Below are 72,089 nucleotides of genomic sequence, written 5' to 3' on the forward strand. Positions count from 1 at the left end.
GTTTGACTCTCAACATCCGCTGGAGCACAAACTAGGAGTCATCAGGATGCTGTACCCACCAACACAGCGTCCGAGAAAAGGGAGAAATCCCACATTAAACAGGACATAGTTAAGTGTGGTTATCCTAACTGGCCATTTGTCAAAGCCAGGAAGACGCTCAAACAGTGCACCAGCCAATCGAAGACAGGAGAAGGACAACAGCTGCCTAAGCATAAACCAGTGGTGGTTTCGTATGGGGCAGGAGTGTCGGAACAATTGAGATGCAGAGTTTCCAAACATCATATCTCAGTTGCTTTCAAAGCCCAAAACACACCGCACCAGAAATTGGTCCAGCCCAAGGATCGGGTCCCCCGGTACAAACAGAGCAATATAGTGTACACTGTTAAGTGCCAGGAGGATTGCCGTTACTTGTACATCGGGGAAACCAAACAGACACTGGCCAAGAGGATGGCACAACACAGAAGAGCTAACATGTCCGGCCAAGACTCCACAGTCTACACCCATCTACAGGCCAGTGGCCACTCTTTCAGGGATGAGGATGTGCACATCCTTGATAGGGAGGAATGCTGGTTTGAACTGGGAGTCAACGAGGCCATGTGAAGAGGGAATGACCATCCCTGAACCTCTCTGTGATTGCAACCATTCCCAAATCCTCTCTGAATAGTTCTTCACATGGCCATTGAAACTCTAGTTAATGCTCACAGCAATTTGCGTATGAAACCGATCATTGTTCTTAGAAAGCCACTTTATTCTATCATTGTACAGTTGTTCAGTTACAATGAAATTTGTTTTCTGCATTTAACCCATCCTATTGTAAAGGTGCGGTGCGGTGGGCAGCTGCAGCGCCCGGGGAACAACTCCAGTTCTTTCCATTGGTCTTGCCACTGGTCAGAGGCACAGCCAGGAGTTGTTTTTTTTTTATCCCTTTTTCTTCCCAATTGTACTTGGCCAATTACACCACTCTTCTGAGCCGTCCCGGTCGCTGCTCCACCCCCTCTGCTGATCCGGGGAGGGCTGCAGACTAACTACCACATGCCTCCTCCGATACATGTGGAGTCGCCAGCCACTTCTTCTCACCCGATGGTGAGGGGTTTCACCAGAAGGATGTAGCACATGGAAGGATCACGCTATTCCCCCGTTCCCCCTCCCCCTCAAACAGGCGCACCGACTGACCAGAGGAGGCGCTAGTGCAGCAACCAGGACACATACCCACATCCGGCTTCCCACCCGCTGACATGGCCAATTTTGTCTGTAGGGACACCCATCCAAGCTGGAGGTAACACGGGGATTCGAAGCGGCGATCCCCGTGTTGGTAGGCAATGGAATAGACCACCATGCCACCGGGACGTCCAGGCAAAAGTATTAACCCTAACATGCATGTCTTTTGTTGGTGTGAGGAAACCGGAGCACCCGGAGGAAACCCACACAGACATGGGGAGAACATGCAAACTCCAAACTCCACACAGAAAGGCTCTGTGACAGCCTGGGGTTCGAACTCAACACTTTCTTGCTGTGAGGCAACAGTGCTAACCACTGGGCCACCATTTTGGTCATTATGCCACTGTATTGTTTATAAGGGTGGGGATAACCTCAGACAGCTGAGCCTGAAGAGGTCACTTAGATGAGTGATGAACTGTTTCTCTCTCAGTAAACATGTCCAGATGAACATATAGTTCAGAGGAAGGGTTGCTATGACAGACAGTAATTAAATTAATCTATGTTGTTTGTAAGAGAAGACCATTGAATAAAATCTTGAAATATTAATGAGATAAGTTTTTGATATTTATTTTGGGTAAATTAATTGTTATATTAATCGAGTGATAGAAAAATAATGTTAGAATTATTCATTAAGTTAATCGTCTAATCGAAAAAAGATTAATTGATAAAAAAATAATCGTTAGGTGAAGCCTTCGTTTTTGATAAATGAAAAAAGGGGGGGGGGCAAACTATTTATTAAGCCTTAAACAACCTTGTAACCACACATGTTCTCAGTAAGTCTTCAGTGGGTGATCATCTCCAGATCTGTGGATGGTCTTTGTCTCATTGTGTATGTATTTCTTCAGGAACTGAATTGGTAATTCTACTGTGGGGACTGATGCTATCTAAACACGTTATGAAATCATGTATGTGGCTAACGGTGAAACAACTCATATTAATTGACACCAGGCCCACCCAAAGAAATGGCTGGGCCCCTGAAAAGGTCCAGTGAATACCCCCCCCCCATCTGCTTTACTCATATCAATCTATGCACATGCTCTCTCTCTCCTACTGAGAGAGACTTGCACAGTAACAGGGGCTGCATAGACAGACAGACAGACACACACACACACACACACACACACACACACACACACACACACACACACACCATAACAGAACACTTTGACACACTTAAACATGAGATCTGCTACACTTACACCACACATTTCTTAGTAGAAAATGCAATTTGTTACCTTATGGCTTCATCTTTGCCTCTGATACAGCCATCTTCCTTGTCTTACTGGATGCAAAGTCCTTTAGTCAACCCTTTAGTTAGGGTTAATACACCCGCCTGTGCCCCTGACCAAGGCAATGGAAAGAACTGGAGTTGGTCCCTGGGTGCTGCACAGCGGCTGCCCACTGCTCCTAGCCACGCAGCTAGGATGAAATAAATGCACAAAATGAATTTCATTATATGTATGTGCATATGATAAAGTTTATTCTATTCTATTTTAGTCTAGTCTAGTCTATTCTAGTCTATTCTATTATAATGTCTTTAAAGCCCGTGTGTTTTGCCAGTTTACACTCAATGGCAAGTATTGCCATTATTATTGTTTATATTTAGGATGAATATTATTATTGCTGGTTACCATGTCCCCCCCCTAGCGGCTGGGCCCCAGAAAGAGTTCCTCTTTTTTACCCCCTTATGGGTGGCCCTGATTGGCACCATTCTTTACTGCAGAGATGACCCCAGTGCACACTGTCAAGACTAATGTTGTTCTACTATATCAAAGTGGCACCACTTTTTGGCTGGACCGGACCAGCAGGTCAGCCCTACAAATGCAAATATCCTTGAGCAACCATGTTGAGAGTGAAAGTGATCATGTTTAGAGTGACTGAGTGAACAAGTTACACGATTGGATCAAGTGACCAACGACGAGTTTCCCCATTGGCCATTGCTCTTTCAAAATGAATCAGCGCTCATTCCACACATTTGTCACATGCTAGTGAACGGGATGTATTGCTGCTCATGGATTCTACTGATATGCTAGTTCAGTACACAGTAACAAATATTATTGGGACCACTACACTACTATCACTGACCCACACCAGGACTCCTTGCAGTTCGCCTACAGAGTCAACAGGTCTGTGGACGATGCAGTAAACATGGCACTCCTCCACTTCATCCTCCAGCACCTGGACTCTGCAGGAACCTACACCAGGATCCTCCAGCACCTGGACTCTGCAGGAACCTACACCAGGATCCTCCAGTACCTGGACTCTGCAGGAACCTATGCCAGAATCCCGTTTGTGATTTCGGCTCCACCTTCAACACCATCATCCCATATCTGCTACGGGACAAGCTCTCCCAGCTGGACGTGCCTGTCTCCACCTGCAAGTGGATCATTGACTACTTATCTGACATGAAGCAGCACATGAAGCTGGGGAAACACGTCTCTGAATCCTGGATCATCAGCACCGGTTCCCCTCAAGGCTGTGTCCTTGCCCCTTTACTTATCTCCCAGAAGTGCTTTATAAGAAGTGCCTTCTTATAAAGTTTTGCAAGCAAGTATTCTTTGTTGTACTTTTGATATGAGCTCGGACAATTACGCTAGTCCACAACATTAAATAATCGGGTACAATTTTGTTGTGATTCTATTTAAGATGAGCTGGTTCTTTGTAGTTATTGTTGCATCCAAATAGCCTTTCCATCTCATTGTCTTCCATAATTGTAAAATGAGCAATATTTATAATTTTCTGCATAGTCATATTTAGCTGGGTGCATAATGTGCTTTTACTCATTTTAATGATGAGCATATTAGGAGGACATGATGGACGGTCTCTGGTTAGAATAACCAGTCCATAATCACAGAGTTAGCTGTTTTTTGTTAGTCTTATCTTGTTTGTTTTAATCGACACCTTTTGTTGTCACCTGTCACATTTGACGTAGTTGTCAATCACATCATCATTTTATACTGCAGTTCAATATAGCAGTCGATCTGGGGAGCATGTCTCGCCATCTTGCTGTTGACTGACTTGCAGTTAATCAGGATGTCTTTGGTTTTGTAAATTGCGTGTTTATTCATCCCATGAGTTGTGAACGTATCATTACAGTGAAGCTGGTGGAAGCTTACCGAGTGAGAGTAGTGTTTTCTATTTTCTCAGTATACTGACTGTCATTTTTTAGTTCCTTCTCTCTCTCTCTCTCGCTCTCTGTTTATGTGAGCTTAGGGGTTTCTTTCGGTTGCTGCCATCACCCATGTGAGATGAATTTAAATAGTCAAATAAATAAAAAAACAACCTCATATGCAAACACACATTGTAGTTTGTCACTCTTTCCTTTTCTCTTTCTTTCTTTTTTTTTAGCATTGCCATTTTGAAATATTTTTTCCTCCTCTATCAATCTCTGGTGCGGTATGTCAAGTCACTCGGGATTTGGTCTTTTTTGTGTGTGCTAGTGTGGCAATTGAGAAAATGTTTCCCAGTCCCCCGAGTCATACCTTGTTCATCTCAGCTGGATGCAAATAGATAAGTAAAGATTTCAGTAACCAATACCCGATACAGAGAAAAAGGCACTGACAGTTCACTTTTGCAGCACAGAGTATGCTGTTATAAGTCTGTTCTGGGTGAGAAACACAACTTTCCTGGTCAACGGGAATTAAAAATTCGCCCTAATGGCGTCTTCTACAAACAACTGGTAGGTAGTGTTATAACTCGGAGGGGGAACAGCACAGTTCTAAAGAATTATAATTTGTGCTGAAAACAAACAAAAGAATAATTTGGAGACTCTATGAGGGGGTCTCCCTGAATAAATGAGAAGCACTAATTACCCAGATCTAAGCCTGAAAATAAAATCCACAGCCTCATCAGACGGGCGCCGAAATCCAACAAACGGGGGATCGATGCAATTGTTGATTCTGTTTGAGGCATAAAAACACATCTTGACAATAACCAAGTTCCCACGAATGGGGTAAAAAAATCATTCTCGATGAACGTTTGTGTGTCACATGGCAGTGACACACTCAACATGCGTTTGCCATGTTGGTTTCTGTGGGCTGAAATCAGAGATTCTTGAAAAAAGGAATAATGGGCTTATGGAGGAGGGGAGATTATAACCTACAGGGGAGTCCTCTGTCCTCCCCTACAGGTTATTACTCATACAGTGGCTCGGTGGCACAGTCCTTACACTGCTGCCTCACAGCAAGAAGATCCCGGGTTTGATTCCCGCCCAGGGGGGGTTGGCACTGCATGTTCTCTCCAGGCCTGCCGGTGTGCAGGGGCTGTCTGTCTGTACTCTGCATCTTCTCCCCATCCTCAGGTGGGTTATCTCTCGACTAGGGGTCTTTCTGTGTCTAGGTTTCTGGCATCTATTCTTAACCCATTGGTAGGCAGGAATGGATATCACATTCAGAACACTATGGATTTAGTGGATAAGGTGAGGGACATCATTATGGAGAGGGATGAAACGATGGTTGGTCTCTTATCATGTTAAGTCTCTCTTCACATACGTTCCTGTTGATGAAGCAGTGGAGGTAGTCCGTATGCAATTACAAAACGACTCACCCTTAGCAATAGGACCACCCTCAACACTGACCAAGTGTGTCTGCTCCTGAAGCTGTGTCTTCAGTCCACATACTTCACATACAGGGGGTAGTACTATAGGCAGAAGCATGGGTGTGTTATAGGTTCCTCAGTCTCACCTGTAGTGGCCAACTTGGATATAGAGGAAGTGGAAAAGAGGGCTCTGATGTCCTATCCAGGGACACCACCTAGCATTGGTTCAGATTTGTGGATGGCACCTGGGTTAAAATGGAATCTTAGGGTACCACATTTCACCGACCACATTAACCCTGTGGACAACCACATCAAGTTCACCAGGGAGGATGTGATAAAGACAGGTTAGTCTTTTTAGACTGTGAAATTACAACTGGTGATGGGGGACATTTGATGGTTGGTGTTTACCATAAACCAACACGTACTGATCAGTACTTAAGGTCTGACTCTCATCATCTACTGGAGCACAAACTAGGAGTCATCAGGATGCTGTACCACTGAGCTGACAATGTCCCCACCGACACAGCGGCCGGGAAAGGAGCGAAATCCCACAGTAAACAGGCCCTTGTTAAGTGGGGTTATCCTAACTGGGCGTTTGTCAAAGCCAAGCCAAGAAGACACCCAAACAGTGCACCAGCCGATCGAAGAGAAGGACAACAGCTGTCTAAACGAATACCAGTGGTGATGTATCCGTATGTGGCGGGGGTGTCGGAACAGTGGAAATGCGTGTTTTCCAAACACCACATCTCAGTTGCTTTCAAACCCCAAAACACAGTGCACCAGAAATTGGCCCACCCCAAGGATCAGGTCCCCTGGCACAAACAGAGCATTAAAGTGTACACTCTTAGTGCTGGGAGGATTGCTGTGACTTGTTATATCGGGGAAACCAAACACGCTGGCCAAGAGGATGACACAACACAGGAGAGCTAACACATCAGGCCAGGACTCCACAGTCTACACCCATCTACAGGCCAGTGGCCTCTCTTTCAAGGATGAGGATGCGCACATCCTTGATGGGGAGGAACGCTGGTTTGAACTGGGGGTCAGCGAGGCCATGTGAAGAGGGAACGGCCATCCCTGTACCGGGGGGGGGGGGTAAGAGTACATCTCTCACCATCTTACAATGCTGTGATTGCAACCATTCCCCAATCCTCTGTGAATAGTACACATGGTCATTGTAATTCTAGTTTAATGGTCACGGCAATTTGCCTATGAAACTGACTGTTGGTTTCGGTCATTATACCACTCTATCGTTTTAGGGTGGGGATACCTGCAGTCAGCTGAGACTGAAGAGGTCACTTAGATGGATGATGAAACGTTTCTCTAAATAAACACTGTGTCCAGATGAACTGAGTCAACTTTCTGTGATTTCTGTGTGGAGTTTGCTTGTCCCCCCCGTGCTCAAATGGGTTTCCTTCAACTTCAAAAAGAACCCCAATAAACATGCATAATGCTCCCCTGTCCTGTCCCTGACCACGACATGGATATCCACCTGGAATTGGTCCCCAGGCACCAAATGAAAGGGCTTCCCACTACCTCTGGCTGATCCTGGAAGAACGACAGCAGGATGGGAAAATGCAGAAGGAACATTTCTTCCTCATCACGTCCTGCATGCACGCACGCGTGTGTGTGTGTCTCCGTTGTGTGTAACTTGGGACTGTCGAACATCTCATTCCAAAACCATGGGCATTAATAGGGTCCCCCTTTTCTTTTTCTATAACAGCCTCTACTCTTCTGGGGAGACTTTCCACTAGATTTTGGAACATGGCTGCGGGGATTCCCATTCAGCCACAGCAGCACTAATGAGCTCAGGCACTGATGTTGGGGAGAAGGCCTGGCTCACAGTCAGCATTCCAATTCATCCCAAAGGTGTTGGATGGGGTTGAGGTCAGACCAGTCAAGTTCTTCCACACCAAACTCAGCAAACCTTGTCTTTATGGGCCTTGCTTTGTGCTTGGGGACACTGTCACGCTGAAACAGGAAAGGGCCTTCCCCAAACTGCTGCCACAAAATTGGAAGCACACAGTTCTCTTGAATGTCATTGTATGCTGTAGTATTAAGATTTCCCTTCCCTGGAACCAAGGAGCCTAGCTAGACCAAACCATGAAAAACAGCCCCAAACTGTTAATCCACCGCCACAAAACTTTACAGTTGGCAACGGGTGTGGCTGAAATAGCCGAAAACACTAATTAGAAATGGTGTCCACATACTTTTGACCATGTAGTGTATGTTTAGTGATGATAGTTAAGAGTCTAATGTGAAAAGATGCCATGTTAAGCTGCATTGATGACTGGGGGCTGAACCAGACCAGTCACCTTTCCAGTGATGGTATTCCCACCATACATATGTATAAACTAAACAATTGACTGTATGCTGTGATGAAATGCAGCTTGGTTGAAAAAGGGAAGACTCAGCATGTCCCTGTATATAGATTAACACAAATGAGATGGTGTTTGCTCAAGGAGGCAATTAAATGAGTATACATTGTTGCCGACATGTTTATTTCATTAAATTTTATTTTTCACGATCGTGATTCATCCAACAGTGCTGTGGATAATATGCCTGTTGAGCTGGCCTTGAAAATCAAAGACTGAATGTGTGGTTGATTATCATCTTGTGCTGTGCTTAATTTGTAAATCACGAGGACCTGGAACCCTGAGGGGTGCAGAAGGTCGACCATAAAAGAACTTGCCATTATATCGTGCCATTGCAATGTAACACTGCTTCAGATGTGATTTAGTCGTGTCCTTAACATAACTTATTTATACAGAGGCTCGATTGAAATTAGATTACCTTTATGACAAACCTACTCTGTAGTGTTTGAACATGTTCAACTCATCACAACCCTGAACCCAAATGTCCATATGCTGGACATAAACAACAACAAGCAACAGCAAGAAGTTCCTGGGCCTGAACCCCGGGGGTGTCCAACCTTGGGGGTCATCCCAGGTCGTCCTCTGTGTGGAGTTTGCATGTTCTCCCCGTGTCTGCAGTGAATTTTCTCTGGGTGCTCCGGTTTCCCCCACCATCAAACAGACAAGCATGTTAGGGTTAATACCCCTGTCTGTGCCCCTGACCGAGGCATGGCAAGACAAACTGGAGTTGGTCCCAGGGTGCTGCATGGCGGCTGCCCACTGCTCCTAGCTACACAGCTAGAATAGGTTACATGCAGAGAGTAATTTCCCTACGGGGATTAATAAAGTATCTCAAAATCAATCAATCAATAAATAAAATAAAACAGCAATCACCCATTAATCCCTCATGTACCAACGGAGAATGTAGATATAAATGGGACTTATTTAGAAATGCATTATATCATTGAATATACTGGTGAGTGGGGAATGTTGATACCTACTGCAGCATGTTTTCACAAGGCTGCAAAGCCTTCCAATACAACATGTAAACCACAAAAAAAAATCACACATGCAAACACATGCAGAATAACTGACAATGCAGCAGAATTATAAGTAGCAGGCTCTTGGCTTCATAAACACACACACAAACACACACACGCGCACACTCTATTGCATTTGGAAGGTAGGTCAATTAAAAGATGCAATCGCGGGTGAATTAAATGCCTCCCAGGGGCCTCGTTTATAAAACTCAGCGTAGATTCCACCCTAAAACATTGTGTACGCGTAAACCTCTGGATCTATGTACGCACAAAAATATTCAGTTCGATAAAATTGTGCGGTGCGCACTCGTACGCAGTCTTCTCATTATAAATAAATACCAGCCAACAAATTGTGTGCACGTGTAAGTCCCCCCATGTGCCATCCCACTATCATCCATAAATTGTCAATGCTAAATAGCTCATGAATATGCTAACGAAAGATGGCGACATCGACTTTAATGTGTACCGTATTAAAAAAAAACAACTATATGATATATCTGCACAGTAAAAATAAGTGTTAATTTAACACCTACAGTGTAGAATTTAACTCCATTTCAAATAACATGTGGTCCCACACGTGAAAACAGTTGAATTTATTCTACAGTCAGTGTCAGACTATCTGTTCTTACATGGTGGATCACTTGTTCACGTAATGCAGTCACTGGAGGGACTTGTTCTTCTTGTATAGGCTGATCCTGGTCTGTGTCATCTGGCACAATGTGAGCAGTGATCCTGGTCTGTGTCATCTGGCACAACGTAATCAGTGATCCTGGTCTGTGTCATCTGGCACAACGTAATCAGTGATCCTGGTCTGTGTCATCTGGCACAACATAAGCAGTGATCCTGGTCTGTGTCATCTGGCACAACGTAAGCAGTGATCCTGGTCTGTGTCATCTGGCACAACGCGAGCAGTGATCCTGGTCTGTGTCATCTGGCACAACGTGAGCAGTGATCCTGGTCTGTGTCATCTGGCACAACGTAAGCAGTGATTCTGGTCTGTGTCATCTGGCACAACGTAAGCAGTGATCCTGGTCTATGTCATCTGGCACAACGTAAGCAGTGATTCTGGTCTGTGTCATCTGGTACAACGTAAGCAGTGATCCTGGTCTATGTCATCTGGCACAACGTAAGCAGTGATTCTGGTCTAAGTCATCTGGCACAACGTAAGCAGTGATCCTGGTCTAAGTCATCTGGCACAGCGTAAGCAGTGATTCTGGTCTAAGTCATCTGGCACAACGTAAGCAGTGATTCTGGTCTAAGTCATCTGGCACAACGTAAGCAGTGATCCTGGTCTAAGTCATCTGGCACAGCGTAAGCAGTGATTCTGGTCTAAGTCATCTGGCACAACGTAAGCAGTGATCCTGGTCTATGTCATCTGGCACAGCGTAAGCAGTGATTCTGGTCTAAGTCATCTGGCACAACATAAGCAGTGATGCTGGTCTGTGTCATCTGGCACAGCGTAAGCAGTGATCCTGGTCTATGTCATCTGGCACAACATAAGCAGTGATGCTGGTCTGTGTCATCTGGCACAACATAAGCAGTGATCCTGGTCTGTGTCATCTGGCAGAACGTAAGCAGTGATCCTGGTCTAAGTCATCTGGCACAGCGTAAGCAGTGATCCTGGTCTAAGTCATCTGGCACAACATAAGCAGTGATGCTGGTCTGTGTCATCTGGCACAACATAAGCAGTGATGCTGGTCTGTGTCATCTGGCACAACATAAGCAGTGATTCTGGTCTGTGTCATCTGGCACAATGTAAGCAGTGATCCTGATCTGTATCATCTGGCACAACGTAAGCAGTGATGCTGGTCTGTGTCATCTGGCACAACGTGAGCAGTGATCCTGGTCTGTGTCATCTGGCACAGCGTAAGCAGTGATCCTGGTCTGTGTCATCTGGCACAACGTGAGCAGTGATCCTGGTCTGTGTCATCTGGTACAATGTAAGCAGTGATCCTGGTCTGTGTCATCTGGCACAACGTAAGCAGTGATCCTGGTCTATGTCATCTGGCACAACGTAAGCAGTGATCCTGGTCTGTGTCACCTGCACAACGTGAGCAGTGATCCTGGTCTGTGTCATCTGTCACAGCGTAAGCAGTGATCCTGGTCTGTGTCATCTGGCACAACATAAGCAGTGATGCTGGTCTGTGTCATCTGGCACAACGTGAGCAGTGATCCTGGTCTGTGTCATCTGGCACAATGTGAGCAGTGATCCTGGTCTGTGTCATCTGGTACAATGTAAGCAGTGATCCTGGTCTGTGTCATCTGGCACAACGTAAGCAGTGATCCTGGTCTATGTCATCTGGCACAACGTAAGCAGTGATCCTGGTCTGTGTCACCTGCACAACGTGAGCAGTGATCCTGGTCTGTGTCATCTGTCACAGCGTAAGCAGTGATCCTGGTCTGTGTCATCTGGCACAACATAAGCAGTGATGCTGGTCTGTGTCATCTGGCACAACGTGAGCAGTGATCCTGGTCTGTGTCATCTGGCACAATGTGAGCAGTGATCATGGTCTGTGTCATCTGGCACAATGTGAGCAGTGATCCTGGTCTGTGTCATCTGGCACAGCGTGAGCAGTGATCATGGTCTGTGTCATCTGGCACAATGTGAGCAGTGATCATGGTCTGTGTCATCTGGCACAATGTGAGCAGTGATCATGGTCTGTGTCATCTGGCACAGCGTGAGCAGTGATCCTGGTCTATGTCATCTGGCACAACGTAAGCAGTGATCATGGTCTGTGTCATCTGGCACAACGTGAGCAGTGATCCTGGTCTGTGTCATCTGGCACAATGTGAGCAGAGATCATGGTCTGTGTCATCTGGCACAATGTGAGCAGTGATGCTGGTCTGTGTCATCTGGTACAATGTAAGCAGTGATCCTGGTCTGTGTCATCTGGCACAATGTGAGCAGTGATCATGGTCTGTGTCATCTGGCACAATGTGAGCAGTGATCCTGGTCTAGGTCATCTGGCACAAGGTAAGCAGTGATGCTGGTCTGTGTCACCTGTCACAGCGTAAGCAGTGTTCCTGGTCTGTGTCATCTGGCACAATGTAAGCAGTGATCCTGGTCTAGGTCATCTGGCACAAGGTAAGCAGTGCAGATGATCTGAACTTTATTGAAGGGTAATGTTTGCCATTGACAAAACCAAAGTTGTTCTCATTTGGTGCTTTTATTGCAACATGAGTGCAGTCAATTACCCCGGTTACATCTGGAAAACCGGACGTTGCTGCAAGTTGCATTTTGATGTTGGCCTGCTCACCCACAGTCAGTAAGGTGCCGTGAGATCCAGGGCCAAGTAGGCGGTTGCAGACCAGGACGCACACACCAATGAGTATTTCATATGTGTCTGCAGAAGAGTGCACAACGCATTTTAAGAGAATCCTTCGAAACCAAGATCATAACAGCTGCTCCATAACAGGCCACTACACTGTCCCCAGGGCTTAATTTGTCCCAGATCCTGCTGGAACAGGATCTGGGACCTCCCAGATTGGGACTAATTGATTGGATCCGGCACCTCCTTTGTCACTATCAAAATCTATAAATAAATGTTGTGCAATATTTAATGTGATCTGTTCTGGCATTCTTTTATTTCCCACTGAAGATCCTCGTAAATCATTTGTTTTCCTATTTTTGATGTCTTTTAAATCTGATTAAAAAAGAAAAAAGAGGGAGTCCGGGTAGCGTAGTGATCTATTCCATTGCCTACCAACACGGGGATCGGCAGTTTGAGTCCCCGTGTTTCCTCCAGCTTAGTCGGGCGTACCGTCAGACACAATCAGGCGTGTCTGCGGGGGGGGGAAGCCGGATGTGGGTATGTGTCCTGGCCGCTGCACTAGCCCCTCCTCTGGTTGGTCAGGGCGTCTGTTCAGGAGGAGGGGAAACGGGGGAATAGCGTGATCCTCCCACGTGCTACGCCCCCCTGGTGAAACTCCTCACTGTCAGGTGAAAAGAAGCGGCTGGCGACTCCTCATGTATAGGAGGAGGCATGTGGTAGTCTGCAGCCCTCCCTGGCTGGGCAGAGGGGGTGGAGCAGCGACCGGGACGGCTCGGAAGAGTGGGGTAATTGGACAGGTACAACTGGGGAGAAAAAAAGGGGGGTGGGGGGTGGAGACGTCAGGTCACTCAGTGACGCCTGAAGCGTGCGAGCTTCGTGCACATCACGTTTACTGCGATTTGAATTAGAACTCCCTCCGCAACAAGGAGGAAACTGGTCAAATGTCAAGAGGACAATCAAATTTGTTGACTTTCTTTAACCAGTAAGTCAGTCTGACCTTTTAAGCAGGCCAAAGTTATTTCGGCGGATCAGCAGGGCGGAGGTAATGGCGCTATGGATAGTACTGTGACAGAGCAGAACAGAGGAGACAGACAGAACACGTCACTTAGTTCTCACTCTTAGCCTACTCGTTTTTCGTGGTTGTAAATAGAACTTTCGATCCTAATCCCCCCACCCCCCCCCACCCCCATTGTAGTAACCCAGGGTGTCTCCCCCACCTGCCGCCCAATGACTGCTGGGATAGGCTCCAGCTTCCCGTGACACCGATTGGGATAAGCGACTTGGATAAAGGATGGATGGATGGATGTTGAAGGGACAGTCAACGAGAGAGAGAGAGAGAGAGAGAGAGAGAGAGAGAGAGAGAGAGAGAGAGAGAGAGAGAGAGAGAGAGAGCTGCACACCTTAAACAGCTGTTTCTACGCCCCCTCCCTGCTAAATTTGAGAGGTTGTTGTGAATCCTCTGATTAATAGATGTAAATAAATGACGCTTTGTTTGTGATGACAGTTTTGTTTAGTTGTGTTTAGTCTTAACAGCTCGCGCGTTGTCCACAGTGTGCTGCAGGCACTGGGTTTTTCGATGCATCCCCTCACTTTTCTCTTCCCCTGACCCGCCGGAACAGCAGCCTCTCTGTGTTCCGGGACCTCCCGGTTTACAAATCAAGCGCTGACTCTCCCAGTAGACTACATCTCATCACGCTGCTGTGCATTTTGTGTACGGGAGAGAAAAAAAAAGATGGAGAACGAGAGCGACAGCTCTTGCAAGAGAGGGCAGAGAGAGAGAGAGAGAGAGCAAAAACAATAGTCTCACACACGATAGTCTGCACAGATGCATGTATTGAAAATGTGCAACATCTCTTTCCCATAATTCATGCCATCCACATGGTTATCCTGACATCAGCTATTACCAACAGGCAATTCAAATCTATACACTTGCGACACAAGATCGCGATCTTGGACCATGTTTCACAACGACCACAGCTTTCATCACACAACAAACACTTAATAATACAACTACAGAAAATAAAAACCCATGACGTTAAAAACTGAAGCAACAACAATGGAAACTGCATCCACGAGGCTATTATTAGAAGATTAACAATAATACGACCATCTGAGCAGTTTGTGTGTATGAGAGGGCGAGAGAGCATTTAGGCATGCTTACTTTATTTGAAGATGAATTCTATCCTCTTGACAAAGATGACAGTATAAGAAAAGCTTATATAACGGGGGGGGGGGGTTCAATAAGGCAATTCAAGATGGCTGCCATAACAGCGCGTCGGGATTGCTGCAATATTCCAGACCTATCGCCCAGTTCGCGTTGGAACGTGCCACTTGCCAGAAAGCTCACTGGTCAATAACTGGACCTGGGATGGACCTGTTCCTCCGGGTGGGTCTTTCCAAAGCTGGCCTAATTCCGCACAAATTTCCAAGAGAATGGCACTTGGTAATCTGAATCGATTTATTAGCCATTCATCATCATGGGCTAGGAAGGCTTCATGGTCCCTTAGCATGTGTTCAAGTGTAAACCTTCTATTTGCCAAATTCTGAAGCAATGCCAAATCAGCCATAATGCCACATTACACCAAGTCACCATGAGCACCATTTGTAGCCCTTGTGCCAATAAGTGAGATTGATTTCAATATCACCTTATAAAACCACTAATAGGGCGGCACGGTGGCACAGTGGTTAGCGCGGTCGCCTCACAGCAAGAAGGTCCTGGGTTCGAGCCCCGGGGTAGTCCAACCTTGGAGGTCATCCCGGGTTGTCCTCTGTGTGAAGTTTGCATGTTCGCCCCGTGTCTGCGTGGGTTTCCTCCGGGTGCTCCGGTTTCCTCCCACAGTCCAAAGACATGTAGGTCAGGTGAATCGCTATGAATGTGTGTGTGTGTGTGTGTGTGTGTGTGTGTGTGTGTGTGTGTGTGTGTGTGTGTGTGTGTGTGTGTGTGTGTGTGTGTGTGTGTGTGTGTGTCGGCCTGTCCGCCTGTCCAGGGTGTCTCCCCGCCTGCCGCCCAATGACTGCTGGGATAGGCTCCAGCATCCCTGAGAGCAGGATTAGCGGTTCGGATAATGGATGGATGGAAAACCAGTAACAGACTAGTGGACAGGTGGTGATGGTGTCATCTGTGTTTTTTCCATCTGAGGACTGAGCTTTAATTCCCAATCTCACCATCAGGGGGCGCTGATTCCCATGTCTGAAAAACTTTGCGTAAGCTCTACGCACAGGCGAGAGAGTACGTGTCGAATCTATTTTCCCGCGTGGAATGTTTCTACAAATCCCGACGTTTGCGGTAAAAGACGCATGTGCACATTTCATCTCCGTTTACGCAACTTCTTCTTTTGTGCGTAGCAGCCTTTATAAACGAGCCCCCCCCCCCCGGTCACTGGCAATATGTTATAGCTTCAAGATGCAAAATAAATGTCCTCGCCGAGGCAGACGCTTCTTTAATTTGTCTCCCCTTAAAGAAGACTGAAATGCACCTGATCTCAATTTGCATTTGTTTTGCATTTTGTTTCGCCTTTAGCCTCAAATCTGGCGCGTCTCAACCGGCGGCTGATTTGTATTCTCCAATCACATCATCACTCCTTCAAATAAGCTCCCGTAGCGTTTATGAGCTCTTCCCCGCTCACCCCCCCCCCACTCTCCCCCACCTCACCGGGTATCCAAAGAAGAAAATCACGCATTGCATATTCTCTGCCCTTGGGTTTCCAGGGTAAGAAAAGAAAAAGGGGGGGGGGCAGAATTATAAAAGATGCCTAATGTCGAATTTCACACAACAGTGAGCTGCTCTCTAAGCAGTGTCATGAATCATGTATAACAGAACCCCACACCTCCAACCCCCCCCCCACACACACACACACACAAAACTTTTCTTGTCACCCTGCCTTGGGGCATTTGGCATTTTACATTCATTTCTATACTACACTCAAGTAAAACCAGGAGGCCTAATGCACACCTCTTTTTATAATGTCATCTCTCTCACGTAAGTGTTGAAAGAGGTCGTAAACTCTTTCTTTCTTTTTTTTTTTTTTTTACATCGTTTGAGCCAAACGCATGTTGGTAAGGGCTGACAGTGGTAAGTAATTTCTCCCATGGTAAATACAACAAAAAAGGAGATGTCTCATGCAATCACATTGAGAGAGAAAATCGATGTTTTTTGTCAGGTTTGGGCAAAAACGCACATTACGGTGGCGCCTGAAGGTTTGTGAACCCTTTACAGTTTTCTATATTTCTGCATAAATATGACCTAAAACATCATCAGATTTTCACGCAGGTCCTAAAAGTAAATAAAGAGAGCCCAATTAAACAAACGAGACAAACATATTATACTTGGTCATTTATTTATTGAGGAAAATGATCCAATATTACATATCTGTGAGTGGCAAAAGTATGTGAACCTCTAGGATTAGCTGTTAATTTGAAGGTGAAATTAGAGTCAGCTGTTTTCAATCAGGTGTGAGTGAGCGCCCTGTTTTATTTAAAGAACAGGGATCTATCAAAGTCTGGTCTTCACAACACATGTTTGTGGAAGTGTATGATGGCAAGAACAAAGGAGATTACTAAGGACCTCAGAAAAAGCGTTGTTGATGCTCATCAGGCTGTAAAAGGTTACAAAACCATCTCTAAAGAGTTTGGACTTCACCAATCTGCAGTCAGACAGACTGTGTACAAATGGGGGAAATTCAAGACCATTGTTACCCTCCCCAGGAGTGGTCGACTATCAAAGATCACTCCAAGAGCAAGGCGCGTAATAGTCGGCCAGGTCACAAAGGAACCCAGGGTAATTTCGAAGCAACTAAAGGCCTCTCTCACATTGGCTGATGTTAATGTTCATGAGTCCACCATCATGAGAACACTGAACAACAATGGTGTGCATGGCAGCGCTGCAAAGAGAAAGCCACTGCTCTCTATAAAGAACATTGCTGCCCATCTGCAGTTTGCTAAAGATCACGCAGACAAGCCAGAAGGCTATTGGAAAAATGTTTTGTGGACGGATGAGACCAACATATAACTTTTTGGTTTAAATGAGAAGCGTTATGTTTGGAGAAAGGAAATCACTGCATTCCAGCATAAGAACCTTATCCCATCTGTGAAACATGGTGGTGGTGGTAGTGTCATGGTTTTGGCCTGTTTTGCTGCATCTGGGCTGGGACGGCTTGCCATCATTGATGGAACAATGAATTCTGAATTATACCACGAATTCTTAAGGAAAATGTCAGGACATGATCATCTGTCCGTGAGCTGATTCTCAAGTGAACGTGGGTCATGCAGCAAGACAACGACCCTAAGCACACAAGTCATTATACCAAAGAATGGTTAAAGAAGAATAAAGTTAATGTTTTGGAATGGCCAAGTCACAGTCCTGACCTTAATCCAATCGAAGGACCTGAAGCGAGCAGTTCATGTGAGGAAACCCACCAACATCCCAGAGCTGAAGCTGTTCTGTACAGAGGAATGGGCTAAAATTCCTCCAAGCCGATGTGAAGGACTGATCAACAGTAACCAGAAACGTTTAGTTGCAGTTATTGCTGCACGGAGGGGGGGGGGGTCACACCTGATACTGAAAGCAATGGCTCACATGCTTTTGTCACTCACACATATGTAATATTGGATAATTTTCCTTGATAAATAAATGACCAAGTATATTTTGTCTCATTTGTTTAGTTGCATTCTCTTTATCTATTGTGTGAAAATCGGATGATGTTTTAGGTCGTATTTGTACAGAAATATAGACATTTCTAAAGGGTTCACAAACTTTCAAGTACCACTGTAAAGCACAGTTCCCGCTAAAACGTCGCCATTGACAGATGCCACGGTGTGTTATTCCTACTTGTCAAAACATTTTTCTAATTTTCGAGATATCCTTGGACTCTCTCATCCTTCCTCCCTTCAGAATGCCGCTTCACTTTCCTTTGTGTCTTTCATGTGTGCATGTCATCAAGTCAAATTCCTTGTATATGTGCACCAATGTGGTGATAAAACGAACTTGAGCAGAAAAGTAAGAAGCGCCTCTGTTGACAATAACAAGTCGCAATCTTGTCTTGTCTATCTGTATAGCCATAGTCACTTTTAACGTCCCAGAGGGCTTTACATTCACAAAGTGTAAAACAGGTGTGTACAGGTAACGACAACGGACAACAGCCTACCTGCCTGCAGAGCTTTAGTTCACAGTCTTCATTCATGTCGGCCTTCACGGACCTCCATCGCTGCATCACCTGTTGACATATAATAGAGCCGAGTGTGTGGTGTGGAAGCTAGTGTCTGTGAGACAAGAGACTGGAAGACTTAGATGACCATATAAACACACACACACACACAGACACACACACACACACACACACACACACACACATAAGCAATATGCTCTTTGTGAAACGGTGCCGTTAACACATTTTCCCTCACTTCAGTGTAGCGCTCCCAGTCTATTCAGCACCATGGACAGCAACCATCTCTGCTCATGTCCTCACTCACATCCTGGTCTGCGATCAGCCCACCACTTTACTGCGTTCTCTATATCTAGTATAGGTGGCATACCTATGACGTCATTTAGTTGAATTCCGTTTACTATCATCAAAAGACCATTTGCACTGCAGTACGTTCAAACAGTGCGTCACACCTCTAAATAACCAATTCATCCCACTTTCAAAAATCTGCCTTTTGCATATTAACAGTAAACTCTGCTCAGCAGAATATCCTGGAGTTAGCCTAACGTTTAAATAGATGCACTTTTCATTTGGGTTTACATTTTCCAACTTTGCACACTTCACAATTTAATGTCTGTTGTATTTGTGTTTATTGTATTTGTGCAAATCGTGCATGTGATTATTTCACTGGTAACCTGCCAAGGGACGGCAGATTAACGTTGAGCTAAATTGGGCACAATACATCAGATGGCAACATTTATGTTTAATATTGTACTTGGTCCCATACAAATAAGTAAATGATAAAAAAGTAGCACAAGAGCATAGCCAAGGCAATAGGGGCCGAATACATACATATGATATGTTCTCTCAATTTTACCTTAATTGCCCTTTTGTTGTTGTTGTTGAGTTCTTGGGTAAGGTCAAAGGTCATTGCATGGTGTCGAATCCCGCATCCTTTCTGATTCTGATTTCAATTCAATTCAATGATGATTTATTGGCATGACTGCATTAATTACAATGTTGCCAAAGCAGGTGATAGCCAAACAGGTCAACAGAGTACCAAACAAACAAACAAACAAACAAAGGAATAGATAGAACTGGCAGAAACATAGAACAGCACTTGAAGAGCAACTGACAGTAATTGAGAGTGTTTTGGTTACTCAATGAACCGTAGGCTATGGCATTCTGGCACATGTTGTGCTGCAAGGTGTGCACTTTGGCCCTCTCCTAAAATAAGTGGAGTTCACTCAGCCTGTCAGGGACACACCATAGGAAGAGAAGTATTTCCTCTGGCCAGTTTCCATCCCAGTGCAGTGCACATTTTCATTCAATAGCTTTAAACTGGCAAGGTGTGCTTCTGAAATCAACAGGATGAAAACGTTTGATAGCAAGCGTGTTTAAATGCAAGCTACAGGTGCCTCAAATCTACCAAGCACCCTAAAAGCACTGCCACGTTCTGCTATTCTGTCTCTCTTATTTTCTTTTTTAAGCCTTTCTGATTATAATACAGTTTTTGTTATAGTCTGTCACCTTATTCCACAGTAAGTATACCTGGATATTGAGCAGTTGTGTTTTTATCAATTAAAAGTGTAATTTTTAAACAATTAAAAATCTTTCTCAACACATAAGAATATAAGTGATTGCGGTGTCAGACGTAATTCTCACCCCAGCCGTGTCTCCGTTTTCCCCCGTCTGTGTGTGTGTGTGTGTGTGTGTGTGTGTGTGTGTGTGTACGTGGCGTGGGCGTGGCTTCCTTCCTTGGCACTCTCCTGATTGCGGCTCATTCACCCCACCTGCCCAGCCTGTGTAATGGTCCTGGTAAAGAGAATATTATGTGAAGACATTCTCGGACACAAGCTTCACTTCAGGTCACGACACGTGTATAATGAATCCATCGGCGTCACCAGGTCATTTTGCCGGGGCTTAAGCCCCAAACGTTCTGAGTGTAGCCCCGAATATGAGTTTAAATGTAAGCCTATGTGAAGCCTGACAAAAAAGTGTAATGTGTGTGAATGTCCGATAGACTTCGTAACATAACAGCCTGTCAAAATACATGCAGGTCTCTAAACTAACTTCAGGTGTGTGTGTGTGTGTGTGTGTGTGTGTGTGTGTGTGTGTGTGTAAGAACATTTTACATTCCAATAAACTAATGTTAATATAATTACATTTTAACTTTTTTCTCTCGTCTGGTACTGTAGCACGTCAATAAATGTTTAATGACAGCAGTTGTGAAGTATTCTGCTTCTACTCAATACTAATACTAATTACTAACAACTACTAATATTTTTAACATCGCAGTTCATAATTGATCTGGAGGGTAAACAACAGTTCTTGAGGTACACATTTCAATTTTTCAATGATTAAGACATGTACCTTGAATGTAAATAAGGTGCCAGAGTGCATAAAAAAAGCATCAAAATAAAGCTTGTTTATCAAAGAAATGGCGGGGGAGGATCCCACCGGACCCCCCTACTGAAGTCCGGGCTAAGCCCCGAATGTCCTCAAATCCTGGAAACGCCCCTGAGAATCTTTCCAGCAACAAAAACAACTAACTAACTTTCTACAGCTGTTTCAAGTGAGGGGCAAATATAAACTCACATCTCACCATAGGCGTTTCTAGCCCATTTTTGGGGGTGCTGCAGCACCCCTAAATTGAACCCCAGCACCCCTAAAATTGGAAGAGATTTTTTTTACTGTATGTCCATGTTTAATAAGCTGAAGAAATGTCAAAACCATATCCAGTATATGGTTTAAACGTAATATTTTAACAACAAAAATACAGCAGCCCCCCCTGCTTCAAAAATGGTTTGATCCACCCCCCAAAATGTATCTTGCCTGGCCGGCCAGCACTCTGGGTGCTCAGCACCCCTAAAGCTCTGATCCTAGAATCGCCCCTGCATCTCACCATTAGTAATAACAGTTCCCTTCATTACAGCAATCAGTGAATGTGGCGTAACAAATGATTCTCTTACCGTTCAACTGCCACTACGCAGGCTACCGCGCCCTTCGTGCTAGCTTAGTTAACGGTTTAGCTTAGCTCAGTTAGCTTGAACTGAGTCGCTTAGCTCGGCAAAACAAATCACAAAAACACCGCACCTCGAAACATACATCCACACAAGTGCGTGGCACAGAGAACGTTCATATCTGATAAACAGAACATTATGTGAAGAAATTCATGGACACATGCGTCACATCTTTCCCATCTACTGTTTCCCTTAGTTGAAGCATGTTTCCCCCTAGTGGCTTTCAGAGGTATTACCGCCCGTCATATGGGGGCATCACAGATGGCAAGATCCATGTGATGTATGTGGCACACGTGTCATCCATCATGTTAGACCAATTCAACATGAGGCGAGTAGAAAGGCGGCATGCCGGCATGAGCCAACTAAACTCTCTGGGTAAATTTGAGAGAACCTGGGGCAGTATATTCTACTACAACACTGACAACTGACAGTCTAACCCACACCAATATCGCTGTCCTCTATATCCACACTACACCCCTTTATATTTTTTATACATGGACACCACCATCACTGTCCTCTATATCTTCACCCCTTTATATCCTTTTATGTAAGTAAGTAGACAGTGACAGGTAAAAATTAGCATTTATTCTTTAACATGTTTGTGTAACATGTTAGCAAGTATGTGTACTTGCACATGTGGTTGTCAATGTGTATGTCTCAAAGGTGTGTTAGCTCAAGTCATACAAATGGATCAAACTTCTCACCCGGCTGATGTTATCCTGGACATCACCTTATCTTTTGAAGCTCACATCAACAATGTTACCCGGTCTGCATACTTTCACCTATCAGTATTAATTGTCTTTGCTCGTCACTTACACCTAACAGCACCGCCGTACTCATTCACACCCTGGTTACATCCCGTATTGACTACTGCACTTCTATCCGCTTTGGTCTTCTCCTCAGTTGTCTTCATAAACTTCAATTGGTCCATAATTCAGCTGCCCGTATCATTACCAGAACTCCTGCCATAGATCATATCACTTCTGTTCTTCAGCAACTCCATTGACTCCCTGTTAAATACCGTATCGACTTCAAGATCCTGCTCCTCACCTTTAAGGCCCTTATAACCTAGCTCCTTCATGTCTTTCTGAACTCCTTCATATCCACACACCTTCCCGCACTCTCAGATCCTCTTCTGCTCTCCAACTCACTACACCATCAGCCCACTTGACTACCATGGGGTCTAGAGCCTTCAGTCATTCTGCCTCCTACCCATGGAAGTCTCTCTCACAAGACATTCGTACCATGGACTCTCTTTCAACCTTCAAATCCCATCTCAAAACATACCTTTTCAAACTGGCATATTCAGTCTGATCCATGCTTCACTGAGTTTTGTGCAGATGGATTTTATACTTATCTGTTGTATTAAATTTTTACTGTCTACCCTGCTTTGTTTTGATTTTATGCTGTCTGATGCAGTGTCCTGTAAGGTGTCCTTGAGTGCTCTGAAAGGCGCCCACAAATAAAATGTATTATTATTGTTATTCTTATTATTGTCATTATTGTTATTGTGTTGTCTGTTAGCACTTTTTCATTTTAAAGTACCCCACCACTCAAGAGTGTGTTTTTATTTATCTATTTATTTTTGTCCCCTAAAATGTTGGCTTTGGCTACACTGACTTGTACCTGTGCAGTTTGTCAGTAGAGCGGTGTTTTCACATTCCTCTACTGGAGGAGGAGCTGTCTGTGCACGTCTCTAAAGTCTGAGATTCAAAGGTACCCCGGGCAAGCTAGATTTGGTGTGTCACAAATCCGAAAGCCAATTGCTGTCTAATATGCAAATGCAGGGTGGGCAAAGAAACCTGAAACCTCCTGCACAGGAGGAGACAGAGTGGTGCAGAGAGCGAATTTGCATTAGCATAATGAAAGTTTTGACGGCAAACATCGTAGAGTGTGCAATTTTCGGATGTAAACTGGACCCTAGAGCTTCCTTCCACTATCCATCAAAAATCCCCGCTGTACTGCTGAAATCGTTGGAATTTATTTACAGATATTGGGCTCACATGCCCTACAAACCTGGAGGGACTGCTTTTCTGCAGTGCTCATTTCAGTGAGGAGTGTTTCCATAACCTAATGCAAAAGTCATTGGGTTTTCACAAGAAATTAGTTTTGAAGTCTGGTGCTGTGCCGACTATTTATCCTCGGACTGCAACAGTGAGCGGGAGTCTGTATGTAAGCTTTTGCATGTAGCATATTTCTTTTGTGACTTATAAATAGGGGCGGGACAAAATATCGACACGGGAATATATTGTATTACTTCCTCTTGCGATGCATCATCGATACACTGGCGCCAAATATCGATATTTCTTATTAACATATGCTGGCGCCGTAAACGGATTCCCCCACCAATTTGACTTACCAGTCGCTACTTCACGACACCTCATGGTGACGCTTATCAAATGAATGAGGGTAAACGTATGGTGAAGAAGAAGAAACTCATGGGGGGGGGATGGTGGACAGCGGGAGAATTCAAATCATAGAGCAACTGGGTATCACGAGATTTCGTGTCACAGTCACAGGATTTAATCGGTGAAATCGTGCTGGGGGACACGATGTCGGTGAAATTGGCTTGTCCGGCACCCCGAAGTTGTATCCAATGCATTCCTATGGGCCACGTTTTTCTTGCGCGAGTCACGTTATCAAGATGCTGGCTCTGGCTGGTCTGGCCTCCCGGGAGAATGCCAGTCACTTACATATATTTGAAAACACAAAAAATCTATGGCGGTTAGGGTTAGGGTTATATCTTGTAGTTAGTCTGCCGCCCACTGGGAGGGGGGGGGGCTGTAGAAGGGAGAAGTAAGGAAATGACATGTAAAGAAACAGTGAGAAAAATAAAGAGAGCTGATGCAGGCCGTTACCGAGCAGTGGTGTTGTGTCTGCTGTCCGATATGTGGATAAATAACAGTTAGGGTTAGGGTGGTTTTTGTGTTTTCAAATATATATGTAAGTGACCGGCATTCTCCCGGGAGGCCAGACCAGCCAGAGCCAGCACCTTGACAACGTGACTCGCGCAAGAAAAACGTGGCCCATAGGAATGCATTGGATACAAATTCTTGGTGCCGGACAAGACAATTTCGGTGACATCGTGTCCCCCAGCACGATTTCATCGATTAAATTTCATGACTGTGACACGAAATCTCGTGATACCGAAAGTCTGGGCCCACTTCGGCTTTTACAGTACTGATGGGACAAACAAGATCGATAAAGACGACGTGATATGCACAAACTGTCTCGTGAAAGATAAGTACACGGGCAACACATAGCCACCTTGTTCGTCATCCTCCTGATCTCATCGTGGAGAATATGGCTGACGTGACCCCAACTGGAAGTAAGCCTACAATAAATACAATGTATGGTTAAGCAAAGCTTCCCTTTACGTCACTGAGGGCTACCAGTATTACTTAAGTCTATCACTGGGTTTATTTGCGAGGATCTTCGGTCATACAGTGTCGTCAAAAATGAAGGTTTTCACCGAATGCTTCAAACACTGGAACCAAGATATAACCAAAAAAGCTATGTATATGCAGAGACGAGAGCAAAGGTGTGTGTTTTTTAATGTGTGTTTATTTTTTGAGAGAGAAATGTGTATTTTTTGCTTTAATGTATATATTTTTTTAGTTTTCTGTAAAGTGAATTTACACAGATTGAAAATGTTTTAGCGAGGCATAGTTGTATACTTCCTTCACACATTTTAACCCCAGAACTGTTCCGCTTTCTGGCAGTTAGGCCTTTTAGCAGTTTATGGCTATTTTACATTGGAATGATAGCACACGTGAACATGGACAAGTTGCAGTCAGAGTGTGTGTGTGTGTGTGCGCGTGTGTGTGTGTGTGTGTGTGTGTGTGTGTGTGTGTGTGTGTGTGTGTTAAAGAGGCACTACGCTAAGACTCTGTGCACTTTGTTGTATATTGGTCAATTTCAGTTGTCAAATTCTGTGAAACTGACACCACAATGCAGTGAATACATAATTCCTGCTTTTTGACTTTTTAGGGATATCTTCTCTTCTTCGGTTATACAGCTATCCTGATGTATCGTAGATTATTGTCTTGCAATATATGGAGTATTGCAGAATTGCTGTATCGTGATACTATCATTATCGTGGACAGTGTATTATGATAGTATCGTATCGTGAGTTACTCTGCGATTCCCACCCCTGCTTATAAATAGCACTAAGTATGTTAGCTTTTTGCTAGCTGCTGCTAGTTCTTTGGTTATAATAAAGTGTAAACTGTGTATTTAGCTAATTTATCAAAGTTAAGCCATATGAAACAATGATGGCCGTCCAAGTGCATCGTTTTTCATCCGAAACACAGCACAGTGTGCAGTTTAAATCTCTTTATCTAGTCTGGACTTTAGTCCTGACTGGGCACGTGTGAGTCCCCGCTGCTTCGGTGGTGCCATTAAAGGTGTCTGTCGTCATGCGCTCCAAGGGTTGATGGTGTGGAGGTAGTGATGTTGGTAGCTGGCCCTCCGGTGTGGTTCGCCTCGCCCTGAAGTCCCTGTATTTTAGACTACTGCCAATGAGCCAGTTCCCAGGCAAACTTGGTTGGCTGTCAAGATCAACAGATATCACATATAACATAACAATCTCAGCCAGATGGAATATATCTTTATGCCAACTTTGATTAGACCTCTGGTTTATAATTGCGTAATAACACTTTGACAACGTGAACACACTGTAAAATTGTAGCAGAACTTATTTATTGTATGTTTCACAAACACTGCTCTGTCAGCCAGTGCCTTTTACAAGCTGCCAAACAACATAAGCAAATAAAAGATGTTAACTACACTTACCATTCTGATGCATCTGCTAGTCGCCAATTTTGGTGCACAACAGATTCTGAATCTGGGTCCAACTGAGGCGCAAACATGTATGGCTCAGCCTCTCAGATGTTTGCTTTGACGCTAGCCATCTTGATGTGCACTGCTCTTTCATCGGTCAACCTAGACCAGCAGTGGCTAACCATGTGCCATGGAGAGCCATGTGTATGCAGGTTTTCATTCCAGTCGGACTCCACACCAGGTGATTTTACTGATACATTCTTACTCTTTGGTTGAAGGGTGGCTAATCAGTGAAATCACCTGGTGTGGAGTCCGGCTGGAATGAAAACCTGCATACACATGGCTCTCCATGGCACATGGTTAGCCACCTCTGACCTAGAGCAAGCAGCAATGGTGGGTGGGACACAAGGTCTGTGATATTTGCATATTCATAGATCCTGAATTTCTCAGTAAGGGAAGGAGAATAGATGTGCTTCCAGCCCTTTTCTGAGTTTTTGTTTTTTTACTTTTTATGTGGGAAAACCATGTTAAACAATATATTAATCATCTCAGAGTATTTTTAAATGTAAAGCACGTCTGGAGGGGTACTTTAAACACTAAAGCAGTAAGGTAAGGGCCTGTTCCAAGTTTGTGTAGTTATGAGCCCATGCGAGGTCAAGAAAGATTGGGTGTTGTCATTATCTGTGGTCTTCTTGTTCAATAAAAATTGGGTTTATGAAGGGTGCTTTAATTAGCAGGTATGTCACAGAGTGCTATACAAAAGAAAAAAAGGCAAAAAAGGGTTAATAATATAGTATGAACAATGAATGGGTCAAGTCAAGTCAATTTTATTTGTATAGCCCAATATCACAAACTACAAACGTAAGATTTGTAAATAACTTGCAAATTTAAAAACAAGAACGCACATTTTGAGAAATGGGGCTAGAACCTATGTGTTTGTACATGTATGTAAGAGTTTGTGTGTATGCATGGGTATGTGTGTGAATGTGAGAGCCTGTACATACACAAAAGGAATACCACATGATACACACAATCCTCATAAGACACAGATGTCTGAAACGTGCCATAATATGAGTTGCATAGATGCTCCATGTTTTTCTTGCTGGTCTTGCAAACTAAATTTCACCTGTGAAATGAAATTTATTTGTACCTGAAAAACCTGTTAAGGAAATCAGCTCACGTCCACCTCAAGGTTTTGCATTCTCTGTGTGTTGTATAACTCTTTTTATACATGGTCTTGTGTGGAAGGGCAGCAACATTTATAGAAATGAACACTATTGGACAATGAATCATCTTGATTTAGATTTAGATTTCTGTGTTCACATCCTTACACACACAAACACAGAGAGTGAGGGGGGTGGGGGTGGAGGGAAGCATGCTGACAAAGCTACTGTAGTATGGGGACCACTTTAACTCTGTATCTGTTTCCCCACCACTACACCCGCTGAAGAAAATAATGCCATCAGAAAAGCCTTCCAGTCCGCAGTTCAAGCTAACAACTATAATGTGCACCACCACTAATAGCTCGTGACAGAATAACTTGCCAAGACTTAGTGGGCAGATTATACACGGCCATTTGGCAAGAGAGGAGGACAGGGTGATGGCTAGTGGAGGGGACAGGAGGCATCGGGAGGGTTGGGTCAGGTGGTGGTGGTGTGTGTGTGGGGGTGTGTGTGCATTTGTTAGTGTATGTGTGTGCGTGTGGGTGGGTGGGGTGGGGGGTCATGCTGAGGTCGCACTAGCTTCACAATAGTAAATATAAAGCATCTAAAGGGCACCCATTTCTTCAGCAGCTGACTCGACTGCAAGGCTTTTTCTTTGGGGTCATGCCCTTGAGGAAGTTTATAGTACCCAGATCACCATTAGAAAGTAGTTTTACTTAACTCCACTGTTAAAAACTGTTGTGCATTTTGCCATCAGTGCATTGAAAGGCCATTTCTTTTTCTTTTTTTTTAATCTTTTTTTATTTGTCCAGTGAAATCCAAGTGAGGGGCATGCTCTTTTTTTGCAATGCCTAAACCTTCACACATTTCACACATTTCCCACGTGGTATATCTGTGGTGTTTGACTGTCCACCATGTTTCTTTTAGTTACGAAAACCCACGGTGAGACCAAGACAGTCCATGTCATGTCCAAGACCAAAGTTTAGTGAATCCGAGTCAAAGTGGCGAGTCCAACTCAAGACCAATGAAGCCAAGTCTTCGCTAAAGACTGTGTGAAGGCAATTTGTCTGCCATATAATCATATGTGATGTTTTCTTACTTTTAATCTTTGACCACGTATGACCTATATCGTGCTTAACTTTAGTCTCTATTGCTTAGATATATGCTTAAAGTTAATCTGTAACAGAACAAAGGTAGTGTTATAAAGTGTCTTCTCCATGTGAAGAAATAAAGGCCTATTGTTAACTGTGAGCTGATAGCAGATGGATGTATGAGAAACTCACTGAGTGTAGTAATGTCTGTACACAGTAACTGGAGAAATGGCCTTGGTGGGATGTGAAATGGAAAATATAAGATAAGGAATTGTACAAACAACTGCCGTATAAGAGAGACTGTGCTGTACTGATCTGGGTGCAATTTGAAGTTTTATGTGTGCCGTGCTTGTAAGCATTAAGAAATTGTGATAGTACTGCAACGGACTTTGACTCTGAACCCTCTGTGTTTAGACAAATGAGTAGTCAGGTATATAATTACCACAACAATTTGGGGGCTCGTTCGGGATACCTAACTCACTGGCTTTTGACTTTGCAAATCCCACAGGTTGAATCTGCGTGCAGCTGATGAAGGGATTATCGATTGCCTAAGACCCAGAAGGTCTACCTCACTGGCAGGGAGATCATAACCAGCTCCCGGGGTGAGAAGAAGCGACTTGGAGGGAGCAGAGGATGGAGCCGGTGATAGGGGGATTCCATTAGAATAGAGGACACAGTATTAAAGCTCGCTAAATCCGCCAAAGGGTAAGCAATTTTAGGGCGACGGCCCGCTAACAAATAATTTTGGGATAAAATTGTTAGTTGTGCTGCATTGTTAGGAAAGACCTGATATATATATATATATATATATATATATATCGATGTTGAATTCAGTGATTCTGCAATGAATTGTAAGGAAACACCTGATATATGCATATCTATGTTGATTTCAGTGATCCTACAATATTTCAAGTTAAAAAAGAAACGACAGGTAGTTATCAGGAATCAGAAACATTTATTTGTCATTTCATTCCATGCATCTGTGCACATGAAATGAAACGAAATATCACTTCCTCTTGCCCACAGCAGTGCAGCACAAAGACAAAAAAATATCCAAACTAAAAGAACACATATATCCAAACTACAAAAAACAACTACAAAAACACATATAGCCAACATATATATATTTTTAAAAAATCAATGTCCAAGTGAGCGAATGCCAGGATGACTGTCAGAACTGCCGGTCTGCATGGGCTAGCAGTTAGCTCAGACTGCCCTGCTTCTGCGTCCTGTCAGACTGCCCTCGGTGTTTCAGAATCAGAAGTAGAATACTTTATTCATCCCGGAGGGGAAATTGGGTCCTCCTTGGGTGCAGCGCCAGGCAGGGCCGTGGTCCCTGGGCCCACCGGATGCAGCAGACCAGGCTACTCCAGCTGATCCAATGCCAGCTCTCCCAGCCAGAAACCTTTGACACATCTCCCCGCACTCCACATGACGACAACAAAAACACAGTCAACGCTAGGCGAGGCCGCTGCCAGACTGCCCTCGGTGTTATCAGAACTGCCGGTCTACATAGGCTAGCAGTTAGCTTAGCCTGCTCCACTTCCGCGTCCTGTCAGACCGCCCTTGGTGTTTCCTCTTCAGGCGCAGCTACAGGCAGGGCCATGATCCCTTGGCCCACAGGTTGCAGTAGACCAAGCTGTCCCAGCCGATCCAGCGCCAGCTCTCCCAGCCATCAAACGAAGACACAAACTTAAGATGCAGATGTGGACAAAGACACTGCATGGATGGTACTGGATGAGGCTGCTGCAAACGTAAGTTTGCGCCACCATTTTCCCACACGGGTACTGGATGAGGCCACTGCAAACGTGAATATACGCCACCATTTTCCCCCACTGGAGTAGGCCTATTATGTCTAATCAAGAGTTTAAAAGGTCAGACTGTAGAAAAAATTAGTGTTATTTTTTGAGAACAAGTTAGGTTATCAGTGAATTAGATGTGAAAAGCAAGGGTTTTTGAAGCAATATAGGGAAATTCAAAGACATGCATGTTAGGGTTAATATACCTGCCTGTGCCCAATAGGAAAAAAAAACAAAAACTGGAGTTGTTCTCTAGGTGCTACACTGCGGCTGCCCACTGCTCCTAGCATAGGATGGGTTAAATGAAGAAAATGAATTTAATTGTATATATGTACAATTACAAATAATAAAGTCTCTTAAATGCCATGTTATCCCTCATACTGATAATGATCATGTTTGCTGGATTTTTATGATCATTTGATGACTCTGAATGTGCTTGGGATAGATTGGGAATTTGATTAGGGACAACATTGTGTCGGCAATAAATAAAAAAATGCAGACCATAAGAGAAACAAATGGATTTAGTATATGGTTAGAGAGAGACAACGAAATGGGTAAATACTGGAGCAAATCAGCTGAAGGAAGAGAGGAGAAGACTGAATATCAAGGGCCAGCAAATTTAATATGTGAGAAGTGTGCTCCAGAAGAGTGTGTGCAGTTGGGACTCTGGGAGGATGTCGGGTTCCCAAATAATGGCTCTTTTAGCTCAACACACCTGGAACAATTACGAAATGGGCTAAAGGAGTATGAGAGTGAGACAAAGAGAATGAAAAAGAAAGGAAAGGTAGAGAAGAAGTCGTAAGTTGGAGCAGCTTTTACATGTGGAAAGAAGAGGCAGAAAAGGGAGAAAACAGAAAAATAAGGAAGGTCAAAAAGGAGATAGAGCAGAAGGGGGAATACTAAACAGATGCTTAATTGTATCCAGGAGGTAATAGTCCTGATGCCTGTATCACCACCAACTGCTATACTCCTGCCAGCTGCAAAATAATGGGTGTAAAAGACATGTTCCTGACCAGGGACAGGTCCACCCAGACTCACCACTCGAACCAGCGCCGCAACCTGGCCCATCAGATTTACTCTACCCTTACCTGAGGCAACTCCAACAAGGCAAGGAGGAAGATTATAATGAGGTGATGACTAACTATCAACCTTGATGGGAGGACTGCCCCATGTCAGCAAGTCCCAGGGGAAAACACAACCAATACCCTGATGTGGGTCTTTAGGCTATGGCCACCAGCAGAAATGCAGCAGGTTGCAGAAGACCTGCCAGACATTAATACGGCTGGAGGAGAAGAACATGTGAGGGTACTAAGAGAAATAATAGACCAATATTGCCCCATATTATCTAAATTGAGAAGGCTGCTGAAATTCCAGCTCTGGTTGAAGTTGGGACAGGTGCAACAAAAGACCCATAGTAGAGTGCTTGTCGACCAGACAGTGAGGACCAGTCCAGCCATGAGATGGGATGTGGTACGAAGCTCTAAACAACAACAAGGAGAGACAGTTGCAGATTATCTGGTACGAAAAGGTGTTCCAAGAAAACAGTGGTATGACGAGACCACAGAATCCTAATAATGATTCAAATTATGAACAACAGCTGAATATTTCTGCCCTTGATGGTTTCCAAGAAGAAATCATTCACTATGTCAAGAAACATTGTCTTGGCTGGAAAACCAGGAGGCTGAACCGTTAATGCAGAAAAGATAGCAACCGCCTCCACCAAAAAGAAAAGAGATAAACAAGAAAAGTAAGCTGCAAAACTCCAGATGGCCCAGCTCCAAGCATTCCAGGCTCAAGACAATAGTTGAGGAGAAGAGGCAGGGTTAGAGGACAAATAACAAGAGGTGGTATCAGCATACAAGTAACAGAGGGATCCTGGAATTGCAGGGCAACAGACCATTGATACAGAGACTACCCGCAGCCCCAGCAGGGAGCACCCAACTCAAGAAAGGCTGGGCATGGGACATGTGGCAGAGGCGATGTACCATGGGCCGCAGACAATCATCACTGGGCGGGGAATGGGGCATGATGGGTGGCAGAGGCTGAAGGCAATGTACGAACTGGTGAACAGATACACACACACACACACACACACACACACACACACACACACACACACACACACACACACACACACACACACATGCTAGTCAATCAGGTACTAAATGAGATAATTGAGCTACTCCCAAAGCTAACTCTAACAATACAGGAACAATATTTCTCTTTCCTGGTAGATTCAGGTACAAAACTTTCAATGCTGAGAAAGGAAGAATTGACTGAGCCAGTAAAAATTAGTGGCAGATACATCACCACAGTTGGGGCAGAGGGAAGATTGACAAAAGAAAGATTTACCACCCCACTTAGCATAATGTTGCCATTTTGCCAGAAATCCAAGCACTTTTTAATACTATCAGACGTGTATCTGGTGAATCTAATAGGGATAGATCTGATGTGTAAATTGGGATTGAAACTATCCTGTTCTGGTAAGGGGGTTGATATAGCACAGGAAAACACCAAAGCAATGCAAATGGTCAAATTAGAGACAGGCCCACCTCTGTACCTATATCAGTGGGACTTGCCATTGCATGGTCCCCGCTCAGTCTCCAGGGAATTAGTGAAAGAAGCTCATCAGCTAGTGCCATCAGCAGGTTTGTTCATGTTACCAGCAGATCTACCCTGTGCAGTGCATGTGACATTTAAGGCGGAAGAAGAGTTTGAGGAAATTTTGTTCAAGAGAGGACAGGAAAGTGACATTTTGATGAGTAATGTGATAGATTAGGGCAAAGAAAGATGCACATTGGCTTTATGTCTAACATCTGAGGTTACCGACAGGTACTTCCATGTGTATGGCTCAGACCCCCACATACCATTGGCAAAGGGCAAAAAGGACAAATGGAAAGATATTGGCCCATGGATGAAAATTTGCAACAGCATTACTGATTAAAAAGTAGTAGAAGGGAGTCCGGGTGGCGTGGTGATCTATTCCGTTGCTTACCAACATGGGGATCACCGGTTCGAATCCCTGTGTTACCTCCAGCTTGGTCAGGTGTCCCTACAGACACAATTGGCTGTGTCTGCGGATGGGAAGCTGGATGTGGCTATGTGTCCTAGTCACTGCAATAGCGCTCCCTCTGGTCAGTTAGGGCACCTGGTTGGGGGCGGGGGGACTGCGGGGAATAGCGTGATCCATGTGCTACGTTCCCCTGGTGAAACTCTTCACTGTCAGGTGAAAAGAAGCAGCTGGTGACTCCACATGTATTGGAGGAGGCTCTGTATTGGGACCCTCCTATTTTTTATCTACTACCTCTTGGCCACATTTTCAGGAAATTTGGCATTCAATTTCACTGCTACATGGATGACACCCAGCTTTATCTATCCACCAAACCTACCTCCACTCTTCCGCCCACTTCCCTTTCTGACTGCTTACTAGAAATTAAATCCTGGTTTTCACACCACTTCCTCAAACTTAATAGTGATAAAACTGAGGTCCTCCTAGTTGGCACTAAATCTACTTTGGCTAAAACTGATAATTTTTCTCTTACTATTGACAATTCTATTGTTCCCCCATCACCTCAAGTTAACAGTCTGGGTGTCATCCTGGACAGCACATTATCTTTTGAAGTCCACATCAACAATGGTACTTGCTCTGCATACTTCCACCTACGCAATATTAATTGTCTTTGGCCATCACTTACACCTAAAGGCACAGCCATACTCACTCACACCCTGGTTACATCCTGTATTGACTACTGTAATTCTATCCTCTTTGGTCTTCCCCTCAAGTGTCTTCATAAGCTTCAGTTGGCCCAGAATTCAGCTGCCCGTATCATTACCAGATCTCCTTCCATAGATCATATCACTCCTGTTCTTCAGCAACTCCATTGGCTCCCTGTTAAATACTGTATTGACTTCAAGATCCAGCTTCTTGCCTTTAAGGCCCTTAATAACTTAGGTCCTTCATATCTTTCCGAACTCCTTCATATCCACACGCCCTCCCGCACTCTCAGATCCTTTTCTGCTCTCCAACTCATGACACTACTCCACTTGACTATCATGGGGACTAGAACCTTCAGTCGTTCTGCCCCCCGCCTGTGGAACTCTCTCCACAAGAAATTCACAACACTGACTCTTTCAACCTTCAAATCCCATCTCAAAACGTACCTTTTCAAACTGGCATATTCAGTCTGATCCATGCTTAATGGACTTTTGTGCAGATGTTGATTTTATACTTACTTGTATTAACTTTTTATTGTCTACCCTGCTTTGTTTTGATTTTATGCTGTCTGATACAGTGCTGCTTGTTTTTTTTTTTACTGTGTTCTGTAATGTGTCCTTGAGGGCTCTGAAAGGCGCCCACAAATAAAATGTATTATTATTATTATTATTATTATTATTATTATGTGGTCATCTGCAGCCCTTCCCGGATCGGCAGAGGGGGTGGCACCGCGACCAGGATGGCTTGGAAGAGTGAGGTAATTGGCGAAGTACAATTGGAGAAAAAAAGGGGGAAAAATCCAAAAAATTAACAATAAAAAAAGAAAGTTGTAGAAGGGGAGGAAGGGCTGATGTATTCGCCCACTATGAAAGCGTATGCAACCCCATGGCAGTTCACATTTGTGGGAAAATAACTTTTGCACCTAAAAGAACAATAAAACTATGTGCACTCACCCAAATGACACAATTGATATTGAATTCAGCTGAATTAAAAGACATGTCCACCACGATGTGGTCAATGCACAAATATGACGTGGGTTGATAAAAGGAGTGGAACCATTAGTTGCAACTCCCAAAAATACATATAGACCATGCAAACACCAGTACCCACTCAGCAAAGAGGCAGTTGAGGGAATTACTCCTGTTTTCAACAGTCTGTTGGAAGCAGGTGTGATTGTGCCTTGTCCAGACTCCCCAGTGCACGCTCCATTATTTCCTGTAAAGAAACTCAGGCCAGAGGGACAGCCCTCAGAGTGGCCTTTTGTGCAGGACCTGCAAGCAGCCCCAATGCCCCAAGATCCAAACCTGACACCAGAGCCTATTCCCATGGAAGATCAACTCCTGGCAAATCAAAAGCAAGACATGGGGGAGTTGACGGGACAATTTTGAGACGTGTTCTCCAACCGGCCAGGTAGTACCACAGGAATGCAGCATGACATTGTCACAGAAGAATAGTGCACCAACTGCCATATCGTATACCAGAGGCCAGGAGGCAGATGGTAAGAGAAGAGGTTCTGAAGATGCTTAAGATGGGGGTCATTGAAGAGTTGCACAGTGTCTGGTCCAGCTTAATAGGGTTGGTTCCTAAGCTGGATGGGACTCCTGGCTTCTGTAGTGATTTTTGAAAGCTAAATGAGATATCATAGTTTGGTGCTTATCCAATGCCCAAGGTCGACGAGCTCATTGAGAGGTTAGGAGCTACCTGGTTCATCAGCACCCTGGACCTCACCAAAGGATACTGGCAGGTATGCTCACCAACAGGGCCAAGGAAAAGATGGCTTTCTCAACTGATAGCCTCTACCAATACACAGTCCTTCCCTTTGGAGTCCATTGATTACTGTTAACCTTCCAATGGATGATGGATAAGATACTCTGGCTGCATCAGAAATATGCAGCCACATATCTGGATGACATTGTCATCTACAGCACAGACTGGGACACCCAGTGCCAACACTTGAGGACAACCCTTCATGCTCTGAGAGGCGTGGCTAGTTGCGAACCCTAGCAAATACCACCTAGGATTAGAGGAGTCAAATTATCTGGGACACACTATTGGAAGGGGTATACTGAAGCCGCAACAAAACAAGGTGAACAGTATCACCCACTGGCCTTGGCCCAACACGAAGTAGCAGGTAAAGACCTTCTTGGGCTTAGTGGGATATTATAGTCAGTTTGTGTCACATTATGCAGCAGTTGCTGCCCGGCTCAATGATCTCACCCAACTCAGGAAGCCACACCAGATCCAGTGACTGAGCAAGCCAAAGCGGCCTTCATCCAAACTTCAGGTGCCCCTTTATCTTACAGGCAGATGCCTCAGAATCTGGCCTTGGAGCAGTCCTGTCACAGGGGATAAATTGGGAAGAGCACCTCATTGTATATATTAGCCGTAGACTCCTAAAACATGAAAAAAATTATGCTACTATAGAAAAAGAAGCCTTCACACTGAAATGGGCAATGCACAGACTACAATGTTACCTATTAGGCAAGAAGTTTACCCTAGTGACAGATTATGCTCGATTGAAATGGAAAACGTATCACACGCCAGTTTCTATGATTGCGGGACTTTGCCTTCAAGGTAGAGCGCTGAGCTGGGAAGGACCATGGCAATGCGGACACCCTTTCCCGCAGGGATGAGTGCCTCTGGGCTGTCACTCCCTGCACCAGCATGAAGCCATTGGGGGGCGGGGGGCATGTGAGGGCTCACCTAGAAGGGAGCCATTGGGAGTAATCCTGAACTCTCAATACTACCATGCCTACCTCTGGCAGACCTGGAGAGAGAGCAGCTGACGGCCACACCCAATTAACCACCAGCTGCACCTAGTCTGCAATCACTCTACACTAGCCAAAAAGACAAAGACTTTGTGGAGAGGGCGAGTAGAAGGGAGAAATCTGAGTATAGCTTGTTGAAACAGGAGATGTGGGTGTTTGACCATATTCTGTGACAGAGTCATTGGAGGTAGAGTGACCTTGGCAACCAGACAGCGGAACACGAGAGAGACATGGACAATGGATGAATGAAAGAGATGGCTTGGTACCTTGTGTCCCTCTTGTGTCTCACTCCCTCTCCTTTCTGTCATCCAGAGTGAACCCTTTTAAATTTCCCAGTGCACTGTAAAGAAGGACCCAGGAAGAACCTCAGTGTGATTCAGCCCCACTCCCTGCCCCACCGTTTAATCAATAAAGTGCATTTGAGTCCTACAACACTAGTTCGTCCCCATCTAGCATTTTTCCCAGACCAGGAACCCACACGTTTTCATTTGATGTATTATTTGGGAGATTTTGTTGTTGATTAAAAGTAATTAAAAGGGGGGATTGTGAAGGCCGTTTGTATGCAGTGTGATGTTTGCTTACTTTTAATCTTTGACCATGTATGACGTAGACCATGTTTAACTTTATATTGCTTAGATGGATGCTTAACATTCATATGTAACAGAACAAAGGTAGTGTTATAAAGTGTCTTCTCCATGTGAACAAATGAAGGCCTATTCTTGACTGTTAGCTGATAGTGAGTTTCTCCTACATTCGTCTGCTGAGTGTAGCAATGTCTGTACACAGTAATTGGAGAAACGGCCTTGGTGGGATGTGAGCTGGAAAACATGAGATAAGGAGGAGAGGTAAGGAGGAGAGGTACAAACAACTGCCCTATAAGAGAGACGGTACTTTGATGCTTTATGTGTGCCATGCTTGCAAGCATTAATAAAGTGTGATAGTACTGCGAAGAACTTTGTGTCTGAATCCTCTGTGTTTAGACAAATGAGTAGTCTGGTATAGTATTGCCATGGCAACTGACACCAGAACAGTGCAAGTCCAATTAAACACTATGACTGTAACTGTAGTAGTCTACCATCATAGTAAAAGTCACAATTTCACCACACTGTAATATGTATTTAGGGCTTTTTTTTCTTTTTTTACAAAACTAAAATAAGTAAACCGAATCCTGTACTCGACTGGTCTTGGAAAAATTATCATGAGTCCACATTGTTTGAAATCCGGTCAAGGTCGAGTCATTATTCTGTGAAGTCTGAGATGAGACCAAAACCTTCAAAATGCAGACCCGAGACTAAGTCCATACACAAGTGCTTCAACCTTACCAGCCCCTGAGTATATCCACAAGAGCAGCTGATAGAGAAAGTGCCTTGCTTAAAGGCTTCTCAAAGGTTGTTTTTCAGGGAAGGGGAGCGAGAGCATGGGATCGTGGGTGGAAGCTTGAAATGACATAATGTTGTCACCCACCCAGTTAAATCCACACCGTCAGAATAAAGCAAACCTGTATATTTGAGACATATTAGCCGCTTTGAAGTTGACTTAAAGGTTTAAGGCTCTGTGGAAGAAAATTGTATGTAGTTGTTGATAGCTCTGCTTTTCTGTACTTTCCAGAGTTATCTGCTATTCCACCCTGTAGCTTTCCATACTTTTCCACTCTGTGCATGAATAAACAATGTTCCCATGCTAACTTATCTCTTCGCTTTAAGTCTAGACAAGTCTCCCACCTGTTCCCAGTAAAGTTTCTTGTTGTTTACTTCAGTGCATAAACTAGTGTGTTGCCATCCTTAAGACAGTGCCGCCTACACCGACCGAACTGCTCCATCTCTGTCTGTATGCTGGACTCTGTAGGTACGCTGAATAAAACTTTCCTGAACAACGCTTAACCTGAGTGAGGTTGTCTGATTAGATTGAAATTGCATCTCAGATCAGCCGTGTATTTTGGTCAGGATGCGAACAGTGGTTGGAGGCAGTACTTTTTCATAGTGTTGTTTTCTAAATGTGAAGCAACTCGTGGATCTTGTAGGAAATTCAGGGGACAGCCGGGAACCGCCGCAGCCAGAACACAAACTCGGGTCACCCGCACCATGGGCAACTGCGCTAACCAGCCAACTAAAGGGTCCAACCCGTTAGCCAAGGGCTAGCGAGTCTAGTCATCCATGGTCATTACACTACCCACCTCCTTCGGGAAGCATGTCTGGGTGCATGCGCTTCCGATGGCCTCTCGTTGTCACCATCCCACTTCTGACAACAATGTAGCGAATTCAGGGGCAGCCGGAAACCGCCGGAGCTGGGATGCGAATCCAGGTCTCCTGTACCACGGGCGACTATGTTAACCAGTCGACTAAAGGGTCCGACCCGTGAGCCAAAGGCTAGCAAGTCTAGTCATCCTTGGTGGTTACAATCTCATGGGGGCAAGAAAACAAAAAAAATTAATGGCAGGACTCTGAAGTGAAAATGTGCTCATTGAGACTTGAGAGGCTTTGAAATGAAAATAAAAGAAAGGGCTTTCTGACCGAACTGCTCCATCTCTGTCTGTATGCTGGACTCTAGGTGTGCTGAATAAAACTTTCTTGAACAACACTTAACCCAAGTGAGGTGAATGTTGCCTGATTAGGTTGAAATTGCATCTCAGATCAACCATGTATTTTGGTCAGGATGCGGGTGGTGGTTGGAGGCAGTACTTTTTCATCATGTTATTTTCTAAATGTGAAGCAATTTGTGGATCTCACGGGAGCAAGAAAACGAAAAAAATTAATGGCAGGACTCTGAAGTGACAATGTGCTCATTTGAGATTTGAGAGGCTTTAAAACGAAAATAAAAGAAGAAAAACATTTAACAATGTCAAGTACAATTTCAAGTACAACTCAATGTTCAGGGCCCTGAAATTCCCCTTGTGCCATTTTTCCTCCTGCTATGAGCCACTTGCAGCTAACTGAATTATGCTCCTATAAATCTCATGCATGCTTAACACATACACAGCAAGGCCGCAAGTCCACCGGAGACCTGTAACAAAGAAACATAGCTAGCCCAAGTGCGATTGGTGAGTGCTTGGATTGCATTGTATGAAAAAGAGGAGCAGATTGCTGGGAGGTGAAGCTTGGTTTTTGTTATGCAAGGAGATAAAATTCACAACAAAATAAGCGCTTCTCAAATGTTCTCTTAATTTGTATTGTAATGATACACACAAATGTCAAATAAACAGAGTGATAAATTAATAGTGATATGTACACAATGATCCCAGCAAGAAGGTCCTGGGTTCAAGCCACGGGGTAGTCCAACCTTGGGGGTCGTCCCGGGTCGTCCTCTATGTGGAGTTTTCCTGTTCTCCCTGTGTCTGCGTGGGTTTCCTCCGGGTGTTCCAGTTTCCTCCCACAGTCCAAATACATGTGGGTCAGGTGAATCGGCTGTACTAAATTGTCCCTAGGTGTGAATGTGTGTGTCGGCCCTGTGATGGCCTGGCGGCCTGTCCAGGGTGTCTCCCCGCCTGCCGCCCAGTGACTGCTGGGATAGACTCCAGCATCCCTGTGACCCTGACAGCAGGATAAGCGGTTTGGATAATGGCTGGATGGATGGATCAACACGATGAACTGATTCATTTACATTTTCTCTTCTCTGCTTTGGTAGAGTAGATCTAGCTCCATCCTCTCTCTGGTCCTGCCCCTCATTGATTCCTATTGGCTTATGGAGCTAGAAGTGACATCAACGAGCTAAGCTTCAGCAAAAGTTGAAATAGTTTCATGGTGCTAGGCTCTAATAAGAGGTGAAGTCCCTGCACCGGTTCAGTGGCTCTCAACGCATGGCCTTTAGAAAACATAGCAGAAATAAAGGAAGAGCTTTTTTATGCTATAGGTATGCATGGCCTAAGTGTGCAAGTGTGCTAAACAAACGTTCACCAAATCCTTACTTGCTTGGACACAATAACAGTAGTGCTTCACATCTATGGCACTGTGTGCAAATGACAGCATTAGTGTAATGATCTTGGCGAAAATTTAGATGTTTTGAATCATGCAAGACCTGCATCAGTTTCGACTTTAATTTCAACCCTCGATTATATAGTGTAATCATTTCCTTTCCACTTATGAAAAGAGTGTGTACTATGCATTTTACATAAATTAAATTACTTTGTCCTTGTCACTAGGTGTCTCATACTAATGAAGTGATTCATGACTATAGACTTTGACAATCCATCACTTCTAAATGACCGCTGAGACATTCAGTGCCCTTCAAGGTGGCAAGTGGTACGGGTGAGTTAAGCTTGTTGGAGTTAAACCATAGGGAAGAAACACACACACACACACACACACACACACACACACACTCACATATGGACACACACTCCATGAGGAAAGGACACTAGTCATTTGACACCAGCCAAATGTTGCTAGTAGGTCAGAGGATAAATTTGAATTAATTACAAATATGAATTTTCTGAAACCTTTTTAGTCACAATGAATCATTCATTCCAATACAAATGGTGTCTGCATGAGTCAATATCTTGCTTTTTATTTTCAAATAAGAAATATAGGGCTAGTTAGGCCTCTGCTTGTGCTATTGAATGTTTTATTCTGTAATATGCTTGGTTTAAAGCCTTGAATTTCCTTACAGCTTTCTCGAGACTTGATATTCATAGATTCATTAGAATACCTCTAGACTCGAAAATGTCCTTACCTTTGTTGGATGACATACTTAGCGCTGACATGTTCTGATGAATGGCTTCGGAAAAGAAGAGCCGAGATAAAGGCGATATTGATTTTGTGATGGTTATCATAGACAGTCAGTGACAAACTGCTTCTTAAATTGGTCAATGATTTACATCCAGGGTGAAAAATTAACCCCAGCAACCTGCCCTAAATTTGGTTAATTCTAGCCATGGCTTGTCGGTTTGTTCACATTACCGGACACTCAGCTAAATAACTACAGTTTTGGATGTTCAATTGCTTTTAATATGTGATTGATATTGTGTGTTTTTGGTGTGTTGGCTTATATAATAATAATGGATAGCATTTATATAGCACTTTATCCAGACACCGAAAGCGCTTCACATTGAAGGGGGGAAACTCACCTCAACCTCCGCCAATGTCCACCTGGGTGATGTACGGCAGCCATTTTGCACCAGAACACTCACCACACATCAGCTTGAGGTGGAGAGAGCAGAATCATTGAGCGAGTTACACGGGGGATGATTAGGTGGCCAGGTGGAGAGAGCCAGGTTGAGAATTTTGCCAGAACACCGGGAGGACCCCCTACTCTTTGCGACAAGTGCCATAGAAATTTTAATGACCACAGTGAGTCAGGACCTCGGTTTAATGTCATCCGAAGAACGGCATCTCCTACAGCACAGTGTTGCCGTAAATGCACTAGGATTTTTTTTTCCTTTTTTAATAGGACCAGCGGGAAGACTGCCCCCTACTGGCCCACCAGCACAACTTCCATCAGTAATTCAATTTTCCTAGCAGGTCTTCCATCCAAGCACTAGCCAAGCCCACACCTGCTTAGCTTCCATCATTCGGCAGAGCCAGGGTAATTATTATTTTTATTATATAATGCATTCTATTTGATAGAATTGTGATAAGAAAAGGTAAACCTTTTTTTAAAGTGAGATCCGGAAGCTCAATCACAATTTGTGTTATCTAATTATTCACTTATTCATTAATTTGCTTATTTTAATTTGGACAACATGGATTTAGCGAGGAGTGGGGGAGATAAGGCAGAGAAAACGCTGCCATTGAGTCTATCTTGATTTACAAAGGACTCATGTCCCTTTAACAGGTAGACGTAACAAGTGTGTTGAACTTTCTATGAACCAATCATAGCCTGCCACAGATTTTGGGGGCTGGCAAATCCTGCCTTAACCTTATTGCGATTGGAGGGGGCGCCTTTCCATAGGAGTCCTTAAGCCAAGCAGCAGCATGGCGAGAAACCACGTTGTTGTGGATCCCACTGCTTTTCTTGGCGAGACACAACCTGCGTAGCATCCAGGCGCTAGGATTCTAGGAAGACCCGCTCCTACTCTGCCTCTAATTAGCTAACCTTAAACCTAACCTTAACCAACCCAACCAACGGAGGCAACGAGCACTGGCCAATCGGAGGCCGAGTGCCAAGAAAAGCAGTGGGCTCCACAATAACGCCAAAACTATATCATGGTGGCTAATTTGCCGCTCCGAGCAGGAGAGGGTGAACCCTTGACCTCCAAAGGTCATATTTGTGTTTGACCATATTACAACACAGCATTTCCCCACAATTTGAAAGTGGTTGACTGCTGGGATAAGCTCCAACATCCCCGCGACCCTGAGAGCAGGATAAGCAGTTTGGATAATGGATGGATGGACGTATGATGTATAAGACCTCGAGTAAAATTTAAATGGGGGTCGATGAAAATTGACTTTTTTTTTTTTATATATATATATATATAAACTTGTCTGATTAAAGTGTTTGGTACAGGTACAAATAAGGAAGTGTAGCTGCTGTAGCTAACGGTGAATGCTGAGCTCAAAATAACTAATGCAGCTGGGACCACATGACCCCGATGCGGACCTGAAACAGTAAATAAGGAGGCTTACACATCAGGGACCTGCACCCGGATTCGAGTACACCTACCCCCAAAATCCGTTTGATTACCGGAAACTGAAAGTAAAACTGAAAACTGTATACCACTGTGCACCCGGTCTTGTACACAGACTTGAAAACTCACTTGAAAAGGTGGTCTCGAGTAAACAGTTCATGTGTACTCGGGTACGGTTGGCATCAGGTGTGAAAACTACTTAACCAAAACACGGAAGGGGACTGGTATGTGACACCATAACTATGCGACAGTCCCGTTCAAACATGGCCTGCTATCAATAATACTATCAGTAAATACTACCTTTAATATCAATAGTAGTCATAGTGCGAGGGTCGACTCCATTGTATGACCTTGGAATTTTGCGATTGGCGAGCTTTTCCAGACTCACGCAACAGCATAAACAAATGTGGGTGTCCGGGTGGCGTGGTGGTCTGTTCCGTTGCCTGCCAGCACGGGGATCGTCGGTTCGAATCCCCATGTTGCCTCCGGCTTGGTCAGGCACCCCTGTGGACACAATTGGCCGTGTCTGCGGGTGGGCAGCCAGATGTGGGTATGTGTCCTGGTCGCTGCACTAGCGCCTCCTCTGGTCGGTCGGGGGGGAATAGTGTGATCCTCCCACGCGCTACGTCCCCCCTGGTGAAACTCCTCACTGTCAGGTGAAAAGAAGTGGCTGGCGACTCCACATGTATCGGAAGAGGCATGTGGCAGTCTGTGGCAGATATGCACGTGTACCCGGGTATGGAAAAACATTACTAATGTAAACGCTGAGCGGTGGTGGTGGCGGCGGCGGCGGCGGCGTGGGAGGGGGGGGTGGCAATTGTACTCAGGCATGACACAAAACAATCGTACCTAATAAGAAAACGTCCTCAGTGACTCTGAAAAAGCATACGGTAGGTAGTGCATTGGTAAGTAGCCCTGGTGTTAGATTGCTCATAGATAGTAGGTCTCCTTTCATTCACCTAATCTACCAAGCTACATGCACCTTGTTTGCTTCTTCAGATACCGTGATGCAGGTGAAGGTCCAATAACTCTGCTAATAAGTTCCGGCCTGTAGTGAGTTTTGAAAATTTGAATTATATGAACTTTTATTCAGCTCTGATGCTGTCTTGTAGTAATATTTTTCATAATTGTTGCACAAGTGATTTTTTTTAACTGTTTGTTTCCAGTGTCATTGCTGGGTGGGTATAAGTATAGGCTTGGATGTTATGACAACAGGGATTTTCATTGTGATACACCGCCATGATTTAAGTCAGAGACCTACCTTCTCTTTGCTGACGCTGTGGTTTAATTGACAGGAAGGCCTTTTATGAATTGGTTGATTTTGATTTGTGGGGACATTGGCTCCTTTGCTGCCCATCTGCATTGCACCATTACACTATATACAATGTAATATATCATTTTTCATTTAACAGTGACGGTCACTCTTGTTTCTAAACCATGCAGCATTTGTGTGTGATTGCGGCACAAAAATCTGGGGATGATGTTTGGTGATGCTCATTATGTGAGGTCCTGCTGGACAGATTGGTGCAGCCTATCACTTAAAGTGCAATCAGTTTATGCTGAATGTTGTCAGTCCATCTTTTTGAAAAGTGGCTAGACGTGTTGATGATGCAGTGTCCGTAGAGATGACTCAGAGAGCTAAAAATTGTCTAAAATGCCCCATTGATTTTGGTGGTCAAGTTAGACCCATTGCTTATAGCTGATTTAACCCCTTAGACACTGGTAGTAATGCACATGCAACAGCACTTAGAACATCTGGTCCGTTGTCGATGAGAGAAAATTCATGCATTCAATACAATTTTTAGAGAGAAGGTCCTTATCAATACTTTGATGACCAATTAACTAACTTAACAACCCCACATAGTGGCAAAACAATTCCATGCAACACCACGCCACGCCGCATGAGACATGGGAATGAAAACATATACACACTAGTTCAAACTAAATCACCATGGGCCAGCCTTGTCAAACTGCATCATGCTATAGCCAGAGACTGGCAAGATAGACTGGGAATGAGGGGAAATGAGAACCTGGAATGTATCTCTTTCTCTCGGAAACGACTCAATGCCTTTACCAGCACTTGGCATGAATTTGATGGGTCCTTGTTATGCCGCCTTTTCACAGCCCAAAAGCTTGGCGGTGGCAACAGGCTCCATATTTAGCCCATGTAGGATCATGTCCATTTCGCTAATGATCACACAATGAACATGTTCCGATACGATAGGTGGATTTGGCGATGAGTTTTTACCCCACATCCCTGCCAGTCGACTTCCTTTGATTAGGCCCACTTTTATCCTGCAGGAAGTTTTTGGTTTGTACCTCTGCAGTCCCTGGAAGTTTGGTTGGAGTAAGTTTCTGTAATTGCTTTATTTATTTCTAGTCCTGAAATAGCAGCTCTAAATCTTTTGATGGGACGCCTCTGAACGATACGGGATGGTTTGTGCTGTACTGTGTAGTGTGAAACGCTGGCTGTATGAGCCGAGTATACACTTAATTAGCCACGTGATGATTAAGTGTTTAAATTCCACTGCATTTTTAATGTAATAAATGGCCATCCTGATATCTGGGTCAAACCAGACACTTAGACAGATGGATGGGGAGAGCTGGGAGACAACACATCCTCCCAAACATTAAGCTTGGGTTAAATGGACACAGTTGATTTGTGGGTCTGGGTCCTTTGTACAAATGAGTTGCAATACTTTGTCAGTTTCTTGGTCTGAAATGATTAGAAGTTGGCAAAGGGAGCTAGTTTTACTTAGAGCTGGGCGATATTGACCATGTCGAATATTTTTTAATTGAATACCTTGAAATCGATATTGTGACGATATTTTGGGGATGGCTGTTGGTGCTTTCCTATGATATTTACTCATAAGGATATTTTAAAAAAATGATTACTAAGGGGCGTCCAGGTGGTGTGGCGGTCTTTTCTGTTGCCCGCCAACACTGGGATCGTTGGTTCAAATCCCCGTGTTGCCTCCGGCTTGGTCGGGCATCCCTACAGACACAATTGGCTGTGTCTGCGGGTGGGAAGCCGGATTTGGGTACGTGTCCTGGTCGCTGCACTAGTGCCTCCTCTGGTCGGTTGGGGCGCCTGTTCGGGTGTCGGGGGGTAGCGTGATCCTCCCACACACTGTGTTCCCCCTGGTGAAACTCCTCACTGTCAGGTGAAAAGAAGCGGCTGGTGACTCCACATGTATCGGAGGGGGGCATGTGGTAGTCTGCAGCCCTCCCCGGATGGGCAGAGGGGGTGGAGCAGCGACCAGGACGGCTCAGGAGAGTGGGGTAATTGGCCCGATACAAATGGGGAGAAAAAGGGGGAACCCCCCCCCAAATATATTATTAGTGATGATGATGATGATGATGATGATGAGTAATGTGGATATGATGACCCAAACAGGCAGGGGCACAAATTGTTCATTTCACTCAGCTAAAACTGTTGAACAAGTTCAGAGAATGGTATCACTGCTGCGATACAGCCTGTAAAACCAGGGAAGGACAGCACACACGTTATATCACGACATTACCATAACCAAGACCACAGACCATATTCAGCCCCGTATCCCGGTATTGATATTATTTTGATATATTGCTCAGCTCTACTTTTACTCCATGAGACTTTAAATGTAACTTCATAGGGGTTGCCTGGGGGGGGGGGGGGGCACAAACAGAAGGCCAACAAACGAGGGGCGTGCGACCCCCCCGTCAGCCCACCGTCTGCTGTTCCACGTGTTTTTTGATATGAGCTGCGTCCTGGGTGGTTGTGGGTGATTCTAACTCGTCCGTCTGTCGTTGTCAGTCCCATCAACCTTGAATCCTCAGCTAGTGTAATATCCAATCTCTCATCTGCTAAGTGGCCCCTGAAGCCATCGTACAGCGCGTCCGGGGCCATCTCGCAGAGACGCCCGTCCGCGTGAGAGAGCCGGCGCGGGAGAAGCGCTGCCGGGGCAGAAGGTCCCCCATCTCTGGCGTGTTAGGACTACTCCTATCAATCCATTCATTTGGAGATAATTAAAAAGTTGCCAAAATAACAGTGTTCAAATGTGCGGGCCAGAGCCATTAAAACGTTTTTCTCCCTCTCTCGCCTCCTGCAGCTGCCAAGCGAGGTGACACACTCCAAAATGGCCAGCTGTTATCAGCGCACTCCACACCAGTTGGTCTCAGTGCTTTAGAGAATTTGTTTAATAAGATTTTTTTTGTGTGTGTGTGTGTGTGTCCCCCCCCCCTCTAAACCCGCCATTTCCTCCCCCTTTCCATGCCAAATTTGCAGGCGTGTGAGGATAAGGGCGACCAGGGAAACCCGGGAATTTAAGGGTTGTTGCTGTGAAAAGGTGGAACATTCCTCCGTCTAATGAGCTGTCAGCTATGGCGGACTGGAAGCGCCGTCGTGAGTTGTTGCTTGTAGTTCATAAGCACATTTGAACTGCACTGGTCTGCGGGGTGTGTGTGTGTGTGTGTGTGTGTGTGTGTGTGTGTGTGTGTGTGTGTGTGTGTGTGTGTGTGTGTGTGTGTGTGTGTGTCTGTACCTATGTAAGTGTGTGTGTGTGTGTGTGTGTGTGTGTGTGTGTGTGTGTGTGTGTGTGTGTGTGTGTGTGTGTGTGTGTGCTTGAACGAGAAAGTATATCTACGGACAAGTACAGGTGGGTTCCCTGTTTGAGGGGGCTGAAAGGTTTGTAGCGTTTCCATTATGGGATGCTTCCCTCCATTTTCACCGTTTTTTGTGTCGAATGTTGTTTGTCTGTACGATTCCTCTCTGAAAAAGGATATATATATATATATATATATATATATGTGTGTGTGTGTGTGTGTGTGTGTGTGTATGTATGTACGTATATATATATATATATACAAACACACATATATATGCATATATGCATATATATACATACATATATATACATACATATACATATGCATACATACATACATACATACATACATACATACATACATACATACATACATACATACATACATACATACACACACACACACATATATATATATATATATATATATTATCTCAATGAGACTAGCTGGTCGAATAATGGTTAAATAAATAGATGAGATGACATGTGAAGCTGCACACAATATGTAAGAAGCCTTTTTTTTTTAAAAAATTTTGTGGAGAGCTGAAAAGAAAAGATAAAGAGATGGAAAAAAGAATCAGATGTCTTAAGAAGCCAGATGTGCTCAGAATGGGTGTAGGCCTTTAGGTCACACTCAATCAAAATAGAGCAGAAATCCCCCCACCCCCACCCCCACCCCCAGGTGAAGAAAAGCTCCCATTACGCCACATCATAAGCTCTCCTCGCGTTTCTCGCCGTGGCGCTCGCGGGGACTGTCATTTGCATGACTTTAAGCCAGCGATGTCAGACGAGTCCCAAGCAGATTTGGGGCAGTGCCGAGACAGAGCTGACCCGATCAGCAGCGGTTGAGAATAAATGAAACGGCGGCGGAGAAGTCTCCTACTGTCGAGACTTGCTAATTAAAGACGTCCATCAGTGAGGTTGTTCCTGCCACCGGGCCCGCCGCTGCCGACTTGGGCTGAGTGGCACCGAGAGTCCTCCGCCTTTATTGTATTGCAGAAGAGCCGTAGTTAAAGTGTAATTAGGGGTGTAGCAGCGGGCAACAATCGCATCGTACACACGCAGGAGTGATTGGCCGAGGCTTTCTGTTCGCTGACATCGGGCTTTAATTACTTTCGGGGAAAGAAACTGAACAAATGCACAAACCATGGCTGTAAATCCCCGTTCCCTTAACATGAGTCAACCCCCCCTCCCCCCTCCGCTGCCCCCCCCCCGCTGCTCCCCCTGCAGCTAAAGCCGGGCTCCCGGGTTAAGCAAATCCATCGTGATAAACGTGTGCTTGCAAAAAATACAAAATACAAAAAAAAAACGCGGTATCGCGGCCGCCCAGACGTGGGAATTTGATTTCGGAATTCTTGGAATTCTGACCTGACGAACGGAGATAAGCCAATCTCACCTGAGCACTCAGCAGATAATAGCGGCTTGCAGTTTACCCACTTCCAGTTTTAGCTCAGCTGCTCGTGTCGGTGTAAGCCGAGGTTTCCCTGATTTTCCTGGCTGTGTGATGTGTGCTGCTGGGTCAACGCTCCAGCTACTCCTTTATTGTTCTCCGCCTCACAATTTACTTAGAGCAACAAAGGCACGATGGGCGAGGGTGGTGGTAACTCATTTCTCCACGTATTATTACTCAGGGCTGGTTGTGTCACAAGAGCGGGTTGCCACGCCCCTCTGGCCTCTCACCATGTGTGTGTTTTTTAATATATCGGCTTGACGAGAGTGCTGAGTGGCACTCCGTGCCTGCAGAAATGGAAAGAGGCTTGCAGACATTGTGACGGCAAAGTGCACAGCAAAAACACGTGTCGCCCGTCACGGCTATGTTGGTAAAAGGCGGGTGAAGGCGTCTGATTTACTGCCTGGTTCTCATCCACGGGTCAACACGTAAGTGCATGCAATAAACATGCATGCACATAGTATGAGCATGTTTTTACCAGCTCATGACGTGGTGCTGCTGGCCGTCTCGCATCAGACCGCCACCTCCTTCGCTTCTGGCTTCTCGTCATCAGCGATTTGAGTTTCTCTGGCCTTCGTGTGTCTCGTTATTGTTCTGGCTCGTGCTTGTGTTTATGCGGGTGTATATTTGATTGGGCCCTTCAGTTGTCTCAGCAGCGCAGAACAAGTCGGTTCATTCCAGGTTTGTTTGGCAACTCTACTCCATTCACTTATGAAGCCAAAACAAGACGGTGTACAGACAAACCCGCGGCTTTGGGTCCCACGATGTAACCAAGAATACAATCGCAGGTACCTGATGTACCAGGTTCGGCAGACGAGTGAGAACAACAAGGTTCTGGTGGGGGAGGAGGAGAACCAAGCAGGAGTGTTTGAATAGAAATTGTTGAATGTCGGCGTTCCCTATAAATGAAATTGCTCTGGGGGATTCATTTATCCACGGGGGGGGGGGGGGGGAAGGATCTGATTAAATACACTCAAAAAAATGATCCATTGGATGAACACAATTAAACTGAGGGCAGGCTTTCCGTCCAATAACTATGCATAGCCCGAAATCAAACAAAGTATATCCGTGTAACGTAATGTAATTGAGTTTGTCCAAAGTGTTTTGATTAAACATGGCTACAATTGATTTGCGTTTGTCCAAAGTGACACAATTGGATTTAAAGGTAACATTTGATCCGCTAGACAACCGGGTTCGGGCCTTTATATGAGCTCGTAATTTACGATGGAAAATTAATAAAATCCAAACAAGCCGCAGCAGTTGCAACACAAAGACTGCAGTTTTATTTTGTTCTTGGTCTAGAATGCAAGAATATTGGTGAGCAGACCAACAGTCTGCATGATCACTGACCAGCAGGGGCAGGGTGGTCCTGTACTGGTGGGTGTGTGTGTGTGTTTTACTGAGGCACATCCACATCATGTTTTGTGCACGTGTACACCAATCGATATGACAATGTCAGCAAGAAAATATCCCTTAGAAAAAGGCAGAACTTGACTGAGCTCCGAACTCCAAACATCCATGTAGTGTAGCTTCAACAGTAACATGTTTTAACACTTCAGCGCAAAGAAACTGCAAACACAAAAGAAGAGGCCCTCAATATGTCATGCGCTATGTCTAGTCTATGCATGTGAAATCGTCCTTGAGCAGTGTGGCATTGATGTATACGTTCGTGTGTGTGTTTTACTGAGGTACACTGAGGGAGCTCGTAAGTGCTGAAAAAATGTCTTTGCAAACGATTTCACATGAACAACATTGTGATGTACCGATGCGTGCACACATGTGTGTCTTACTGAGGTACAGCAAGGGAAATATGTCTAAATGCTTGAAACAAAATTGTGTACATCTGAAATCGTCCTTCAGTAATTGGTGGTCGTGTAGTGATGTGTGTGTGTGTGTGTGTGTGTGTGTGTGTGTGTGTGTGTGTGTGTGTGTGTGTGCGTGCGTGCGTGCATGCGTTACTCAGTCCAAGTATCCCAAGAGTCTCTGTGCACCCGTCAGCCAAACATCTTGATTTTCAGTGGCTGGAGCTTTGCATTGACTTTGTGTCCAGTCAAGTCCATTAGGATCTACTGGACAAACTCAAGGTTTACTTGAGATTGCTGGGAAAGCTCCGATCAAGGGCTTAAATGAGCCCGAAGAGCATCATGAAGCCCAAGATGACACTGCCGAGCTTTCTCATGACCTCGATGCCCTCGAGCACAATCCCCGCATCCTCAGGCTCTGCAGAATTCCCATCTGTGCGAATCGTATAAATCCCTATTACGGCGCTTGCGATGTCATTGTCTGCATCCTGGAGTCTGACAACACAAACACAGACCATTTATGTTCAAATAGACAAGACCACAAACTGTAATACTAAGGAAAATATACATAAGCATTCATAGATGATCAACAATAGGCTCGAGGAGCAGACTTGCAGCTCACGTCAAGGTGTGTCAAGTCAAGATCACGTGCCAGATTATGTCCATAAACTTGCGACTTCCACTGTACTGATTGTCATTATTGACATATCAGTATCAGAATCATCTTAATTGGCAGATTATGCCTACACATACAAGGAGTTTGACTCCGGTTTAGTGGCTCTCAATGTACTTACACGGAATAACAACACGAGAATCTTTAGGAATATACTTATATCCTCAGGAACAATCTTAATATATATAATATAGTATAATGTAATAACATAATTATTGATATTAAGTAATAGAATTAATATTAATATAGTATAGTTATATTACACAATTATATAATATATATACAATATAATATAATATACTTATATCTTCAGGAATAATCTTCAGGAATATACAAGGAATCACTGTATAGAGGTGAAACCATTTCTGTGAACTGTAAAAAGGATGCAAATCATGCAAAGAAGTGAAGAGTGCAAGGAGTGCTGAGATAAATATTAAACGGGTAAACAAGTTACTCTATATACACATAATAGGTGGTTATATACAGTATACAGCCTGTTCATTAGTGAGTAAAATGTATTGCACATTTGTATTTTAGACTGAAATAAATGTGTATGATTTGTAGGTACAGTGGGTATTATTGTGATCCAGGGTTATTGCACAGTGCCACAGTGAGTTAACTTTTCATAAATGTGGTGGCAAGGGGGGAGGAAACTGTTCCTGAGTCTGGTGGTTTTGGAGTACAGCGTTCTGTATTGCAGGGTGGCATGGTGGCACAGTGGTTAGTGCGGTTGCCTCACAGCAAAAAGGTCCTGGGTTCGAACTCCAGGGTTGTCCAGCCTTGGGGGTCGTCCCAGGTCATCCTCTGTGTGGAGTTTGCACGTTCTCCCCGTGTCTGCATGGGTTTCCTCTGGGTGCTCCGGTTTCCTCCCACAGTCCAAAGACATGTAGGTCAGGTGAATCAGCCGTACTAAATTGTCCCTAGGCATGAATGTGTGTGTGTGTGTGTGTGTGTGTGTGTGTGTGTGTGTGTGTGTGTGTGTGTGTCAGCCCTGTGATGGACTGGCGGCTTGTCCAGGGTGTCTCCCCACCTGCCACCCAATGACTGCTGGGATATGCTCCAGCATCCCGTGACCCTAATTAGGATAAGTGGCGTGGATAATGGATGGATGGATGTTCTGTAGTGCTTACCAGAGGGGAGAAAGTGGAACAGGTTGTGTCCAGGGTGTGAGGGGTCTGCAGTGATTTTCCCTGCCCATTTCCTGACTTTGAGGTGTATAGGTTCTGGATGGTTCGCAGGTTGGCACCGACAATCTTTTCTTCAGACCTGGTTGTCTGTTGTAGTCTGTTCCTTTCCTGTTTGTTGGCTGATCTAAAACAGACAGTGATGAAAGTGCAGAGAACAGACTCAGTGACTGCATTGTATAACTGGATATGCAGCTCCTGAAGCAGGTTGTATTTCCTGAGCTGGCACAGGAAATATATCCTCTGTTGGGCCTTTTTGATGTCTGTGTTGATGTTGGACTCCCACTTCAGGTCCTGGGAGATTGTAGAACCCAAGAATCTGAGGGATTCCACAGCCGACATAGTGCTGTTGAGTATGGGGGGGGGGCAGTGATGTAGGGCTAATATGATGTAACTTTTAGTATGCTTTTGTGTTCATCTCAGACACTGAGGTTAGGTTCGTGAGCTCATCGAAATCAGTTTCCATGTACTGCAACTGGATCTGGTCTTTCAACTGAAAGAAAGTCTTCATCAAAAAAATAAGTTCATCCACAGTCTCTGGAATACCTGACTCCAGGGTTAGTTTCCTGGAGTCAGTGTTATCACCAAAGATGATTTGCTGAATGGCAGGACCCACCATTACTGGTCACCTTCAATCTAGAGCACAAACAAAAGGACAAAAAATTGTTATGTTTTTGTTCATATTTGAGATAAAAATTAATGAAGATTCTAGAATTTTGTAAGGACCAAGACACTGGCATTCAGAGCTCAGACTATATCCCTGTAATATTGAAATGCTAGTTATGGATGTAACAGAAGTACTATGAAGGAGTGGAAGACTGCCAGAGGGCAGTCGAAGACTAGTGGAACCTCTCATGTATTTGCGCATTGGTCAGCAAAGAGTCACCCTCAGTTCTCTCGAAGATCAAACCATGGCTACAATGAGAGCAAGGAAGTCATGACTTGCGCAGTAGAGGATACGCAGTAGTTGGGCTACATCATGGGCTACAGTTGGGCTACATCGCAGTAGTTGGGCTACATCTTGCACAGTAGTTGGGCTACATCTTGCACAGTAGTTGGGCTACATCATCGTGACAACAGTTCAATCAATATGACCAATGTGCAAGTGAATGAAAGATTCCGCTACTCATTGACTGCCCTCTGGCAGTCTGGAATGACTACAAAAGAACAAACCTTCAATGATGAGGAATCTTCTCAAGATCACCATAAGCAAACCCCCAACCATGTACTCCACAAGGGGATATGGGTCTGTCAAGCCACCAAGCTCAGTCAGAGCAACCTCTGTAGTGGGTAAGGCAGACAGCTCAAACCCTCTGAAATGTTTCCTATACCAAGCACATACAGGTTTCACAAGGAAACACAACTTCTCCTTAAGAATACACAGCTGAACAAGCTCTCTGAGCTTAGCGCATCTACAGATCCATGTACAATAAGCATCCCCTCACTGTAATGTATACCACTACAAGACTGATGTTTTGCCAAATGGACCTGTTAGATCTGGATATTTCTACTTCAGAACAGCCAACACTCCCTCATTTAGAACATCAACTGGCATGAATGAGACATCTGTGACCTCCAAGGACATCTTATTCAGACTGGAGGAATGTGTGATATGCGAGCATGAAGTGGTGGATAATAGCTAGTGAATGAGATATATTCTTAAAACAATTAGTATGACGAGCAACCTGCTTGAGGAAGCTATGCTTAGCCTCAAATCCCATTGTCCACAGTCCAATTAGAGGTCTGAAGCCCCGAATTACGTATGGATAGTGGATAGTGATGTTTTGGTAGAAGCTTGATATGAGGAAAGAGGTTGAGATAGCGTTGTCTGTGATCATAAATCTTGCCCCATGATATGCAGTGGTCTCATTTGTATGAACTGGTGCTACGACCAATTCAACTATGTCTTTGAGCTCTAGAATCACTTGCCATGCTGGCTCATCTTTTGGCATAATTTGCCAAATAATAAGGGGAAGCAATTTTAATAATGTCCAATTTTCATGTATATTTCTACCTATGGTGTTTCCAGATCTAAAATAGTGGGTTATGGCATGTGGACAATTGGTTTTGCCCCCCCCCCCCCCCCAATTTGTACAGAAATGTCTGAATCAATGTGTTGAGACCATCAAGATTGGAATACTTCTTAGAGATCAACTAATGCAATGTGCCAGTTCAACTGGAACAACACCCTCAAAGAGGTCATGCATAACATCAGGTGGATAACCTGTGCTAACATGACAATGTGAAAGATGTTCTGATAAATCACAGTTTTTTGACACCCCAACAAACAGTTGCATTCTCCTGTGCACCCTTGACATGAACGTCATCGATGTCTCTGGTTCTAAGTTGGAATACACCTGACATAGCTCTAGTCTGAAATCCTGACTTGTCTCCAGTACAAAACCCGCATATTGACCCACTACAAAAATCTCTATAAATCCACCTAATCCATGGGCACCAAGATTGTCAGCTGTTACACACTGCACAGTTGTTTTTACAAATTGACCTGGCTGAGAAATAAAGACACCATGCTGTTCTAACACTTGGAAGTCTTATAAAAGAAGTTCAAACACTTTCCCATATCCATAGGTCTCGTATTCATCAGATTTCAATAGAACAGCTAAATAGGTCGACGTTAGAGCAAAATGGGATCTCACTAGCAGATTACCCAAAACCCAAAACACACCACACAGTTTGCGCTTTTTACAAGATGTCCCAAGTGGGTTACAAACCTCAGAATCATCAGTATAAAGATTGAGAGATATTCTTGAACATTTTCCAGATAAAAAAGGATTTTCCTTATGGTGGTCATCGTCTTGTATTAATCTACTACTACTACTTTCAGCTGCTCCCATTAGGGGTCGCCACAGCGGATCATCCGTTTCCATTTCTTCCTGTCTTCTGCGTCTTCCTCTGTCACACCAGCCACCTGCATGTCTTCCCTCACCACATCCATAAACCTCCTCTTTGGCCTTCCTCTTTTCCTCTTCCCTGGCAGCTCCATATTCAGTATCCTTCTCCCAATGTACCCAGCATCTCTCCTCCACACATGTCCAAGCCACCTCAATCTTGTCTTGTATTAACAATCATCATTGCATTTATATTGCGCTTTTCTGGATACCCAACGTGCTTCACATTGAAGGGAGGAAACTCACCTCAACCTCCACCAATGTGTAGCACCCACCTGGGTGATGCACAGCAGCCATTTTGCGCCAGAACACTCACCACACATCAGCTTGAGGTGGAGAGGGAGGAATCATTGAGCCAATTACATGGGGGGATGATTAGGTGGCCAGATGGAGAGAGCCAGGTTGGGAATTTTGCCAGGACACCGGGGAACCCCCTACTCTTTGTGATAAGCGCCATGAGATCTTTAATGACCACAGTGAGTCAGGACTTTGGCTTAACGTTTCAACCGAAGGACGGCACCTCCTACAGCACAGTGTCCCTGTCACTTGATACTGTCACTTGGGATTTGATATTTGTTGATTTTATTAGGACCAGAGGGAAGAATGCCCCCTACTGGCCAACCAACACCACTTCCAGCAGCAACTCCGTTTTCCTGGGAGGTCTCCCATCCAAGCACTAGCCAAGCCCACACCTGCTTAGAATCTGTTATTTGGCAGAGCCAGGGTACATGTTGGTATGGCTGCCAACGGTATTATTCAGTAAAATTGGAGATCAGCCGTTTGATCGTCTCGTGTACTGTGAGAGAAATGTTCAAGGATTCTTTTATGGGTAAGAAGGTGTTGAAAAGACTGCAACAGTGTGTATTGAAATGAACGGTTCTTTTGTGCCTCTATTTAGTATGTATTCAACTGGCTCTATTACACCAAAATGAGAGATGTGGTACTGCTTATGTTTGTATGCCGTAGCAAGGCAGCCATCCTTTGCAACAGTTATACCCAATGGATTAGATGTGCGTAAAAAAGTAGAAAGCTCTTCAACTACAGATTCTTCAATTTGCGGTTCATGGTTTTAAAATACATCAGAAACAATGGCATTTGTGACAAGCAAAGATGCTGTACTAAATGTGTAGTGAAATTCAGAGAGGATCTCATCAATAGCTGGCTTTGGAACTTGAACAATGTTGTCCAACTTCAGTAAAATGGAAGCAACATTTTCTTCAGTAATCTTTGGCTGGTCTAATGCTGCACTCTCGTCAGTACTTTGTGTTTCATGATTCGTACCCACAGACTCTATGGCTCCATCTGTACAATTGTCTGACTCTTGCAACTGGTCACTTGTATTAACCACATTGAGCTTAAAATCTTTCAATGAATGTGGGCCGTGTTTCCTGTTTTTGTGAGTGTTAAATGTACTGTAAACATTAGTTTTAAATGTGCATCCTACAAATACACACAACCATTTCATCATGCCAGAGATGTTGATTTATGTGTTGAAAATAATCTCTTTCTGATGCTATTCCCTGCATGAGCACACGTGACACTGAAATGTGGAGATAAATGTACATTTAAAATGAGCCATCCTTGGATACCCCCCAACACTCACAAAAACTACATATAGAGAATCAGTCATCATTGTCATCCTTCAACCGCAGTCGAGCATGCATTCACAATGTCACGCCAGTATTCTCTGTTTCCCATTTGATTTGGAAGGTCTTGACATTTATTGAATCAATACAAATAGAGAATAAACTGTTACACATTTAACAGATAACACGGCTTAATCATGCAAACTCTCAGTATAGTGTAATTTTGAGCGCAGTGTCGCAGTCCAGATTTGGTCTGGCAAATCTGGACTGTGACACCACTCAACTCCATAGGAAAACCTTAAGTATTAAGTGGAGAGGAGAGGAAAGCAAAATTAAATCAACATGGATATACTATGCTTAGCAAGAGAACTAGGCCTACATTTTTACTTTTAGACCTACAAAATTACTGCTGGTCAAGATATTAAAGTCAGCAAACCTAGTTAAGTTCTGGCAGCATGGTGGCCCAGTGGTTAACACTGTCGCCTCACAGCAAGAAAGTCCTGGGTTCAAACCCCGGAGTTGTCCAACCTTGGGGGTCATCCCAGGTCGTCCTTTGTGTGGAGTTTGCATGTTCTCCATACGTCTGGGTTTTCTCCAGGTGCTCGGGTTTCCCCCACCATCCAACCCCCCCCCCCAAAAAAAACATGCATGTTAGGGTTTATACTCCTGTCTATGCCCCTGACTGAGGAAATGGGAAAAGAACTGGAGTCGGTCCCCAGGCACAGCATGAAGGCGGCAGCCTACTGCTCCTAGCTACACAGATCACAGCTAGGATGGGTTAATTTGCAGTAACTGAATTTCCCCAAGGGGATTAATAAGGAAAACTTAATAAATTAAATTTAGTTGAAGAGGATAAATCTGGGGGGCAACTGTCAATTCGAAAAGCAACAGTTCTTGACTCAAAGCATCATGTGCAGAAGACAGGGTACCACATGTATTAAAATGGACACCTTAGTCTGAGAGCTTCAAAAGTACCCATGTATCTTCTGTACATACAGTTAACCAAATACAATGCATATTTTGATCATTAGAGTGGATTTTGGAGAAAGTAGTTGCATTGAATCTCGTCATTTGTTGTCATGTAGGTATGCTCGTCAATAGTTGTCATGTAGATATGTTAGGTAGCTAGCTGGCTAGCTAGTATGGGTAACATTAGTCAAATTCTATAGCTGGCTAGGTAAACAGGCCTTCAAATTAGCATTTGGTGTGATTCTGAATGTCAGTAGAAATACAGACCAATTTACTTTTTTATGCTATCTTCATCTAGCTTGCTAAAGTGCATCTCAGGTAAAGTAAGCTCCCTAGCAAGGTTAGCTAACAAGCCAACGAGCTAACCAGAGTCAGAAGAAAATGGTGGTTCAGATGGAGAGAGTGGGTTGCATGAGGTCTTGCGCATGCACACAGGGCAGTCCCCAAATTAAACTCAATCATTTGCCACTGGCCTAACCAAAATAAATTTCATTGCAAAAATGTTAATACATTTTATATTGCACACAGTAAAAACAAAACTTAAAACTTTTAAATTAATAAATTTGAATACACCAGACAACATTTAATCGTTTCACCTTTAAGAACAGCATGAATCATTTTTTTTAAAAATGTAAACAAAGAAATTAGTGTCAAACACAGTGGATAGCTGACAGCATTTGCATTTTGGGGTTTTGAAGTAAAAAGGCTGAAAAGAAGCACCAACCAACATGGCTTGTTCAATGTGCATGCTCAGATGTGTAATATTGTCCAGCTGAAAAGGAGTTCTCCTCACAGTGACTCACACGATTTTGTTGTGATTTTAACTGTACCAAGAAGAGCAGATATAATGGGCAAATGGCCGCCATTGCTGAAATACCCCCAACACCCCCTGTGTTCGCCGGTCTTCAGCCGTCATCAGGGGAATTAACGCCCAGCACCTATGGGAAGGAAACAACTTGAGGCGGAGCCGAGTGACTCGCCGATGGTACAAGACTCGCGCTTCAACGAGACACTGGCTTATATTGATTGCGACGATGACAGGCCAATGTGTAACGTAGATAAGGTCATAGGTGGTTAAGCATGTACTTTAAATGCATGAAACCCCCTGGATACAAATACTTATGCTAGCCTTTTATTGCCGCCAATCTGCCATTTTTATTTTATTCTATTTCTTAATGTAATTGCTTTTGTAAAGCTCCCACCGAGTGCACTTGTGCACTTTGACTTAGGTAAACACACACACACACACACTCACACACAAACACAAACACACAAAACCGCACACACACACACACACCCCTGAAAAGCTGCCTTTATATGTGTTACATGCACATTGGCTCAGGTGTGTGTGTGTGTGTGTAAAGCAGAAGAGCTCAAACGGTGCATTACCTCAGTTAATCAGAAGTCAGTAAACTGCAGAGGAAGAACATGAACGATAACTGTGATTGTCTCCCCACCCAAACTAGTACAGTAAGAAAAAGGTGGGAGAGGAGAGCAGGATGGCCATGACTCATCCGACTCCAGTAGCTGTTGTCTCTGGCTGTACATGGTTTATTGGTGCCTGTAGTTTCATAACAAATCCTTTCTGTGCTCCAACCACGGTGGGTGAGGAATCATGTATGAGATCAGGGGTGTGTGATATATCGGTAAGCTTTTTCAGTGTTTGGCCAATAAATGTTTAAACATGTGGCATCGGTATCGGGTCATATATTGAATTTATGCCCTGTGTGTCGCACTGATATGATGACGCGTTAATTATGCATCGTCATCATATCAGGTGTTGATGGAAAAAGAAAGACTACAGGTCGCGCTGTAGGTTTTCCCAATCCTGGGGTCGCATGGAATTCAAGTGGGGTCGCCTGAAATGTCTAGTTATTGATCAATACAAATTATTATTATTATGATAATAAAAGGACCACACACTATTTAAAACAACTGAACATATCCTACGTTTTCACTCCCCCTAATTAAGATCAGACAGAGAAGATATAGTACCACGCCTTTCTTCAGTATGGATTTACTAACATAACTGAATACAGCAAAGAAAAGCCTACATTTCTGCTGTGTGGTAATGAATGAATGAATGATGATTTATTTCGAACATGTAAATACCAGGATATAACATACAGATAAGCCATTGCCAATGATCTGAAAGTGATCAACAGAGCCACACATCAAACTCAGTGAACAGATGTCCGTATGCATCAGCTTATGTGTTACATGCTGGAAAAGGAGTAGGAGGACGTGTACACCTATCGCAGTGTGGCGAGGCCCTCTCTCTCCCGAGAGCATGAAACCCAACAACCCCAAAAGACACTTTGAGACAACACATAAAGAATATGTAGGCAAACCAGAATCTTTGAAAAGTAATATGCCGAGATGAATAAGCAGCTGAGTGTACTTCAGAAAGGCACTGACTGTCAGTGAGCCAGTCTTGAAGGCATCTTTTGAGGTGAGCTCTCTTGTTGCAGCGGCTATGAAGCCACATACCATTGTTGAGACTTTGATATTTCCAGCTGCCATTGAAATGGTAAAAATGATAAAAATGATGATGTGTGTGTGTGTGTGGGGGGGGGGGGGGAGTGCAAAAACTGAAGACAATACCATGGTCTGATAACACAGTGAAGAAAGCCAAGAAGAAAGTCACTTTATTTTGTCATTGTAGGCTACAATGACGTTTGTTTTCTGCATTTAACCCATCCTATTGTATAGGAGCAGTGGGCAGCTGCAGCACCCGCAGAGACCAACTCCCAGTTCTTCTTTTCATTGCCTTGCTCAAAGGCACACACAGGAGTACTAACTCTAAGATGTGTGTCTTTTTGATGGTGAAGCGCAAAAACTGAAGACAACATCACTGTTTGATAACACAGTGAAAAGGATGGATACAATCGCTAACGACCAAGTCAGCACACTAACATATCGATTTCGAAATTCCCCCAGCAGCCTTTGCTCTACAAACATGGATGTCAGCACAGAAGGAAAGAATGCTTTGACATTTATTCACTACATGCAGGAGAGAGCTGTTCACTTGGATATGGTGTACTGTCTCCCTCTTCCTGGACACGAGACTGCCAAGGCGATGTACTGTGATGTCCTCCACAGCGATACGGAGTAAAACAACATACCATGGGAGTGTATGGTAGGATTACGCATGGACAAGTCTCCGTCTTTGGTGGGACGTCGAGCGGGCACGGACATTAATTTTGGAACTGGCCCCTTCTGTAGTATCAAGTCGTTGCATGATTCATCGTGAGCAAGTGGCATCTAAGGAACCGAGTGTGCCCATGGCAGATGTATTGCAGCAGGTCGTAACCCTGGTCAGCTACGTCAAGTCACATCCACTGCATGCACGTCCGTTTGCAAAACTATGCAGGGATATGGGCTCTGCACACGACAATTTGCTCTTTCACACAGAAGCATGGTGGTTGTCGAGAGGTGGGGTGCAGGAGCCATTTTTAAGCTGAGAAATTAAATGTTGGCATTTTCCATGCATGTGAAAAAACAGATTTTGTCGACTTTCTGTGTGACCAGCAAAAAAATGTGCCTCCTTGCATATGTAACGGACATCTTTGGAAGACTTAATGAACTAGACATAAGCGTGCAGGGGAATAACAAGAATACCATGCAGATGAGTGACTATATTGGTGGATTCAGGGGGAAACTCACGTTTTGGAGAGAAAGCCTTTTAAAGGCAAACTTGACTCCTTTCCCCCAGCTGAGCAGGTTTCCACCAGACAGCAGCATCGATGACCAGTGCTCCACAAAGATGATGTGTGACCTCCTGAAATGCCTAGAAGAGCACTTTGCCACTTACTTTCCAGACTTGGGCTTGACTGGGGGAGGGGCCCATTCAACTGTAATGCTGGCTCAGTGGCCTTGCCTGCCACTGCTGTTGAACAGCTGATTGAACTGTCATGTGAAAGAACACAACAGGGAAATGCATTCACGAGTGGCGGTGGAGGAATTCTGGTTTGGAGCAAGAGAGGAGTACCCAGAGATCTCAGTGTGCTTTAAAACCGTTGGTTACTTTTGGAAGCACATATCTGTATGAAGCTAGATTTAGTGCTCTTGTGCGTAGGAAGTCAAAGTACCCTCGTGACTGGATGTAATGGCAGAGATGAGATGTGCTCTGTCTACAACATCACCCAACTTTGAAAGGCTGCAGTGAGATGTGCAAGCCGAAACATCCCATTGAATGTGGTGTTAAGAGACTCCATAATCATAATACATAAACTACATGATACTTATACATAATTGTCATGAATAGACCCATAATGTGTGACCCCCCCCCTTATTAATAGAAGTCTTTCTTCAGTAGGGAGGTGGCCTGTTTAGTGATATGCTGCAGGAACTGAGCTGTAGGCCTATCAGTGGGGTTTCTTAGCTCTTTTTTTTTTCATTTTCATGATTCATTGTTTAATTTGAGTCATTGTTTGTTCTGCATTAATTTGCAGCCTTTTAAATTCACGCTCACCTGTACATAGCCTGCCCTGGGAAAATAAAATCCTCACTTTGTGCACTAATCCGTGGCTCGTGCTAGCTAGTCTATTCTGCCTCCAGCTACCGTCCACAATAATGCACATTACAATCGAGGTTTACTTGCAACATTAGTGTTACAAACTAGTACATGATCGAAAACAAATTCATTTTAGCAAAAAGTTGTCTGTTTTGAATGTCTGGGGTCACTAGAGTTGTGTGATGTCAAAGTGGGGTCACGAGCCCAAAAAAGGTTGGGAACCACTGAGCTACGAAGAAATGTGTGCAGTGTGGGCTACTTCTGTTTCAGTGTCACAATAACTAGCCTAATTTGAATGTATAGTTAATTTAAACTTTATGTGGATTCAGGGCCGTCTTAACAGCATTATAGGCCCCCGGGCAAAGCAATGCACTCACAGGGATAAAAATGTAAATGGCCGATAACATTAAACAGATATTTATTGGTACTTCCGTCTCTGTCTTGGTTTACATTCTACACTTTTCACGTCTTATATAAACAGCTTGTCCATTCACGTGTCACAGACTATCAATACCTGGTTACTAGTACTGCATCATAAATTTGTAATCTTGAATAACTACTACATGCTTACCCTACAAGTGTTCCTAATGAATCTCAGATTCGATCTCTAATAACCAATGGCGTATAAATATAACCAATATCATGGCTATTAACTGTCAAGTGAGTTGAAGTGACGTTAACATATACGCTTTTACGTTATGTACCCCGTTAGATACGCACACATACATGCACGTGTGGTTGCAGAAGTGACCGTGATACTAAATCAGAGGCGAATGCCAATGTCCACTTGTTATCATAAAAATTAACATTAATATTGTTCATGCTAAATATGCATTTTCCAATAACAAATATTTATAGTTTAGTATAGTATTTATTTATTTATTTATTGACAGCAAGTCACAACATACGTAGATTAGCATGGGACCCATATGCTTGTGCGGCAACTGCCCAGCGTGCCCATGCGTTAAGACGGACCCTGTGTTTATTTCTGAAAACCTTTTGTAATGACTGAAGGGAACAGGTCTTGCAATGAATCGTAGCATACTGGTCTCGCTATCGGCATAACCAACCATGGAAATGATCAGTTATCAGATACTGGCGAAAAATTCAGTATCGTGCGTCCTTAGTGTGGGGTGCTGTAAAATACCAGTGGCCCTTGACTTCAGCTACAGATCTACTATTGAAGCTGGAACACAGAGCTCAGATTCAGAAAGGGAAATTGTTTCTGTCGCAGTTGCTGAAAATGCACTAGACCAAGGTACGCAAGTCAAGAAAAAATATCGTCAAATACCAAAAAAGAAAGAACAAAAAAAAAAGGGTACCAAAGCAATTTGATGGAAAACGAATAATGGATTCTGTCCATACACCTGTAGGCAATGTATCATTAAGGATGTGAGACCAGCTCCATGTTTTGTCTCCCTCCCTAAGCAGCTTACCAGCGAAGAACAGTTTATGTAAAAACATCAAATTTGAGCTTTTTATGCTTTGAAAATTTGATTTAATCTCTTTTTACCTTGGCAATCCTTGAGCATCAGACTAATACCTGAAGCACAACCATCCCCATACTACTTCCCACATGTCTTTGGTGGAAATGTTATTTTTCCAGCATATACGCAGCTTAAGTTCCAGTGTACCTCCATGGCCAGTTGCAAGAACCAGGCATAAAGCAAAATGCACTGTCTATTCTTTTAAAAAAATAATAATAAGTAAAATCCGTCACAAAACTACTTGATTACATCAGTATTCCTTAGTTGTCACAAATCTTCAGTCATTACTTAATGTTTAACAACATGACAGTTTTAGTTCAAAATGAATTTAAGGAGAACGTTGTTATAGGGTAATGTTATGCAGCCAACAGCTCCCCCCTATGCACTTACACTTGCAACAAACGTATGCCCAAAGACCCGAGGTTCAGAAACTGTATTTATTACTTATACAGGTATTTAGGAATGACTACGAGTACCTTACTAATTTCCGATAGGTACTTCAGGATGTTAAAATGCATTTAGTTGATGTTCTGCTAGTTTGTTTTTTCATTTTAATGGTACTTTTATACTCTAAGCTAGCTTTCAAACCTAATATCTTCGCTTGATGTGGTTTTGCAAACACTAATAAATATTTGATGGTGCACAGAGTGCTGTCGAGCCCTAGAAGCACCTTTATAAACTACAAGGACCGTGATTCATTGCATCTATAATACAGAGGATGGTGTTTGTTAAAACAATATTTCAGTCACGTATTTCAGTCACGGCTGTGGTGCCAGGTCGTACTGAATAACATATTGTGAAACACAGGCTACACAGCATATTAAGGAGGTAAGGACTGTGTATTTAGCTGGATGTCCAATCCATCAAATACACTACCCATTCTCGCACTCTCAAAACCCACTCTGCTGACAACTTCTGTGTCTTTGCACACCTTAGATTATGACTTTCCCTGTCCAGACCAGTGACTTAGTCTGCTCCTTTAACATCCTGTGTTTGTCAGCCTCATATTTGGTTGCTCCTTTTAAAAACAAATCGATCTGTACTGTTAACTCACTGCTTGGATGAATGATAACACACTTTGTCTTAAAAAGAGAGCGCAGATAGGTTGAATGTAGGTGGAAAAACCATTAAGGTGGAGGTTTACTTTACTTACTTGATGGAACTAGGACTTTCTGGTGGCATCTCTGGCATGGAAAGCCTGATGGGATGCAGTAAACTCTGTATGGGCAGCATCCGACTCATCCATGAAACTACACACAAACCTACATGCTCAATGACTCCAAACACAAACGCACCTCATCAGTGAATGAAATCACAAATGCACACATTAACATCATAACACGGCTCAGGAGTTAGCGGAGGTGGAGACAGGGAAATGAATGACATCATCAGTAACGGCATTTGATCTCATACAATCGCATTACAAATCCAAAGTTATCAAGCAGCAGTGGTCAAATTGGGATTTGTTATGGGGGGGGGGGCTCTGTGGTTTCAGGGTTCCATGGGTGAATGTGTGTGCGCATAGACTACAAAATCTGATTGATATCATTTGACAAACTGTAAATCAAATATAACATGGTGAGACAACCCTCTGCTCTGAACATTAAAACAAAATCAGTCGTTCTAGACACTGTTGGCAGTGTTCAAAACTACCGCTGAGGACAATAAAATCTTTCTGTAAGTGCACTCTCCTGTGTATGTGTCAAAGGTGTTGTTACCACTAAAGAAGAGCATAATAATACAAATACAATTTCTGGCACAGCATGTTTTGGGGTTTGAAAGCAACTGAGACACGGTGTTTGAAAAATATGTGTCTCAACTGTTCAGGCACTACCGCCACATACGGAATCACCACTGGTTTACGCTTAGGCAGCTGTTGCCCTTCTTCTCTCTTCAGTTGTCTGGTGCGCTGGGTGTCTTCTTGGCTTTGACAAATGCCCAGTTAGGATGACCACACTTAACCAGGGCCTGTTTGATGTGGGATTTCTCCCCTTCCCTGGCCACTTTGTCGGTGGGGACGTTGTCAGCTTGGTGGATTATTAAACATGCATAAAGATACAGCATTGTAAGATGGTGACATCTGACAATGCTGCTGCCATTGCCGAGGACAAGGGCAGATTGCAGCGTGTCATTCGCTCTGCTGAGAGGGTGATTGGTTGCAACCTGCCATCCCTCCAAGACCTGTACGCCTCCAGGACATTGAGGTGAGCAGGACAGATAATGGCCGACCCTTCCCACCTAGTCCATGGTTGTTTCAAAACACTTCTCTCTGACAGGAGGCTAAGGTCCATATGAACCAGAACCTCACATGACAAGAACAGCTTCTTCCTTACATCAGTAGGCCTTTCCAACAAGCCCCCAGACACCCGCAAATCCTGACACTGCCACCCACCCATCCCGCACCACCTTTTATCTTCCCTACTGTGCTCTCTATATATGGACATCTTGCATTAAACTTGCACTACCCTGTAAATAACTCTTATTCTGTAAATAACTTCTTAAAATTCTCATTTAACTTTTTATAGATACAGCTCCTGCAACCCACTGCCACATATCAGGGGCTGCCATGTGGTCTCATGTTCAACTCTGAACTGGTGTTGATTGTACATTATTGCACCTTACTTTTATTTTTATTTCATTTTGTCTTGTATATATATGTTATTCATTCTTTTTAACTTTTATCTTTACTATTTACTGTTAATTTTTACCTCTTGCACCAACGTACCAAGACAAATTCATTGTATGTATGCAATTAATCTGACTCTGACTCTGATTCTGATAATATATTGCTTCCCTGTACCCCTAGGGTTGACTGTCCAGCCCATATTTATCTATTGAGTCAGCTTAGCCCAATTTCTTTGGAAGAATTCCAAAGCCATTATGCATTTTTACACAGAGGTCCCGCAATACTGCCCTAATGAAGACCCACCTTTACACCGTCTTTGTTCTTTTACACTGAACCAAAGAAAGGCGGCATAATTGCACCCCGGTGTGTGATTCTACATAGTATTCCTGTGTTCTGGAAGCAGAGGTGTAACACAACAGTGTCGGCTGTCCTGTCCTGCTTACTGTCCCTTTTACACAAACCGATTCGGCTTTGTGACTACCTCCGCCGGAACAACAATACCCCCCCCCCCATTCTGTCTTAGTAACTTTTACACAGAATGGTGATGTGGCTTAATGGCACAACATTCCCACCTTGAAAAGGCTGTGTAAAAAGCCCAATTGTCTCCCAAATGCATTCCTCTTCTAGCCCTCTTGACATTGTTCCAACCTCTCTTTTTAAAGATGTTTTCGGCTTCTTCGGCCCAGTCATACGCTCCATTGTGAATAGCTCCCTTAGCTCTTGCAGTGTGTCTGATATCACTTTAAACATGCTATTATTCAGCCACTCTTAAAAAAGCCAAGCCTTCACCCATTACTTCCCAGTAATTGTACACCTAGTATATCCAAATTTCCTTTCATTACATTACATTACAGTCATTTAGCCGACGCTTTTATCCAAAGCGACTTACAATAAGTGCATTTAACGTCGGAAATCAGGAGAACTACTAGTCATCAGAGGTCATAAGCGTATCTTCTCTCTAAACAAGCATCTAAGAGCAAAACCAGTGCTAAAGTAAAAGTGCGAGAAAGAGATTTTTTTTTTTGACTGAGTGAATGCAATACGTGCTATGAGCAAGTAACAGGGTAGTAGTTCTTGAAGAGTTGAGTTTTCAACCTGCACCAAAAGATGGGCAGCGACTCTGCTGTCCTGACAGATAAGAGCCGTGACCGGGTCAGTCGGCAGCAGGGGCCTCTGAGTGACGGGGCAACCAGGCGTCCCGAGAAGTCTTGGAGAAAGTAGTTTTTAAACAACTCCTACATTTCCTGCCTACATGTCCTGGACAGCAATGCTATCTTTGAGAAGTTCCAGTCTGGTTTTCTTCTGAGGCACAGTACTGAAACTGGTCCTCAGTGTCTCATATGATATCCCAATAGGTGCTGCTGCTGGGGAGTTTTCACTTCTGTTGCTGCTTGACCCAAGTCTAGCTTTGACGCCACTCTTCTCCTTCGTAGGCTTCAGCAATGGGTGGGTATAACTGGGACTGCCCTGGACTGGTTTGCCGCCTATTTGTCAGATAGGAATTTTTATGTGGCTGTTGATTTTATCTCCTCATCTGCTCTGTTGACTCGTGGTGTGCCCCAAGGTAGAGCCCTCGGCAGGCCTGTTTTCTTAATCCTGTTCTTGCAGGATTTGTGGCCATTACCGTCCGCTCCTGCAATGTGTGTGTTACAATCTCACCCACTCCTGCAATGTGTGTTACACCCCCACCCACTCCTGCGATGTGTGTGTTACGCCCCCACCCACTCCTGCGATGTGTGTGTTACGCTCCCACCCACTCCTGCAATATGTGTGTTACGCTCCCACCCACTCCTGCAATTTGTGTGCTACACTCCACCCACTCCCACAATGTGTGTTACGCTCCCACTCACTCCTGCAATGTGTGTGTTACACTCCCACCCACTCCTGCAATGTGTTAAACTCCCACCCGCTCCCGCCATGTGTGCTACACTCCCACCCACTCCTGCAATGTATGTGAAACTCTCACCCGCTCCCACAATGTGTGTGTTACACTCCCACCTGCACTCACAAATATCCTGACCATTCACACCTACACAATAGATTTTCATTGATTTTTGTGTGTTCTCCTGTCTCACGGGAAAAAACATTATTTTACTGTGTAGTATTACTAAAGAGATGCATACTTGTTGGTAATAACAGCAACATTATGTTCCAGTGCATAATTACAGTCATGCTGATGCAACAATTAGAGTTATTCTAGTACAATAAGTACACCTATTGTCGGGCAAAAATATTCGAGGACCCACAGGATCCCAATTCCAATGCAGGCATCTACTCCAGGGTTCAATCCTTGGTCCTATTCTTTTCTCCCTGTACATGCTTCCCCTTGATTTCTTAATTAGCAGTTTTAAGTGTACTTCTAATCATTGTTATGCGGGTGGTACACAGCTGTACTTCTCATTCAGATCGAATGACCTCTGTAAGCTCTTTACCTTGCAAGACTGCTTAACAGCTATCAAGGACTGGATGTCATATAACTTCCTCCAACTTAACCCTGACAAAACAGGAGTCCTTCATATAGGCCCCGAGAGCATTTCTGATCAAATACAGCAGTGTATCGGTCCTTTAGCAGCTAATTTGAAGCAAGCCTCAAGAAACCTACGAGTCCCCTTTGACCAACACATGAACTTTGAGTTGCATGGAAAGAAAGGGATCCAATCCTCTTTCTTTCAACAAAGAAACATTGCCAAAATCAAATCTATATTACCATTTCAAGATCTGGAAAAAAAAATTGATTATTGCAATGCATTGTTCACCACCCTGAGTTGCTCGTCAGTGTCTCAGCTCCAGTTGGTCCAAAATGCGGCCGCTGGATTTTTAACCGAGACACGACATAGGTCACACATTACACCGATGTTGGCCTCTCTACACTGGTTACCCATTGACTGCAGTATTGGTTTTAAAATTCTCTTAATCACATATAAAGCACTACGTGGGATGGCCCCACTTTACATATCTGAATTATCATGTCCCCTGGCCACAGTCTCAGGTCTTCTGACCAAGGCCTTCTGGTTGTCCTGAATTCTAGGCTAAAAACTAAGGGTGACCAAGCTTTTGCAGTTGTAGCTCCCACTGTGTGGAACCATCTTCCCTTAGTAAAAAAAAAAAGCAGAGTTAAGGGGCATCCGGGTGGCGTGGTGGTCTATTCTGTCACCTACTAACATGGGGATCACCGGTTCGAATCCCCGTGTGGCCTCCGGCTTGGTTGGGGGTACCTGCAAACACAATTGGCTGTGTCTACGGGTAGGAAGCCGGATGTGGGTATGTGTCCTGGTTGCTGCACTAGCGCCTCCTCTGGGTCGGTCGGGGCACCTGTTCATGGGGGAGGGGGAACTGGGGGGAATAGCGTGATCGTCCCCCTGGTGAAACTCCTCACTGTCAGGTGAAAAGAAGCGGCTGGTGACTCCACGTGTATCGGAGGAGGCATGTGGTAGTCTGCAGCCCTCCCCGGATCGGCAGAGGGGGTGGAGCAGCGACCAGGATGGCTCGGAAGTGTTGGGTAGTTGGCCAAGTACAATTGGGGAGAAAAGGGGGGGGGGTGCAGTCAGTGGACAGTTTTATGAAACTTACTCGTTTCATAAGCATGTTGTTTTGTAATGTGTGTTTGCCCTTGGGGCAGTTTGAATATGATTATTATGTTGTTTTCTGTTTCTAACTTTCTGTTTTATATCTATTTTCTTTAATGATGTCATTGTACGACACATTGTAACTCTTGTTTCGAAAGGCGCTTTATAAAAAAAAAGTTTGCTCACTTTACATGCAGTACATGCTTTACAGAGCAGCTTTCAGAGGGAGGTGTATTAGTCAGCTAATGTTGCGGTAGCAAGCTGGCAGAAACATGGCTCTTGGCTTCAGTCGACGCTGGAGCATTAGATAGTGATTCTCGCTACAAGAAATGCCTCCAACAATAAAGCCTAGCTTAGCTATACAGATGTACTGACTCTTGTTTAAAACACAATGTTGTGCGAGTGATGGCCGTTACTGTTTGGAAAGGAAGGGCCAGCTTCTTCCATCTTAACAATAGCGGAGAGTTATTGTAAGTGTACTTAAGGCTGAGTGTATTCTTTATTCCTGATGGTGTGAGTGCATTTTTTTGTTGTTGCTGTTGGGCAACAGGACTGAGATTTACTTGCAAATGCAGCACTTGGGGCAATGCAGTGCTGCACAGTGCTGTTTATCAGCATCTCTCCAAGATGCATGTGCTGCACCGGCCGGCTTATGGTGAAGATGAGGGCAAACCAACTCTTCATTCCCGCTGCCTTATCCCTGTGTGTTGATACACTGCCATGACCATGTCTACGCCAGAGGGGCAGGTGTGTGTGTGTGTGTGTGGGGGGGGGGGTACTTGCGTGTTTGAAAGAACCACTCAGGTGTTCTCCCCCAGGCCTTGCAGATATCATCAGTCATTATCCTCATCATTCATCAAACTCTGTAGGTACACGTGAGCGTGTTCTCCTCTCCTGTGCCTGCGCCTCCCCCACCACCATCTCCTACCTCCACCATGACTATTTCCTCCTTTCTGCTGCTCTTTCACATCGCTCCCCCCACGGGGGCCTTTCCACACACAGCGGTCCAGAGGCCTGTGGTGATGCAAATTTGTACGTTGTGCCGAAGTATGGTGATTTAGTGGAGGAGGTAAAGAATGGGAGGGGGTGGGGGTTATGGACATTAGTTTAAGCCCCCCCCCTTTTGTACCGCTTCCTACGGGGAATTAATTGCCTCTGGTTGCGAGTGGCGGTGGCGGTGGCTTATGACACAAAGGGCTTGCCCCTCAAATACTTTGCCCTCAAACAAAACCTTTTTGCCCTCAAACCCATCTCACCTGGTTTTGTCTAAACTGT

This window comes from Lampris incognitus, chromosome 20 (assembly GCF_029633865.1).
Source record: "Lampris incognitus isolate fLamInc1 chromosome 20, fLamInc1.hap2, whole genome shotgun sequence".
NCBI lineage: Eukaryota > Metazoa > Chordata > Actinopteri > Lampriformes > Lampridae > Lampris > Lampris incognitus.